The sequence below is a fragment of the Lactuca sativa genome, chromosome 5, assembly GCF_002870075.4.
Source record: "Lactuca sativa cultivar Salinas chromosome 5, Lsat_Salinas_v11, whole genome shotgun sequence".
NCBI lineage: Eukaryota > Viridiplantae > Streptophyta > Magnoliopsida > Asterales > Asteraceae > Lactuca > Lactuca sativa.
This window is the reverse complement of record NC_056627.2, coordinates 149,653,440-149,725,528: the sequence shown is the minus strand read 5'-3', so window position 1 is coordinate 149,725,528 and position 72,089 is coordinate 149,653,440.

The window sequence follows — 72,089 nt, the reverse complement described above, 5'->3', positions numbered from 1 at the left end:
TGATACAACGCTTTATCGATAGATGATCGGGTCTTTGATGTATCTCACAGCCAGTAGACTTGATATCATGTTCTCAGTCTGTTATTGTGCTCGATTTCAGGCCAACCCACGAGAACCTCATCTTCAAGCGGTGAAAAACATCTTTCGCTATCTAAAGCGAACTTTCTCTCTAGGTCTATGGTATCCAGCCAACTCCGGATTCTTTGTACAAGCATTTTTAGATGCTGATCTGGGTGGCTGTGGATTGGATCGAAAAAGCACCACAGGAGGATGTCAATTTCTGGATGGAAAATTAGTCAGTTGGCAATCAAATAAACAAACTTGTGTTTCGTTATCCACTGTAGAAGCCGAATACATTGCTGCAGCATCTTCTACATCTCAAGTCGTATGGATACAAAGTCAACTTCGGGATTATGGCTTAAACATGAATAAAATCCCCCTATACTGTGACTCTGAAAGAGCAATCAGAATTTATCACAACCCGGAGCAACACTCGAAGACAAAGCATATCGCACTGAGGTACCACTTCATCAAGGATCATGTCGAAGATGGCAACATCGAAATTCACTTCGTAAGAACGACTGATCAACTGGCAGACATATTCACAAAGGCTTTACCTGAAGCAAGCTTCAATAGGATCTTACAAGGCCTAGGAATGATGCAAGCCGAGTCAGTACCGAAATCGCCTTCGCTCTCATAAAGGTAACAAGAGAAATAGAGCGAACCTATATGAATCGAATCGAACCGAGCATTCGGTCTATTTCGGGTGAAGTTGTTCCATGAACCGAAATGAACCGAGCGTTCGGTCTATTTTGGGTTCGGTCCTTCTGAGCTTGCTGATTTTTTTAAGGCGTTTCAAGGGTATTCTTTTGTATATTTTTTTCTTCTTTTCTACTAATAAAATCCCAAAAATATTTTTTTTGTTTTTTTCAATTATTCAATTTTCATAAAAACCCAAAAATATTTTCTTTGTTTTTTTTATTTTATTTTCCCTATTTCTAACGTTTTTATGTTTGTCTAAGTGTGATTCTCATTGACGCATCTACGGCAGGTAAATTTTTTTAGTTAGGTGTCCCTAGAAGCATGCTGCTGTATGTAGACTCAAGCCTCAACTGATTCTGAGTGAAGCCTTAATAACATGATCAACACCAATCATGTTTTCCCAATCCAGGCTGTCAACTTCACTCTAATCATGAGCTACCTTACTCTACTCAAACTGAGTTTAGAGTTGTCTGCTTGGACCCTTTTTTCTTTAATAAGCAGAGGTACATTTGTTTCTTAAACCATCTCCATCCGCTTTCTCCATTATATTTCGCTTCATCAATATAACCCTAAGACTCTCAGTTTTAACCACTAAGGTTTATGGTTATACAAAATCTGCGTTCATGATCTTAGTTTCATGCCACTATGTACTAAGTGAAACCCAAAATTCAACACCACTAATGAATTGATGGTGAATTCAACAATTCAAGATATTACTTGTTACCCAATAAAATCTCTTTTTCTTTTTGAGTAATCTTTATGAGATTGCCTTTCACCAAGGTGTCTCTAACCCTAAAAGATTCAGTTTATTTTTTTTTTGAGATTTCTTAAACCCTCTTGTCACTATAAATTATTTCTCACCTACTTGCTCAACAAATCATAATGATCTCACAAGTACTTCATTCTATTTTGATCTGATGTTAAGTATCGAAATTATGAGTTGAAGCGAAAGCCACCCACTTTATCCTTTAAAAGATGCCTTTCAAAACTTCTGAACAAGTTATTGATCGTTATTTCATGGGAAACCAAGTAAGCACTTCAATGTCTCTCTTGACTTTGAAGGAAGTGATTTTTGCCCAGAATCAATTGTTTCATGGCTACATATGACATCACAGAAAATCCCAAAATAATAGTTTTATTTTTTTTTTTATCTTTTACACCCTTTGCATGAAAATTTTAATTTTCCAAAACTCCAAGTTTTACACAGATTATCAAGACACAAACACTCAAGTGTCATCAGGTGAAACGATTGGGATGAAAAGGTTGCTGACTCAGCAGAAATTCAAACGGTTTGGCGATTTGAAAAAGGTGATTTTTATCAAAAGGCGTGAAAAAGGGGAAACGTTTTTCTCTCTCCTGCGTCATCTTCGGCACGCCAATTGTTCTCACATCAATTCAGGCGCGATTTTAGAGATAATCCAAGATTTCAGCCGGATTGTTCTCTCTCTTCCTTGTACGTATAAAAGGAATTGGAACAGTACTTTCTCAACCTTTATCAGTTCCAAAAAGCTCTCAAAGAAACCCGCCTATTTTCTGTAACTGTTCATCATCATTCTCAAGCTCCTACATTGGCAGAATCTTCATCTGTTCATGATACCTCAGTTCGTCAACCCCTCCTCACAATAAAATCCCAACAAAACCTAATCATCGATCTCACTCCCTTCGTTTATGAGCTGTATATTCTATATGTGGTTGACTATCTCAAATACTCACCACTTGTCGATGCACTGACAAAGGTTAAAATTATGCCTATGTCATTCTTATCCCATGTCTACACTACGACGTTCTACGACAAAGCCAATGAGCGTATCCACTTCGAGCTTCACGATGAGAAGGTCTCTATCTCCAAGAGCCGATTATGTGCCCTAATCGGTCTCTCACAAGATCCGTCTCTGGTAAACCCTGACTCCATTACCACTGCCCAACTGTTCAGCATGTTTTATCAGATGGGGTATACTAAAACCCTAACAACCGTCACGAAGTTCAAGAAGTCCTGTCTTCCTCCTCAATGGAATGGCCTATTCACACTCTTATTCAAGGGTTTATCTGAGCGAAGTGCTGGTTCTGGCGGTGCTAGCAAGGCCTTCATGACGGTGTTGTATGGGTTGTACAGCGGGCTCAACCTTGACTATGGGTCTATAATTTGGCAGCAGCTGGTTCAAAGTCTACTTTCTTCGTCAAAGCACTAAAAAATTTCTTGTGGGCGTTTCTGGACCATTATCACCAAGTGGGAAATGGATCGCAATCGCGTCCCAATAATGGCGGATTCCTTGCTTTCTTCAATCGCCACCTTTCATACGACGAAGATCATCGTCACTGACCCCACAAAGTTTTCGTACATCGGCTCTATTCCTGAAACAACTCTTGGTTCTATCTCAGCATCAAGCAATCTTCTTCAACAGTACAGAAAACGTAAGTCTGTAGGTCCACGTTAGCTTACTCCTACAATGCTTCACTCCATTGAAGAAGCTGATAAACCAGCTAAAAGGGGCAAGAAACCTGAATCGCAGAAGGAGGGACCAGTAACAAAACCATCCAAGGGGCAGACCCCCAAGAAGAGGAAAACTGATAAACTTGATCCTTCTCAACCACAACCCAAAAAGCAGAAGAATCCAGCCAGGAGACTTATTCTTCAATCCTCAAGCGAGTCGGATTTAGAATAAGTTCCTCCAAAGCACAAGAACGCTCCATCTTCAGACTCTTAGAACGAAAGTTCTGATGAAGAGGCTTCGGGCCGAGGGGATACTCCACCTCACTCCCCTACTCCAGAAATTCCGGTTCGTTCTTTACCTCCTTCACCTCCACCTGTTAGAATTCGTGCTTCTATCCCTCCTATCTCTCAAACAACCACCTCTCAACCCTTCACTTCAATACCTATCCCCACTCCCATCTTCACAGATACAACCTCCACCACCACTACAAAACCTACCTTCACTATTCCCAAACCACCTGTAAACCGAACCTACCTTTACAACCGAACCACCTCTAACAACCGAACCTCCCGCTTCTTCAAAATCCTTATCACCAACACCTTCTACAGAAACAACCCCAATTTTGGGCGGTGAGGACTTGGATTTTGACTCCACATACTTCAGTCCTTATCGAGTACAGAGTGAGGATGATGATGACGAGCCTATCACCAAACGTCATCTCAAAGCAGTAAACCACAAGCTGGATCAACTGCTTTCCTCTTCTTCCTTAGGCGCTTATTCAGATGCTGTGTTGAAGGCTCTGTTCACTTCAGTTGTTGCTGAACATTCAGCCTCCTTAACTGTTGCAGCCAAGGCTATTGAAGCCTCCACTTCTCAGTGTCAACAGGCCTCTCGGGCTGTTGATGCCTCTACCAAAGAGTGCAAGGAAGCGACCGCAAAAGTCGATAAACTAGTTTCCCAGGCTCACATCTTTTTAGATTCTTTGCAGGTTGCTGCTGCCAAGAATGCTGCTACAGTTACTTCTTCTGTAGAAACTCTTCAACAGACTCTTCAGTCTGAGTGCTCGAAGGTTGAAGCAGCATGCCTTGCTATTCAACAGGCGAATGAAGCGTTCCATGCTAATGTTAACGAACGCTTATCTCAATTACAAGCGGACTTAGCTATGGAGAATGGGATTATGGATGAGCTTGCCAGACGCACAAATCAGCTTAAATTGTAAACACACAAGCTACGATCTGCTCATGCTGAGATTGATGACCTCAAATCAGAGAAGGAAGCTATAAGGAGTTCTGCTGCATAAGTTCACTCCATCCTTCTTCATCTAATTGAAGGTCATGATTCACTTGTTACTATCACCACCCGAAGACATTTGGCAGACAAGCTCCGACCGGCACTAGACGTCCTCAGCCGTATTGAGGGTGTTCCGGTGACTGGGGTCCAACCGCAACAAGGGGGAGAGAAAGAGTTCAAGGAAGAGAAAGAAGAGACGAACCAACCTCCTCCATCTAGCTCCAAACCAGTTGCTAAACCGAAGCGTAATGAAGCTTCGGTCAGTACCAAGGATAAGAAAAAGAAGAAAATCGGTGAAGATGATACCGACAACGAAGATGATGTCTACTTTGAAGTTCTCAGAAAGCCTGTCCCAAAGGTTGATTCTTCATAAAAACGAACTGAAGAAATGTTAATGAAGGAGCGAGCTAAGCTAGAACAGAAGCGAAAGGAGGCGGAGCTCCTAGAAAAGAAAAAGTCCATGTTCCCTGAATAGACTAAAGATTTGCTTCAGAGGTGTGCGATTGACGAGCCAGCTGTTCTATGGCTCGAGCCGATAATGTCATTCAGCCTTGACAACTCCAGGGATGGGCAGTTCGACATGCCAGTCACTAGAAATGCATTCGTCTTCCATTGTTTCAACTCAACTGCTGTCATTCCATCTCCAGACCCGAAGGTAGATAGGGATTTGTTAGAATTTAACTTGGAGTTCTCTCAACCTCAATACCAGACATGGAGTTCGAAGAAGATAACCACCGTCAAGGTGATGAAGCCCTATTCAGCATGGAAATTCATCAATGTCAAGTTCAGAGTGACTAGAGGAATCGAAAGCTCAATTCACCACTTTTCCCTTGCTGATCTACTGAACCTCAACCCCCATGATTGGATACTCCTCAACAACATTCTTCTATCAAATCCTCAGAAGTATCAGCCGATTATTGATCATGTCAAGCGTATGCTTGTTTGCTACATACATGACGTAGCGAAGATGGACCAGGAAATTGCATCTGCCATACACAGGCGACCAACGATCAAACCGATGGGCAGAGCTGGCAATGTTAATTCCATGATCAAGGGGAATATTGATTCCACGTATCACACAGTAATGTTTCTCAGGGGCGAAGGTCAAAAGTGGATGTTCACTCTTGTTGTCAAACACCTTTTCTCGACGACTTGTCTTGAGCATATCTTGGAGATCATACAAAGGTGCGACCAGAATAGTGTTGCTGATAAAAAGTTGTTCGTCGACATGCTGCGGTGGTACATTCTATTCCGACAGACTCTTCTCGCCATCATTCCTAAACTGTTTAAAGTTATAAAGACGGTGAGACCTGCTCAGAAGAAATAATCTCTCACCTCATTTGACGCAAAGGGGGAGATTGTTGAGTCTATTGGATTGCGTCATGGGCTCGGTCCATAGCCTAGTTTAGTTGCCGGTATTGGGCCTGTCCAGCCGTGCATTATTTTGCATTAGGGTTTAGTATATAAGTTGCATACATGCAGACTTAGAAGATAGGCTTTTATTGTTTTTGTTTTCATAGCTTGTAGACCCTAGCTCGCCTCTACAGCGGAAGTTCTTCATCGAGCTCTGCTGAGGTATGCCTCTGTTTTGAATCATAAGCTCATATTTGATTCTGTTCTATGTTCGTTCTTAATTTATTCTTAACTGTTAGAATTCTTTTATCGTACTTGTGAAAGATCTAAACAATCTAAGAGTTTTGAACTCATCAGAATCCTTCCAACCCTATATTACCTTGCTAATACCACAGGGAAACAGAATTCTTGACCATTTGCAACGCCCGCAGATCTGGGATAGTCAATTTAGAGACGATAAGCTTCGAAAATGACTTTTTGATAGAAGATTATTTAGAATGAATAATCTTAACCAAGTTGTAGTGGTCGTGACAAGGATTCCGGATATATAAAGAACGCCGAAATCCAAGTTATGAAGAAGTTATGACCTGTTGAAGTTTCGCGACAGAACCGGCACGACGTTGTGTAACGTAAATAGTGAATTTACGATAAAACGATTTTTAGTCTTAGTGGTCTAAACGAAAATTGTAGTCTTCGTTAAACTGAAAGCGTGCATCAAAAGAACGCTCAAATTTGACTTTATATGAGGAAGTTATGGTTTTTCCAAGTTTCGGACTAGCAGTATGCAACCCGGAAATCGAATTATAGATCAAGTGATTTTTAGCCGACACAACCTCAACGAGAATCAAAGATCTCATCGATAGTAGTTTAACAACAAAAATACAGACGAAAATAGACGTCGGATGAAGAAGTTATGAATTTTTAACTGACTTTTTCCTGTTTCGGCCTGTTAAAAATATAATATTAAAAATGAACTCAAAATTAGTCGACGGAGTCTAAACAAAAGTTGTAGAGTATAATCTCACCTACGCGTGGATATGTAGAACGTCAAAAATGCAATTCGTATGCAAAAGATATGAATTTTTTATGTTCTAGGCACAAAATTTGAAGCTTATCCGAAGGGAACGCGTTGCGTTCGAGGGAACGCCCTGCATTTGCATGCAGTGGACACGTATATCACATCTTGACATGTCCGAAGCCACGCACCAACCAGAACGTGTCTGCATTTGGGAGCCAACCCCCTATAAGTAGAAAGCATGCCTTCTGAATTTTGTTTACAACTTTCATTTTCTCTCCCCTATACTTTCTTCTATATTGAAAAAATTACCCCATGACTATTATATCATCCCTAATACCCGAAGCAAGTCTCGAAGCCTGAAGATCCCAGGAAAAAGTGTTTTCGAGCCGAAACTCTGTCCGCGTGAAGCCCGGTTTTTTGAGAAAACATCTCGGTTTCATCGAACAATATTGTTTTTAGGGACGAAGTGTTGTCCAATCGCCATCTTATCAAGTGACTGTATAGTCACTTTCATCTTAGACATAGATATATAGTATTTTATATAAAATGCGTGCTCTGTGAATATATATTGTTTGTTTATTTGTGATGGATGTTGAATGAATGATTTGTACAGGTTTTTAATGATTTAAATTGTATATGTATTTTATATCTACCTATAATTATGATGGTTAAAAGATAGGTAGATTAAAGATGAGATAAATGATGAGCGATGATATATGAGTGGTAAAATATGGTGAGAAGCGATGTGCGAAGTGATGACCCAAGCGATGATCCAAGTGATGGCCCCGTCATTCAATAGAGTATGGATGACAACCATGGACTATTCTAGACGGTCCGTGGAACACTAGCAGGCTCTCAACCTGTAGGTGTTGTAAACTATATCTTCATCATATGTACTCTAAAAACCCATTGACATGTATTGTAGGTGGACTTCTGTAAATAATATTGTCGATAAATGGTAGCTATGGATTTAGTGCCTGTTGTATAAACCCTGGCGACGATGTGACTTCGTGCCTATTCCTTAGGATGAATCCTTAGGAATGAGTGATAGATGATTCTTAGGGTATATCCGTAAGAGATAAAGAAGATAATGGGGATGGGTAATTGGGTTAATTGTTTGATGATAAAACACAATAACTTTATTATTGTGGGTTAAAAACCCTATGCACTCACCAGGTTTCCCAACCTGACTCACTCTAGTTATTTTTATCATAGGTGTCAATACGAAGCTACGTTACACTGAGAGATTAAAGGAGATGTAAAATCAATAGTGTAAATGAATGTAAGTTCTGTTTATGCTTATGTTTTTTTATTGACAATGACATCCCAAAGTTTTAAAATGATTAAAAATACATTTCCTCGGAAATGATTTGATAATATCTTATCATGTTTTGGGGAACAAATTCCACAACGTATTTCCTTAAAAGATACTCTGATTTTTAAAATTAAGCATAAATAAATCGGTCTTTTCGGGTCGTGGTATTGGGGATGTCACACCATTCACTACTATTAAATCCTTCACTCGAAAACAAGGCGACTCACAACATGATCGTCATCTATATAACTGATACAGACAATCACATACAATGCCAACATATCCCACAACTACCTAACGATAAGACCTAACCTCTAGTGAAAACCACAAAGCCTGGAACTATCAAAACTACAATCACAAAATCAACTCTAGCAATATACTTCCTGAAACCGGAAGCCGATCAGATCTAAACTTCATAACCCGTATTCCAGGACGGATATGCGTAATGCAACCACTCCACATGTGACTTTTTGAGGAACGACTGATACTCCCAACAACCCTTAACTGCTCACTTATTCAAATCAGCTAGTTTGTGTGGGTTTTCTTAACCACTCCCGAACAGACACATCGGCCAACCTTGCGGTCGAAGAGCTCTCTCGGATGGCCAAAAAGTTGGCACTCTTGGTCAAACGACCCACGATGACACAATGTTGTATGACGATTCTTCTCCACTTAAATTATGCTAGAATCTGATAACTTCACCTAAATTATGCTAGAATCGGCCAAAAAGTGAACAAAACCATCGTATAAACAAAATGTCAATTCTATCCGATAAAAAACCAAAACTGGGATTTTATGAGGAAATCATAATCGAACATATGACACCACCCTTTTACATTGACACCTTAATTCGGCATGTTAAGTCATTCACCCTGTTATAACACATGGAATGTTCAATGGGACTAACTTTAACGCCAAAATCAGTCTCGTCAGACGTAGTTGTAGCTAGCAACTCACAGGCAGGTGGTCGAACCATGTAAGGTCAATAACATGACACTTGTACTTGTCGTTAGTCGTGCTCTTCGGATTAACGATTATGAAAATAAAGAGTTTTCCACCAGGACACAGTCTTAGCATACCATCAACATAGCCCCAATGGCTTAGGAAACGAACCTAACTCATATAGCTCTAGAAAAAATATACAACCTACAAAGAGACCTTAAAGTGTTGGATCCTAACGATGTGTCTAGGTATCCTAGCCCTAAAATATCCGTTATAAGATTTTTGAATATTTATTATTTTGTTGTTTAGGAAAAATATTTGATTGAAGTCTTTTAGTACTTGAGATACACAAGACTTAATGGATTTCCAAATTTCTATTGTCTGTTATAACGAAATTTAGGCATCATAACAGCTGCTTTTATAACATTTTTCAGGTTTCAACCAACGAGAAACCAACAATTTCCATAATGTTTATAATTCATGTAATTAATACAATGTAATATTTTGTAAATACCGTTCCTTAAGTTCTAAAGCCAATCATGTTATTTATTGCAATAAAATCCATAACACGGTAAAATGAGTTATATTTTTATATTTAATATAAAAATATATTAAAAAATTCACATTTATTTTTACATAACTTATATATTTTAAAAGTTAAATTTGATAATTTAACTAATAATTATATAATTTCGTAAACTTGGTCTTTCCACAACTTATGACAATGTACTTTCATTTCATACGCGAATAATATTTTGGGTCATTTTAATATCTTTTCATACTTCCATGAGATACTTTAAATTATACATATAATATCAACATTTTTATGACTTTTTATCTTAACTTGTGTTATTATATCAATATTTTCGAAATCTTGTTATTTTTAATATTATTAATTAACATATCATAATGAGGGATAATTATATCATTTATTGCATTCTACTATAACTTATGTGATTATGCTATTTTGTGCATAAAACTTGAAAATCATCAACACTTTAATAGAAACACATATATTCTCCCCCAAATATTAAATCCGTATAAGAGGGGCAGTAGAAAGTAGAAACTCACTTTCGATGCATGATCTCGATCTAGGCTTGCTTTTTGTGAAAAACCGAAATTCGACAATTCTTGATCTTTGAAACACTTTCGAAACTATTTTATAATAAATAAACTAAAGGGGTTATTCTTAAAATGTTTTAAATCAAAAGGGATCATTTTATATCTTGAAAAATTGAATTGGGGGCTGTTTGGTCACATTATCACAAAAGATGGATTGATCTGGTCATAACGTAAATAGATGGAGGTCATTTTGGGTCAGCATAATAAAGGAGGGTTGTTTTTTATGCTGTACCCAAAAGGAGGGGTTAAATTGCTTAAAATGTATAAATGGGGTTATTTGGGTTAATTAGTTCAAACGAAAGCAGAAGGGTCCCCGTTTTCATGTCTGATCGGAGAAGCAGACAAAAATCGTGAATAGAAAGCTACGATCTGGAAGCTCCGGTGGTTTGATGGTGTTACATCAATCGTGAGGTTGGGGGAGATGCAATTGATACAAATAATAGGGGTGGGTTTATCATATGTCCGATTGATGAAGAAAGAATGAACAAGTGTAGCAAACTGAAGGGAGTCTGATGGTGGTTGAAAAAATTGCAAGGAGGGGTGACATCAATCTCCGGTAAACCCTCGTCGGTGCCTATCTCGTCGCCAACAGTAAAGGAAATGAAGGAGAGGGCCTCCGGCCTTTACCAACTCCAGAAAGAAAAAGGGAACGAAGTCAACCAGGCCGTCGTCGACCACCAGGCCAGCATGGGCTGCTCCGAAAGCTCTTGGCTGACCTTCTTCTTTCCGAAAAGGAATGTAAACGAGCAGGGAAAGAATTTGGTCCTCTGCTTCTTCTTTCCGAAAAGGAATGTAAACGAGCAGGGAAAGAATTTGGTCCTCTACTGAAGGGAGTCTGATGGTGGTTGAAAAAATTGCAAGGAGGGGTGACATCAATCTCCGGCAAACCCTCGTCGGTGCCTATCTCGTCGCCGACAGTAAAGGAAATGAAGGAGAGGGCCTCCGGCCTTTACCAACTCCAGAAAGAAAAAGGGAACGAAGTCAACAAGGCCGTCGTCGACCACCAGGCCGGCATGGGCTGCTCCGAAAGCTCTTGGCTGACCTTCTTCTTTCCGAAAAGGAATGTAAACGAGCAGGGAAAGAATTTGGTCCTCTGCTGATCGGAGAAGTAGGTTTAATGGAAGCAACAACAAGATAGACCAAGAGAAAACCACCGATGCTAGACAATTTTCGAGGAAGGAAAAAGTGAAGGGAGTGTTGGCGAGGGGCTGTTTCTAGCAGCCTCTTGACTTATTTGGCAGCAAAACACGCAGGTGAGGGGAAGGGGTGTTGGTGATTTTAGTGTCACCATGTCATTTTAAGTAACTGGAACCAACATGTGAGCTAAGGGGCTTCATGATTTGTACTCTAATATATGTACGGGGTTGTGTGGAGTACACGCATGTATAAGATCGAATCAGAATCCGGTTCGACGACGTGTCCGGGGTTTCCAAAGGGGCAGCGCCCCTTTGGCGGGGTCTAGGGGCAACGCCCATTACAGCGTCCAAGGGGCAAAGCCCCTGGCTGGGGTCAGTGGGCGGGATTGAGGGGCAGAGCCCCCGCGGGGTTTGGGGCAGCTCCCCAAGACCTCGCCGAATTTTACATATGGGAACATAATAGAAAATTCAATTTCTTGAGGGTGATTATGGTAAAACTAACGAAACTCGTTAGTTTTTGGTAACCCTAAATCCTCATTAAAGCCGGGTTAACATTCCTTGCTTCCAAAGAAACTAATGACGGCCCAACCCTAATGAAACCCTACTCGTGTTTAATATATAAAAAACTCTTCCTCTATAGAAGAGGGTTACTATCTTAAGCTCTCGTTTTCATCAGAATTTTACAGAATCCTCTAGTATACTGGCTTACATCTTCTGTTCCTAGAAACGTAAGTGTCCACTTGGATTATCCTAGGCTGAATTTCTTGTCACCTAGACATAGGGTAGAAATACCATTTTAGAAAAATGATATCATGATCCAAGTTGGTATCCAGATCTACACCACAAACCCTAAATTTCCGAACATTCAAACTAATAATTTCTGTTCCTGGAGATGCGTGGATCAATCCGCGAGATGACCACTAAGTTTGCGAAGTTGGAGAAGTTTGAATGCGTCGACTTCAGGCGTTGGATGAAAAAGAAGCACTTCATGCTGACCACTCTGAAAGTAGCATACGTGCTGACTACTCCAAGACTAGCAGAGCCTGTGGAAGGTGATGTTAAGGCGGCTGAAGAGACAGAAGTGGGACAATGATGACTACATCTGCAAAGGTCACATTCTGAACAGTATGTCTGATGCTTTATTTCATATCCATAGTGAAGCCTTGTGTGCCAAGGAGTTGTGGGACACTCTTGAACTGAAATACATTACTGAGGATGCTTTTAGCAAGAAGTTTCTGGTCAATGACTTTAATAATTATAAGATGGATGATTCAAGGTATCTCACTGAACAGTAAAATGAAATCCTTGGCATATACGGTTAGTTTAAATTGTACCGTATGAATATGGATGAATCCATTGATGTGTCCACTATCATTGACAAACTGCCTCCATCCTGGAAAGACTTCAAACATAACTTGAAACATCAAAAGGAGGAACTGTGATTGGTTCAACTTGCAAGTCACATTCATATTGATGAATCTCTTCGTGCGAAGGAAAGTGACAAATCTGAAAAACCCAAAGGAAAAGTTCAACCTAGACACCCCTCGGTTCATATGGTTGAAAACAAACAAAGGAACCAGAACCACAAAGGACATGGCAAACGTAAGCAGGAACATGTCCAAAGCAACTCCAACAAAAAGAGAAAGGATCTGGTTTGTTGGAGGTGCAATCAAGTTGGGAATTGCAAGCGTGATTATCGTGTGAATTTAGGCAACATTGGTACTGGAAATAGTGGTGCCATTGGGAAAGTGAACGGGTCTTCGGCCTAAGTTAAATTAGGTTACTTTTTGACTAACTTTGATCATTCTAATCAGAATTATGTTTATTATGTTTCATTTATCCCTGAGTCATTCTATGTGCAAGATGATGATGTTATTTAGTGGATCGACTCTGGAGCAACAAACCATGTGTGCAAGGATAAACGGATGTTTGAAACACTAAATCCGCTTGAAGATGGGTCGGTGCTAAAAATGGGAGACGATTATAATATTCATATTTGTGGTGTAGGTGTTGTGTGTCTTGAATTTACTTCTGGAAAGACAATTAGGTTATCTGATGTTTTGTTTGTTCCCAAGATTCGCAAGAATCTTGTTAGCTCTAGTTGTTTGAATTCTGATGGTTTTAAACAAGTTGTTGAGTCGGATAAGTTTGTTTGTCTAAGGGTGGAATGTTTTTTGGCTTTGGATATTTAAATAATAGAATGTTTCGTTTAAATATTGTTGACAAATTATTGCCTGTTCAAAATTCTTCATTTGTATCTTCTGCTTCTAATGTTGATAAATCTATGCTTTGACATGTAAGATTAGGTCATGTCAACTTTAGAAGGATGCATGAGATGTCAATAGATGGATTAATTCCAGCCTTTGATATGACATTTGATAAATGTAAAACATACATGCTTACAAAAGTGACAAAACAACCCTTTCCTAGTGTCACTAGAAATTCAGCTGTTTTGGAACTTGTACACAGTGACCTTTATAATTTTCACTCCACTCCTTCTTCGGGAAATAAAAAGCATGTATTCACTTTTATTGATGACGTCACTCGGTTTTGCTATGTGTATTTGTTTCATTCTAAGGATAAAGCCTTAGATAAATTCAAAATATACAAAACCGAGGTGGAATTGCAATCATGCATTCGGTTAAATGTCTCAGGACTAACAGGGTAGGTGAATATATGGATCCCATATACATCCGATCAGTGGGTATCATTCATGAGACCACGACACCTTACACGCCCCAACAAAATGGTATTGCTGAACGCAAAAATCGAGTTTTAAAGGAAATGGGAAAATTGATGTTGTCTTACTCGGGATTGAGTGAAGGATTCTAGGGAGAGGCCATGTTAATGGCCTACTATCTATTGAATAGGGTTCCAAATAAAAGGAACAAAACAGTCCCATATGAACTTTGGTTCAAGAAAAAGCCGAATTTTAGTTATTTTCGAGTTTGGGATGTCGGGCAGTTGTAAAACTTACCGAGCCCATAAAGAAAAATTTTGGAGAACGTGGAATTGATTACATATTCATTGGATATGATGAACATTCCAAGGCATATAGCTTTTATGTAATAGAACCTAATGATTCGGTTTCAATTAACACTGTTATCGAGTCGCTGGATAAATTTTTTGATAAGATGAGGTTTTCATCGATTTAAAGGCCTAAGGATCTGACTTTTGGTGCTAATAAAGGGAAAAATTCAGAAAGTCAAGATGGTGTTATCGTGCAAGAACCACAAGATATTCGTAGAAGCAAAAGAGGCCAAATTGCGAAAAATTTCGGATCCGACTTCCAACTATACTTCATAGAAGGTTTGAGGGATGAAATTAGTCTTGAATACTCTTATTTCTATAATATTGAAGATGATCCTAAGACTTATCAAGAGGCCATGGAGTCTCATGATAGTGCCTTTTGGAAGGAAGCAATTGACGATGAAATGTCATCAATTCTTGAGAACAACACATGGGTGTTGTCTGATTTGCCTCTGGGTTGTAAACCTCTTGGTTGAAAATGAATTTTCAAAAAGAAAATGAATGTCAATGGGACTATTGACAAATTCAAAGCCAGGTTAGTCATTCAAGGTTTTAGACAAAAACCTGGTATTGACTATTTTGATACGTATGCTCTAGTTGCACGTATTTCTACTATTAGATTGTTGGTTGCCTTGGCAAGTATCCACAATCTGGTTATTCACCAAATGGATGTGAAAACATCCTTTTTTTTAAATGGTGATCTTAACGAGGAAGTTTACATGAAACAACCAGAAGGTTTCATTATTCCTGGTTAAGAGCATATGGTTTGTAAACTTGTCAAATCTTTGTATGGGCTGAAACAAGCGCCTAAACAATGGCATGAAAATTTTGATGAGGTGATTTTGGCTTTTGATTTCAAGACAAACCAATGTGAAAAATGTGTTTATAGTAGATTTGATGTGGAGTGATCATTTGCATATATTTAGATGGCATGTTGATTTTTCGTACCAACCAAAATCAAGGTGATGAAACAAAGAAATTGCTATCATCCAAGTTTTCTATGAAAGATTTAGGAGAGGCTGATGTAATTCTTGGAATTAGAATTAAGAGGATGAACAAAGGATTGGTAATGACTCAATGACATTATATTGAGAAAATTCTCAAGCGGTTTAATTTTACAGATTGTTCTCCTCTGTACTCCTATGGATCCAAGTGTGAAATTAATGCCAAATAATGGAATTCCCATTTCACAATTGGAATACTCTAAGGCTATTGGTAGCTTGATGTATGCCATGATGAGCACCAGACCTGATATTTCTTTTTCTGTGGGTAAGTTGAGCAGGTACACTAGCAATCCTAGTGCTCAATGTTGGCAAGCAGTGAATAGAGTATTTAAGTATCTCAAGGGAGCCATGAATTATGGTATGAGTTACTTAGGGGAGTCCTTCGATTTTAGAAGTTCATTCAGATGCAAGTTGAATTACCAACATAGAGGACCATTCCTCAACTGCTGGTTGGGTATTCCTTCTTAGGGGAGGTTCTATTTCTTGGGCTTCCAAGAAGAACTCTTGCATTACAAACTCGACAATGGAATCTAAGTTTGTTGCATTAGCAGCTGTTGGTAAAGAAGCAGAGTGGCTAAGGAATTTAGTCTATGAGATTCCTTTGTGGTCCAAACCGATAACATATATTTCTATCCATTGCGATAGCGCTGTCGCTTTGGCTAAGGCATATAGCCAGGTTTATAATTGCAAGTCTAAACACCTAGGTGTTAGACATAGTATGATTATAGAATTAGTGATGAATGATGTGATGTCGATTGAGTTTGTGAAATCACAACAATGTTTTGGCAAATCACTTGACTAAAGGTCTGACAAGAGACTTAGTGCTCAAGTCTGTAACGGGATAGGATTAAAGTCCATTTAATTCTATAATGATGAGACACCTAATTCCCTCCTAATATAATGTTAGGAGCTGAATTCAATCTGGAAAGCTCATACTTATAGATTGGAACACATGAAGTATTCATCCCAGGTATGTGTGCGGTTCTGCAAGTTAGCCAGGTTGAAGTTTAACTTCTTAATAATTCCTTTGATAAATGTATGTGTAGATACATGGAAAGAAGTTACCTACGTGATTGTGATGTGTAGCCGCATTTCAAGAGGTTGTGGACTTAACCTTGATACGATCATGAGAGATTTGGGACACACAACTTTATAATAGTGTCAAGTTGTGTTATGCTAGAAATTCAATAAACTAGTATGTATTTTGCTTTTTGGTATTCAAATGGGTTGATGGGTTCAATTCTTAGAAAACCCTAATTCTCGAGTATTTGCAAATGTATGATACTAAGTGGAAATTCAATCGTTTCGATATTTTCATTATGTACTAGTTTGGTTTGTTTTATAAGTTTATGTTTGTCCAAGGGTTACACTAAAATGGGGGAGGATTGTTGGTGATTTTAGTATCACCAGGTCATTTTAAGTAACTGGAACCAACATGTGAGCTAAGGGGCTTCATGATTTGTACTATAATATATGTACGGGGTTGTACGGAGTATACACATGTAAAAGATTGAATCAGAAGCCGGTTCGACAACTAGTCGGGGGTCCGGGGTTGCACCATCGGGTTTGGGGTTGCCAAAGGGGCAACACCCCTAGCGGAGTCGAAGGAGCAGAGCCCCTGGCTGGGGTCCCGCTGCCAGATCAGCGGGCGGGGTAAAGGGGAAGAGCCCCCACGGGGTTTGGGGCAGCGCCCCAAGACCTCACCGAGTTTTACATATGGGAACAAAATGGAAAATTCAATTTCTTGAGGGTGATTATGGTAAAACTAACGAAACTCGCTAGTTTTTGGTAATCCTAAATCCTCATTAAATCCGGATTAACATTACTAGCCTCCAAAGCAACTAATGACGGCCCAACCCTAATCGTATTTAATATATAAACAACTCTTCCTTTAAAGAAGAGGGTTACGATCTTAAGCTCTTGTTTTCATCAGACTTTCATAGAATCCTCTAGTATATTGGCTTGCATCTTCTGTGCCTAGAAACTTAAGTGTCCACTTGGATTATCCTAGGTTGAATTTCTTGTAATCCAAGCATAGGGTAGAAAAATCAGTTCGGAAAGTATATCACGATCCAAGTTGGAATCTAGATCTCCACCGCAAACCCTAAATTTCCCAACAAGGGGGTGTCGATCTCCGACGAGCATTTCTTGGTTCTTTTTGCCTCATCTCCGACAACAATCCTCAAAAGAAAAGCAGTAGCAGCAGGGGTGTTTGGTTGGTGCTTCTTCAACGAGTCGCATGGGTGTTTGTGTGGTGAGTCTCGACGATAGTTGGGGAAGAAGGAGCTGCCACAACCGACTGCTCTCCGGTTTCCTTCTCTTCTCTAGTAGAGTAAGAACGAGGCCCGGGGGGGGGGGGGGGGGGGGATGAGAGAAAATGTGGTGAGGAACATGAGTTGTGAAAGAAAGAAAAGGTAGCTTCAAATGCATTGCGTTTTTTTTTTGGAAAATACCTTTTATAGTAAAAGAATGGGGGTATTTTCAAAAATTAGACATGAAAATGCACATTTCCAGGTTTAGACATGCATTCTGCGGAGGTAGCTCCGAGGAATTGATCTTCAGTTTTTTTTTTCAAATCGATTTTTCGGGGATTATATTCATTCCCCTAACTAATTATTTTCAAGAAATGATTTTGATAGTATGAATTTTTGTTGACAATGTTTCGAATGAATGTGAGGTGGAAAAAAAAATTAGTCTTTTAATTAGAGATCATTACATAAAAGAATCATTGGAGACGATTTTTTTTTTTTTTAAACTGAAGATCAATTCCTCGGAGCTACCTCCATGGAGCTCCGCAGAATCCACTGTAGCTCCGCGGAATGGATCTTGAGTTTTTGTTAATACACTAATTTATTTACGATTTTGACATTCTGCGAAGCTAAAGTAGATTCCATGGAGCTCCGCGGAGCTACCTCGGCGGAATGCATGTCTATTCCCGGAAACGTCCATTCTCATGTCTAAAATTTGAAAATATCCCCCATTTTTTTACTATTACCGGTATTTTTCCTTTATTATTATTATTATTATTATTATTATTATTATTGTTATTATTATTTTTTTTATAAAGTCTTTGCTGTCTTTTTATAGATATTTATTTGAAAATAAAGTATGTGTATAATACTTTCCAACATAAATTGAATAAATTGAAATTCTTGTTTCTCAAATCTCGTGTCATCATTCCGTCTTGAATTTTTTTTTGGAAAACGCCTGTTAATTTGTTTGGTCGTGGTGATTCTAGAAATGCAGACGAAATCTAATTCCGGTATACCAAACTCTAGGAATCAATGCTTAAAGTTCCGCGATTAATTCGTTTAAGATTCGATAGATTTTACGAATCTGTTTTTGGTCGAGATTAAAAATACGATAAAAATGAAATAAAATCATATACTATAATATGATTTCAAAAACATGCTCAAAAACATTTTACAAGACTTATAGCTATTCCAAACGATACAGCGCACAATTCGTTTAGGAAAAATCAGATAATTACTGATTTTTACAACATAAAAGAGGCATAACTTCTTCATACGATCTTCGTTTTGGACGTTCTTTATATCCACAGAATCAGGATGACGTAATCTACTCAAATTTCTTATCCATAATTCTCAAATATACTTAATGCAAAAATTTATTTTTAACGTCACAAATATATTTAATTTTTGGTGTTTTCCGAATTGATATTCAATGATAGATGTTTTGATCATTTTAAGATGTTCTAAAATTACTTATTTATATAATACCTTTAATATATATTATTAACATAAAATTACAAACAATTAGTCCTTGTTAGATAGCGGTTCGCGGTGGTTTGACAGCCAAAGTCTGACGAATTTTTACCAATTGTTACAATGGCTTTCAAAACACTCCTGACAAGCCTCCGTGTGTCTATGAGATCGTGTTTATTATTTACAAGATCATGTTTAGTATTTACATGATCGTGTTTACACTTAAACAATCAAATTTTATTTCTCACACTCTCAAAATGGAAACGTACTTCATTAAACCAACTCAGAATGCATTTTAACTTTTTACATGACTGTGTTTACTATTTACATGATCATCTTAATACATCGCTGCTTACTTGATGTTGTATGATGCCTATAAATAGAACCTCATTACTTCCTTACCAAGCCATACTCGTTTCAAACCTTTTGTACACACATTTTTTTATTGATTATGACGTTTTCTAATAGTTTATGAAGATCAAGATTCGACCAGTCAGTTTAGTTTCTCCATATTTACTGCTTAGCTTTCTTATTTATAGCTTTCTTGAACATGTGCACAAGTTTAGGAGTCATTGTATTATATTTTGAGGGAGTAGATTGCAAGTTATGCGGTATTTAAGTGAGGCTAACCCAAAAATCTGGGTTTGTAACCTTATTTACAGCTAACAACACTTCTTGATTAAGAGAGTTCATGTAGGTTCATAAGAGATTGCCATTATTGGAGTTTATAGTTGATTCAAGTGAAGAGAGTGCACTTTTTGGTGAATTCCTAGTGGAGTGTGATTGTTTTCCTTTTCCAATCTTTCTTCTAGAATTATCTTACAGTTTCATAATGTATGAATCGATTTCACATCTCCAATTTTTGTTTCCAATCCACTAGAAATCATGTTGATGATCTTTTCCTTAATAGTATGGTGTTTTGGTGGTAGTTATGATCTTTCTGTCACCACCTTAGTCTTAATCGATTTAGACCTTTAGCTACTGCTAACAATGTTTGAAATTAGCCCAAATTTAGATTGGAATTGGTCTAGAATGATAAAGGTCAAAAATTCCCATTGATGACTTTGCATTGGTCAGTGTAGCGCATCTCCCTAAGCACGCGACGCGTTGACGAGATTCTATCTTGACATGATTCATGACCTTGACTAATGCGGCATGTCCCTTACATATACAGAGCATGTAATCAGCTCCGACCAACCAGTTTTCTATTTTGATGATTGTTTTTTTATCAATTTATTGTCTGTTCACTTAGGGTGCTTAGTTGGTTCCTAAATTGTGGTTTCTTCTATTCATTTCTCTCTATACGTGGAACTGAGGTGGGTCAATCCTTTTTCTAATTTTAGTATATTATCTAGGAGTACAATTCTTGACAAGGAATTGATTGATCCAAATTAATGTATTATGCATGTGAATCGTTATGTTGTTTGTGTGCTAGAAATATGTTATCTCGTTGTGGTATGAGCTTTAGGATGTCATGCATGCTAGATGATGTTTATGATGATATATTATGTTATGTGATGTTGAATACATGGTAGTTTATAGACTAATTGATCAATATGTTATTCTATGACATCCCCTATTTTCCATAACCGAAAAAAAACTCTTCTTTACGCTTTCAAAACCATGTTATCTTTGTTTGCAGAAAATCCCAGTATAGTAAAGTATTTTGTGGAAACTATCTCATTTCATCAAAATATCTTGAGTTATGATGTTGTTTCAAAATACAAAAACTCTAAGTGTTGGATTAGATGTCTAAGCCCATAACTATTATTAGTATGTATTCGACCCGACTTGGCATGGTCCATTTGGGTTGCATGGCATCGGAACAATTGGATAGACAAAATGAGAAAAAGGATACTAGTGATTTATATTAATATATTATAAGTTTTAATATATTAATACGAAATCATGTTATTTAATTAGTATTGATCAATAATTAATTTAGAAATAATTTAGTGATAAAAAAGGAACAAATTAAATATAGACTCTTATATATATATATATATATATATATATATATATATATATATATATATATATATATATATATATATATATATATATGGTGGGCCAAGTTCATTTAGGTTGGGCTAAGCTTTCATGGATAGTCCATGGAGTGATTAAGCCATGGATCCTATGGAAATGAAAGGTCAAGGGTATTAAGGTTTACATGAATTTAGCCGTAATCCTCCACACTATATAAAGAGGTCATTGGTTCATGAAATTGGTACTACTGTCTGTACACAAAGAGGGCAAACCAATTTCATAAGTATGAACCTAAGTATCCTTACTCTCAAGTTATTCCAAGATTTCTTGGTGTTGTGTGATTCCATTTGAGTTGCAATACTTGAGGCACTAAACTCTTAAAGGTTCAAGACTTCAAGCTCTCTAAAAAGTTATGTCATTCTACTAGATTCTTGTAGTGAATTTACTTCATATAATTCTAGTTAGGATGAAACCTTGGAATATAGAATATTTGCATATATAATAGAGAAAACATAGATCCAAGGTTTATAGGGTTGCATGTACACTATAGGAGTGTCAGAATGCTCTAAACGCTTCAGTGGTATTAGAGGCAAGGCTTGTTATCATTTATACTCAATGCAACAACTTAAACATCGAAAATTATGGCTTTCTGGGCACTGGACTCACCAAGTCCACTGATTGACTCGCCGAGTCCATGAAGAAAATCATTCTACTCGTCGAGTAGGTTCATACACTCGACGAATATGAGCCCCTAACAACATATTTTTGAGTTTTAAGGCTGGAATTGGTCTAGAATAATTACCTTAAACTTTTTTAGACTTATTTAGATGTGGTAAGGATTATAGTAAACCAATTTCAAGGTTGTTATCAAAATTTCAAGTTTATGTGTGTTTATGTAATTCTTGAAATTGTTGATATGATTGTTCATACTCTTATGAGTTTTGGTAGATCATAGTAATTATTTGTGAAATTGTTTGTTAGTTAATTCTTAATCCAAATGTGTTTTAATGGAGTCGATAATTTGTCCTCAAGTTATGGATTACAAAAATTCATGTGTTTTAAAGATCTATTAAAATGCATAGGTTACAAAAAAAATTGACGAGTTTTTTTGTTTTATGAACTCCATAACTTGTCCTCAAGTTATGGATGTTCAAGAGTCTCTTCATTAAAGTTTTTAAAACCTTAATTAAACTCATAAGTTATGAAAATACAAAAGTTTTTGAATAGTTCAAAACTTGCCCTCAAGTTTTGGAATTTGTAAAGTTTTCCCTTATGAATACTTTAATTCCAAATTAAGTCCTTAGAATTTCAATTCAGCCCTTATACTATTATAATATTAATAGTTAATAGTTATATATATGTATAAGAAGAAAGTCAGTCTATAAGGGGGTATAAGGTTACTGCCTATAAAATGACAGTTTAATGGGTGTCCACTCTCACCCACCGCTTCCTTGACTGGTTGAGGGTCGTTAGCCGAATGGGTAGGATAAGGACTATAATTCTCCATTCATTAAAAGTATTAATGATAAATTCTAAGTAACTAAATACTTATGAATTCCCAATCTTAGTTACTTAGGAAAATCTGAATTTGGTGCTAACCCATGAAATTACACTTTGCACTTTGCTTAAGTCGATTAGTAGAACGTGTGTGGTTAACCAGCACACTAACTTGATTTAACACGGTAGTCAAAGGGTGGCTTAAGGTTTATCATAGGATCGGTGGAGTGCGTGTGGTTAACCGCCACATCGATTAAGTGATAAATATTAAGGGTACCAAGTATATTTGCATGGTTATTCTCACATTGTTTTGTGATCCTTGGAATCCCAGTCATAAAACTTGAGAGGGCACAATTGAGATTGAGCATGCTATGAAACGTTCAATGAATCTCAAAAGATCTAGGAGTTTCAAATCCATGTAAAACCTAATAAATTATTTCGTTTTTCATGGTGGAAATTGGTGAATCGTCATTTACCTACCTTCAAATATTTTATAGCTTAGACTATGGCAACCCTCTTCCAAGTTATAAAATATTGTGTTGGGTCCTAGCATTAATATTTCATCTTGGGTGTTATATTAAGGACCTTAAATCAACTAACTTGAATTTCTCCCATTGTAGATGTCTGGTTCAGGTAACTATGAATTTCCCAAATCACTTGGAACAAGATTTCCTAATGAAGATGATATCATGTGAATGGTTCATGGAAATCATACTTCTCTTCCTCCACTTCCTCCATTTATTCGTCCTGACCTACAAGCTCGAAGACTTGAATAGTTCAACGTCACTCAAGCCCTACTAGCAATGAAACATAAAGATGGAAGACTTGTGTGCACTCATATCTTAGGAATGAAGTCACACGTTGACAGGTTGAGAATGGTGGGTGTCGTTGTTCCAAGGAATTTGGTTATTGACTGGGTTCTTCAGTCACTTCCAGAGTCGTATAGTGAGTTCATTAAGAACTACTATGTGACAGATCACGACATGAACCTAATAGATCATTCTTATTTGCTTGTTGTTGCTGAATCAACAACGATTTGGCGCAATGGTCAAGCAAATATGGGTAGAAGATCTATTTCTCAAACTTCCATGGACATTGACAATGGTAACATTGGAAGTCTAGAAAATCTTTCTCTTCCCAATGGAAAGGGGTCTGCCTTGGTCAACCTGGTTGATCAGAAGGTAAAGGGAAAGGCTAAATTTGTGATAGCCTCGTGTACCATTCGCAAAGAGTCTATATGTTTTCATTTTCAAGAGAAGGGGAATTGGTTGCGAAGATGCCCTGGCTACTTGAAAGATCTGAGAGAAGGAAGAATCAAAAAGTTCGACTCTACTTCAAGTAAGTCCACTATCTAACTCTATTATGTTCCTAATTGTTGAATCGTAATACATGATGTGACTAGATTGCATTTTGTGTGCCAGGATCTAGCAAAAGGAAGGAAGCTTAAAAGAAGAGTATGCTGAATCTGATCGCGAAGATGGATTTCAGTCGCATGGTTCGAAGATCGGATTCTTGAGCTGCTACTTAAGAGTTATGATAGATTGCTAGGAAATATGTAATAGCATAGTTTTCATTTAAAGTTGCATTGTAAGGAAAAGTCTTTTCTACATTTGATAAATAAATAAAATTTTGTTTTACCTTATTTTATATATCCTTGCAATGGCATTTATGGAAAATTGATGGTTGTATGTTTCTAGCAATATTAGAAATTTGATTCTTTCATTTGTGGTAGTGTCTAAATTTACCAAATAAGGAAAGATTCTCTTCACCCAAGTTTCAATTGGAACAAAACTTGGAATCACACAAGTTGTATAGTATGATGAATGAGAATTTTCATCTTACAAAAATTGAGACTAATTCCTTGTTCACATGTATATGTGAGTCAAGTAAAGGACTAAGGGATCGAGTACACATTTATGTGCACTGGTCAAAGTCTACCACAAATGATCGATAAGACTATTTGTCATGATTTACTAAAGGTATTAAATATGGTTATTAATATAGGCCTAAGTATAATTCTAAAACATTGGAAAAGTTTCAATGAATGGCAGAAGGAATAAGAAGAATCAAATTAGGCAGAAAGATACAAGTTTCTTAAATCTGAAAAGATGGGAGAGTCCTTTAGTATCATGTTTTATGATCATCTTAATGTTTATGAAACCATATCACAATTAATCCTCTAGGGACACCTTGGTGCATTCTTATGGCTAAGAATAGGAGTCGTGAATTGTTAAAATGGTTAAATTAAGAAGATGATTCATACTTCATTCCAAAAAAAAAGTCTTAGAGTAATACTCCAAGATTATAACTTGAGTGACACATCTTAAAAAATGTTTATAACACTTGTCAAATGTAAGAGTAAAATGTGTCCTACTCTTGTACATTTGAAATTGGTAAGTTGTGATGTTTTGGATAAAAAAGAGAGCAACTTAGGCCAATTGTGTGAAGTGTTTGTCTTGATTAGAATCTGCACTATCTATTGAATATTTGTTTGTCAAGGAATGGGTCTTGGCAAGAAAGTCTTATATGTCAAGAGGACAGTGGGATTCTAAAAGATCCTGGAAGAATTTTAAGATCTAATCAAGAATAAAACCTATAGCTTGTCACCAGCACGTGACTTGAGGTTTATAACCTCTCGTGTTGACATATTCCTATTTCTATTCCCATTCCAGTTAAAGTTGGCTTTCCATATGAGTTCTGAGAGTTCTCAATTAGTTGCATAACCACTTGGAAGCAATGGCAGGCCCTTTTGCTGCCAGGTGGCAAGAAGTTAAGACTACACAAGTTCAGTCCATATGAATTTGGATTTGTCACTAACCTTGTCTTGTGATTATGGTTTTCAGAATTTCATATGGATAGGAACACATACACCATAAAATCTAAGTTTCATAAGGTTTCTCTCCGATTCATGAAAATGATGGTGAGGAAACGCTTTCACTAAGTGGTTTTAAGTAGATAGCAATTGTGATATTTGCATTCTCAAAGTCGTTAGTGGAGCGTGTGTGGTTAACCGGCACACTAACATGGACTTGTGAGGAATGGCAAAGGTCTAAATAATTGAGACTAAGATTACGACATCCCTTTTCATAGTTCTGAAACTGTTTAGACACACATGTGTGCTATCTAAGGAAAGATGTATGATTTTGATAAAGTTTTTTGATCAAAGCATCTCGTACCAGAAGTCTGAACTTTGGTAAGAAAGTCAATAAAGTATTGATTTCTAGAAATCCAGCTGATTTCTGAGTGCATGTCAAAGCTAGTGGGAGCATAAGTGTTATGCTGATAGTTCTCATGTTAGTGGGAGCATGATAATTATGATAAGTGTTGCAATTTAGCAATGTTAATTATAGAAAAACAAAAGTTTCAATTGGGAAAAGTTGTTTTGCTATAATTAAGGGAGAGGAAATTATACTTCATTTCAATTCTAAAAGCTTAGATTGAGATTTTAATCGTCTTTAGTCAAGGATATATATATATATATATATATATATATATATATATATATATATATATATATATATATATATATATATATATACATGAATTTTATGTTGGAATGGCTCAACTTAAGGAAATTCTATATATATTGCGTTCTCAAAATTTGATTATGGTTATGGCATCCGTCTTCATAGTCGAATTTTGAAAACATGGCAAATAAAAATATTGTAGGAAAAGATTGGTCTAGAATCAGATCTTTATGTGAGACATCATGAATCGTGTCCCATATGCTACGATTGCATGTGCTACAATATTTAACATTTCTAAATTTTCCAAATGCCTGAGGGCATTAAGAGGGGAAAAGGTCTAGAATTGGATATGACTAAAATGATTAAGCAATTGTCGAGGAAAATCTAAGGTTTACCAAAGATTGGTTGCTCAGGGACAGTTGGAAGTATAGTGTTAATTTTGGAAGGACCATATTGACGTATTCTGAAAGAAGGCAACTCTGGTTCAGAAGTGATAGTCAAAATGGGAATATGGAGATGGAAGTTATTCAATCTGTGTAAGATTAGAAAACTTAATGCAAGAAGGATGTTCAAAGCAATGTACTTTGATTATGAGACTTCGTTTCCATGGAGTTAATCTCCATTGGAATACTGTGTAATGATTGTTGACAAGTCATTGTGACTTTATGCATAATCATTACAAGAGGATCAGTGCATATAAGTTTAAAATCTAATAGATTTTGGTAAATGGTAGGAATTTGGAATTCTTACATTTACGATAAAAATTTGGGATTGTGAAATGAGAATCATTGGAATTATGTTCAACCGATCTATTTCACAAATTAAAGATCACAGACAAACTTAGTGTGCGTACCTGGTGTATGGCATAACTAATGTTTGGACAAACATAGTGTGTATACTTGGTGGCATGACTAGTGTTTAGAAAACATAGTGTACATGCCTAGAGCGTGGGACAACTATGGTTTTAATTCAAGTATTAAGTTGATAAATTTGAAACATTATACAATGAATAATGTGTAATCAATATGGTGATAAATAAAAGTTGTTCTATTTATATTCATAAGTTTTGAGACCATATTGGATTCAATTATTCTTGTGTTTCATTTTTCATGTTTTGACTTCCAGAATAACTAGGTCATTCTTCCGAATGACTAAGTTATTCAAACCATCCACAGTCGATAATACGTTGGAAGTAGGTATTAAGGCAAGACTGTCATGAAGTTGGTTTCTAGATGTCTAAGATGTTGGACATAGCGAGAGTTGCTACAACATTCATGAGTGCTCATAAGTTCTGAGTAATATATTAAACCCGCACTCATTTGACGCACTTCATGTATTTTTTCACGAGTGATCATGAGATGATAATATCTTTATTCTGCAAACCTAGAGATATGAGTTGGTTATACATTGATTGCACGAAAATGCATTAGTAACTCGATGTTATAAAATGTGCCTTTGTGTATGATTCAACAAGTAGTAGAACAATCATATGATTTGAATTTTATCCATTCCTTTTACCCTTGAAGGTATAAAAGCGATATATATGGGCCCCTTGATGATTTAGTGATGACACCCCTAAGTGCTTGGCCAAGCCTGGACTGATGTGATTTGTTCAATTAGTCAGTCGTCATAAATCGGAAACCGAGAAACATCAGATTGACAGAGAGAATGATTATAATCCATGTCTTAGTCCATATGATATCTAGAATAGAGGAATATATGATCCTTTATCTAATGGACGCGTCATTGATTTGTTCAGAGTATGGCAGCGGCTTTAAGTGCTATGATTGCTAGTCGGGTTTTGGAGTCATACACAATTATAGTTTTAGACTTATCCATGTGAGAGACTGTTGGATTGGATGTCTAAGCCCATAACAATTATTGGTATGTATTCGACCCGAATTGTCGTGGTCCATTTGTGTTGCATGGCATCGGAACAATTGGATAGACAAAATGAGAAAAAGGATACTAGTGATTTATATTAATATATTGTAAGTTCTAATATATTAATATGAAATCATATTATTTAATTATTATTGATCAAGAACTAATTTAGAATTAATTTAGTGATAAAAAAGAAACTAATTAAATATGAACTCTTATATATATATATATATATATATATATATATATATATATATATATATATATATATATATATATATATATATATATATATATATGTGTGTGTGTGTGTGTATGTGTGTGTGTGTTTGTGTGGTGGGCTAAGTTCATTTAGGTTGGGTTAAGCTTTCATGGATAGTCCATGGAGTGTTTAACCCATGGATCGTTTGGAAATGAAACGTCATAGGTATTAGGGTTTACATGAATATAACCCTAATCCTCCACACTATATAAAGAGGTCCTTGGTTCATGAAATTGGTACTAGTGTGTGTACACAAAGAGGGCAAACCAATTTCATAAGTGTGAGCCTAAGTATCCTTAGCTCAAGTTATTCCAAGAGTTCTTGGTGTTGTGTGATTCCATTTGAGGTGCAACACTTGAGGCACTATGTTCTTAAAGGTTCAAGGCTTCAAGCTCCATCAGAAGGTATGTCATTCTACTAGATTCTTGTAGTGAATTTACTTCATTTAATGTTAGTTAGGATGAAACCTTGGAATATAGAATATTTGCATGTATAAAAGAGAAAACATAGATCCAAGGTTTGTAGGGTTGCATGTAAACCATAGGAGTGTTAGAATGCTCTAAACCCTTCACTAAGGATGTCATAATCAATACACAACATGTTATAACATAAATACCTAACAATCATGAACATTACTTCAGGCTTTTCTCTTTAATCACTCGACATCATACTCAAGTTCCAATATTCCCATATGTGTTTATACTCTATCGGTGCTAAGACTAGTATTGTACTCTGGTACGTAACCCGTACCATGACACACAATAGTGTCATAAAATACAGCTCTACCCTTTGTTCCGATATCACACACACCCTTAGTATAATTCTATCCAATATCTAGCTTATTTGGACTAAAAATTTCTTTTAGGTCTTAGTTTATAACTACACAAGACTACAATACCCGTAATCAACCTCCAACATATTTTTCCTACTTATGCAATATCACTACCATACATGGTATAACTAAGCACTTATTCAACTTACTTTGAACTAAATATCCTTGACAAACCTTAGTTTGTAACTAGACCAGATCATAATAATTATAATTCACTTTAAGTACAGTCTTCGTGATCAAACTATACTATCACAATACAGGTTACGAGTACACCCTTATTCAACTTACTTAGAACTAATGTAACATTCTGTTTCCTGCCAATTTTGGACCGTGGGCAAGAAGTAATTTGTGTAAACCTTTGGGCCTTGAGGAGGAAAATTTTAGTCCTATTGGAATGAGGCAACCTTAGTTAAAAGATTTAACCCTTGAATTGTGTTTTAGGCCGAATGGTAGAAATGGAAAAGTCATAGGCTGGGTTCTTGCATGAAATATGGATTTTTGTTCAAGATGTTTTTAGTCCAAGATACTTATATAATATAATAGAGCTCTTCACCACATTTCCATGGTTATAAAGAATGTAAAAATGGAGTTGGAACGAAAAAGTTACAGCCTTCTGAAGTTAGACGGTTTTTGGGTTAGCCATGTATGCTAGGCGTACAAGGAGTACGTTGGGCGTACTAGAGCATCATTAATATGTTAGGCATACCAGGAGGACACTAAGCGTACGCGATCAGTGCCTAAACCATATTTTCATGGTTTGAGCCCTATTTAATCACCTTAACTTCCCCAAACCCATTCTATTCTCAGCCTCCACCTCTCCAACACCCTAACCCTAGTATGAGCCTTATGAGCAAAATAAAGGTATTTTCTGTAACGCCCTGTTCTGAATCGTTACCCATTTGGGTATGGGTGATGAAATGTAGATGTTTAGGGCATTCGGATTGGTTTTGTAACTAAGGGGTATTATGGTAAAATGGTAGCAGGCTTTTATGGAAATTGGACTTCCGTTCGGGGATCTGTATAGCAAGTTCGAGTTGATAAAAGTGTAGAATTTTTCGATACCTTTTCATGGATATAAGGATGGTTGAAATCGGATTTGTATCAAAGATTTTATTGTAGGATTTAGTGTCTAATCCCATAACTATACTTGGTATGTACTTGACCCAAGAGTAGCATGATCCATTTGGGTTGCATCGCACCGTGACAATATGTAGGGATGGACTTTTGAGAAAAGGATATTCCTAATTTATTAATATATTATAAGTTTTAATATATTAATATGAAATCATATTATTTAATTAGTATTGATCAAAATTAATTTGGAATTAACTTTGTGATCAAAAGAGACTAATTAAACATAAGGGGTTGATTTGGTAAATCATTCATTGTTATGGTGTGGGCCAATGATCCATGATTCCTTATGTTGGGCTAAACCCATGTACAATCCATGGATGATCCATGGAGGTTTAAACCCATGAAGCATGAGGAATGTGGAAGTTCATGGCCATTAAGGTTTACATGGTGTAACCCTAATTTTGCCGCACTATATAAGAAGCCCCTAGGCTACCAAAACCGGCACCCTAGTGTTCTTGGATAGTTATAGCCGAATTTGGTGCAAGATAATCCTTCTCAAGTCATTCCATTGTTGGTGGTGTTATGTGAAGCATTTGAGGCATCACATTTGGGGTGCTAGGTTCTTAAAGGTCCAAGGAATCAAGCTACAAGTAAAGGTATGTGTTCTAACTAGATTTATGTTCTACAAGTACACAAGTTTATATGCTAGTTAGGGAAATGCTTTGGAAAATCATTTTAAATGTATAATTAGAGAGAACATAGATCGAAATCATTTAGGGTTGTATGTGCACCTAAAGGTTGTTAAGGATGCTCAAAACCCTTCAGTGGTATCAGAGCCTAGGTTTGTTTTCTATTATACTTGATGCTATATTGATTTTCAAAGTGTAAGAAATCGATTTTCTACCTTCTGCCCAGTGAACTCACCGAGCCCCTTTGTTAAATGACCAACTGGACGGGTCCAGTTCATGTACTCGCTGAGTTGGTGCTATAGTGGGCATATTTTCGACTTTTGGCCTAAAATTAGATTAGGATCATTACCCCAAACTGTTTTTTGAACCATGAAACTTGTGTTTTCATAAGTTAATGATCATGCTTTTTCAATTAAAGGATAATTGTCAAAGTTTCAAGATTTAAATTAGTTTATATGATTTCTTGAAATTTGTTGATGTGAATTATCCATGCTTATGAGTTTAAGTAGATCATAGATATTATTTTACATTTCTTATTAGTTTAATTGTATGATCTAAATGGTTTTAATGGACTCCATAACTTGTCCTCAAGTTATCGAAAACCAAAAGACTTTTTCATAAAAGTCATTAAACTCATAAGTTAAGGATATGAAAAGTTCTGAATAGTGTCAGAACTTATCCTCAAGTTTTGAAATTTGTAAAGTCACACTTAAGATACTTTAATTCCAAACCCTAGAATTTTAAGAGTTTAAAATTTAAACTTATACTTTATAGTATTATAAGTTTAATAATATATATATATATATATATATATATATATATATATATATATATATATATATATATATATATATATATATATGAACAACTCAGTCCTATCGTTAGTAGGCCTCATTCACGAAGCAGGTATATAAGGGGGTATAAGGTTACTACCTATAAAATGGCAGTTAATGGGTGTCCACTCTCACCTACCGCTTCCTTGACTGGTGAAGGGTCGTTAGATGAACGGGTAGGATATGACAATAATTCTCATTAAGTATAATGATAATTATAAAGTAACTAAACCTTTTATAAATTCCCAATCTTAGTTACTTTAGGAAAATGTGAAATTGTTGCTAATCCATGAAAATTGCACTTTGCACCTTGCCAGGTCGTTAATGGAGTGTGTGTGGTTAACCGACACATAGTAAGGGTGGCAAAGGGTGGCTTGATGTTTATCATAAGATCAATGGAGTGTGTGTGGTTAACCAGCACAGTGATCAAGTGATAAATCACATCGGGAGTACTAAGGACATTTTTCATGATTGTTTACACCTTCTTTGTGATCCTCGGTATCCCAGTCACAAACCTGAAGGTTGTAATCGAGATTTAAACATGCCATTGAATTGTTCAACGAATCTCAAATGATCTAGGAATTTCAACCCAATTTAAACTTAATAAAAATTTCTTTTTTCATGGTGGAAATTGGTAAATCGTCATTTACCTACCTTTAAATATTTTGCATGTTGGATTACGTCATCCTTCTTCCAATTTGTAAAATATTGTGTTGGGTCATAGACTTAATATTTCATTTTCGGTGTTATATTAAGGACTCTTTATCTAATCTAAACTTTTGTCTTTCTTCTTTTTCAGATGTCTTCCAACACTACTTCTGGCTCAAACCCTACTGGCTCCTTCTCTCTCATGAACCTTTGTCGGAGAGTCATCTTTGATGGGTCCAACTATAATGATTGGATTAGGAACATCGGGATGTTCACTCCCTATGAGGACAAGGAATATGTCCTTGATAAGGAGCTTAAAGAAATCGATGAGTATTCTACTACTCATGAGGAGATCGCTGAGTTTAGGGCACATGAGAAACATGCCACTAAGGTAGCTTGTATCATGCTTGCCACCATGACAGATGAACTCCAAAAGTCCTATGACGACTTTTCCCCTTTTGAGAAGCACCAGGACCTGATGGATAGATACCATCAGATTGTTCGTAAAGAAAGGTATGAAATCATCGGGTCCATGATTACAACAAAGATGAAGGATGGTGAACCCATCACGGGCCACTTGTAGAAAATGTAAAGGTTTGTGGATTGTTTGTTGAAATTGAATGTGAACCTTCCTGAGGATCTGGCCATGGATATCATTCTACACTCCTTACCTCCATGTTATGATCAGTTCCACATGACCTATCATATTAACAAGGAGGAGGTCATACTTAGCAAACTTCAAGGGCTTTTGAGGACCGCTGAAAGTGGTGTCAAAGGGAAAAAATTTGTATCTACTCCTACCGCAACCGCACCTATTCTGGAAATTGGATAAGGGAAATAGAAGAATAGGAAGGCTCCTTCAAAGAGCTGCAAGGGAAAGTCTCTTGATGGATACTCTTCAAGTGGGACCAAGGCTGGTTCTGCTGCTTCCTCTTCCATTCCTAAGGAAGCAGAGTTTTTCTACTGCCATGTAAAAGGGCACTAGAAGTGAAGCTGCCCCAAATACTTGCAGGATGTCAAGGATAGGAAGGTTAAACCTGCCTATGCAAGTATTTATACTATTCTATCTAAAAACTCATTGCATTCGAACTCTTGGGTTCTTGACACACGTTGTGGATTTCACATTTGTTATGATGTGCAGGGCCTAAAAGGAAGTAAGGATGTGGAGCACGAGAAGATAAACTTGATCATGGGGAATAGAAGGTTTCACTTGTCACCAAGATTGGATTTTACTATTTATTTCTTAGTAGTGGGTTAGAAATAGATTTGATTAATTGTTGCTACTCATTTAATATGGCCTTTCGTTGTTTGTACAAAGAAGGTTATAGTTTTTCATTTGATAATGAAACTGGTGCTATAAATGCTTATTATAATGGTGTTTTTTTATTTTAAATAATTACCTTGTAATGGTGTATATGAAAATGTGAATGTTGTAGACAACTTATGAAAAAATGTGTTGCATATCGATTCTTCCAGTGAATTGGATAAAGCATGCTTGTGGCATTGTAGTCTTGGACATGTCAACAAGAAGCACATAGGCCACCTCCAAAAGGCTGGAGTTATGGAGTCATTCGAATTAAGGTCGGATGACACTTGCAAATCTTTCTTACATGGAAAGATGACCAAATAATCCTTCACTGGTACTTGTGAAAGGGGTGAAGGTTTGTTGGATCTCATACACCCCGATGTGTGGGGGCCCTTCAAAACTTTCATAAGGGATGTTGACCGCTTCTATATGACTTTAACTAATGATTATAGCAGATATGGCTATGTCTACTTAATCAAGCATAAGTCAGAAACCATTGAGAAATTCAAAGAGTTTAAGAAAGAAGTATAGAATCAGCTGGGCAGGAAGATAAATATGCTTCGATCCGATTATGGTGGTGAGTATCTAAGTATCGACTTCGTAGACCATCTTAAGGAGTGTCGAATTGTTTCACAGCTGACGCCACCTAGGTCACCGCAGCTTAATAGTGTGGATGAGAGGCGCAACCGAACCTTGTTGGACATGGTTCGTACCATGATGAGTTGAGCTTCGTTACCAATCTCATTCCAGGGTTATGCCTTAGATTCTGCCACCCATATCCTTAATCTAGTTCATACCAAGAAGTTTTCCAAAACACCTCACGAGATGTGGAGTGGGAAGACTCCCACATTAGACCACATCAAGATTTGGGGTTGCGAGGGTTTCGTGAGACGCGAGACTCATGACAAGATTAAACTTCTGAGTAAGTGGTGTATTTTCATCGGCTACCCACATAAATCCTTTGGTTATCTCTTCTACAGACTAGGTAACAATGTTATCTTCATTACGAGGAGATGAGTCTTTCGTGAGAGAGAGGTCATAAGCCAAGGAGACGGTGGGAGGCAAATTGACCTTGAAGAACTTCAAGACTCAAGCGGTGAAGGAACCTCAAACACTAGCGATCAACCTTAGGTGGAAACTCGTGTTGAGCCGATTGACGAGTCTGTACTTCTGAGGCATTCCAGTAGAGTTAGAGTTCCACCTGAGTTTTATGATTTCCATATTACTACAGAAGGTGCTAAATTTATTAGTGTAGCACACTGGTAAATTTGGATGAACCTAACAACTACAAGGAAGCCATGGCAGGACCCGAGTCAGCTAAATGGAAGGAGGCTATAGACAGCAAGATTCAGTCCATGTATGACAATCAAGTTTGGAACTTGGTTGATAATGTATCGGGTCGTAAGATAGTTGGGTGCAAATGGATCTTTTTACCCCATATATGGATTGTTGGAGTTGGACTAGAACCTATTTGTTAATTCAATGTTATTTATTTAATAGCGCTGGGATTCTAGTATGATTTGCAGTCAAAGAGTATCAGTGGGTTTCAGCTATCCGAGGTGAGTCTTTTCACTATATTTATAGGTCGAAGGCACCAATACCGACCTATTACTTTTTATGTGGAATGGTAGAGTTCTCTGTCATACTTGCATGAAAGACCATCATGGTAGCCCAAGACACTTGGATATCAGACCATTTGAGGAGCCCATAGCATTCTAGGTAAAGACGATGCGGGTAGCTAATGGCACTCGGATATCAGACCATAGGGAAGCCCATGGCATTCCAGGTAAAGACCATGGGGGGATCCCATGACACTTGGATATAAGACCATTGGGGGGGTAGGGGCATGGCATTCTAGGTAAAGACCATGGGGTAGCCCATGGTAACTATATGTATGTCGTATGAAATTTAGATGTTGTATGTTATGTGGTATTTTAGGGAACTTACTAAGCTTTGTGCTTACGATTTTCATTTCATGTTTTTGGTACTTCGGTTTTCAAATGGAAGAGTTCGTGATGATTATAGAGAACACACCACCTCATTTTTCACTTTTTTAACTTACTCTGATATGATGTGACGATTGATACATTTGTTTTATTTGAATTCTTATGATGACGTTTTCCAGAATACTGGTTTTATTAATTTAAAAATGAACTTTTCGAGTCATATTTTTGGGATGTTACAAGTTGGTATCAGAGCCTTGGTTTAGGGATTCGGGCTTACTCTCGGGTATGCTTGGACTCAAACTGAGGGTTTGGTGAAAATTTTCATAAATCAAATGTTTTATAATATGGGTTTCTAATCAAAGAAAGGGGTGTGATGCATGCAATCAGCCGAGCTCAAGTAAGTTTTCCTAAAACACCCATATATGTTATCTGGTTTGATTTGATCTGTGAATCACATGGTAGTTAGGGCTAGGGATATGCTTAGTTTTTGCATGATAGAATGCTTGGAGAGATGCCTTTGTATGCCTATTTTATGAGCTGGTAGAATTTAATGATAATAATGATTAGTCAGCGATAGATTGGCTCTTTATGTGATGCTTTATATCCTTGACAACATCGGATGCTATGTTAGGTTGGGAATGACTATTGGTATCAGTAATTGCTAACTGTATGCTATAAAAATTATATACGGTTAGGATTATATAGCCCTAGAATGATTGATTCGGACTTATTTCATGCCACTCATCTTGATATGGTCCTAGGGTAGAGTCTTTTATTTGGCAGTCTCTTTGATCTTATTTGTGTATAATTTGGATGCATAAGGCAATCGAAAGTGAGGGTGGAAGTTCCTAGCATGAGTGGTAGCACATGGGATTGGATGCTCGTGATTATTATAAGGATTGGAGTGTTACTGCACGAATGTTGCTTGCTTTGTGCTTTATGGAACTCTTAGGTGATGGGAGTTAGCTACTAAGTGAATATGTCAAGTAACATGTGACAAAGGTTGAATAATCTCAAAGTGATGGATTTCAGCCTATTACGCAACTCTTGTCTGAGTTGGACCATTTTACGGATGAGTCTGTTACTTGAAGGACTATCTATGCTTTGTTTCATGTGATTGTATTCATGAGGTAGGTGACTGGCATTATGAGGAGTTCTTTAGCAGCTAATGGCAGGGGGAGGTTGGGAACCTAGGAAAGCCTAGGGATTTCTTTAGTGGATTTTGTTGCGTTGGGTAGCGGGTGTCTGGTGTATGGATTTGAGAAGTTGACTTAGAGGATTCTGGAGGATTCTTCAGGAAAGTATGGATAGGTGTGGAAGGTAGTATTAGGCCCGTACTACTGAAAGCACATGATCCATACTCGAATCTAGGAGAGTCTTGGAGAATCTAAGCAACTTGTGGGAGGAGGATTCAGGGGTATGTTCTAATCATTTGCATGTTGTGTTTCAGTTTGGTGATGAGCACTCAGGAAGAAGTTTTTGGTTCAGGTTTCGGCTCAGGTGTAGGTAATGATCTGATCAGCGAGTTGATGCAGGAGTTCATCTCATCGGTTATTACCTGAGGTGTTTTGGAGCAGACTTCTGTGATCTTTGGCTTGGTCAAGGAGGGTATTTTGGAGATTTTAGATGAGCGCCTGGGCGCGTTCTGTGTTGAGGTTTTGACTATCATTGGAGCTCCCATTATTTCTTTCTTTGAGTTTCGTGCTTGCAAAGCTCCCACATTCTCTGGGGAGATGGACCTCGTTGCCAGTACGAGATAGGTAACAGATATGGCTAACGGGTTCAAGACAAATATCTTCCCTGAGGAGGCGAAGGTTAGATATGCTTCCTGTCTTTTGAAGGAGAGGGCACAAGATTGATGGGAGGAGGAAGGACGTGAGGTCGGTGATGATACAAGTGATGCCATTTCTTGGGAAGAAATTTTGACCAAGTTCAGAGCTAAGTTTACACCAGTGATTGTGGTGCAGAAGTTGGCACGGGAGTTTCAGGATCTCCGCCAGACTACTGTGACTGTGTCAGAGATCACTGTCAAGTTACGGGAGAAAGCTTTATTGGTTCCTCAGTATGCAGTATATGAGGAAATCTAGAAGGCAAGGTATCATGATATGCTGATGGATGATATCAGGGAGTTTGTGAGTATATAAGGCTGCAAGACCCTGAATAATATGATTTCTAGAGCCCGAGAGCGAGAGATCAATCTAGAACACCTAGGGAGGGGTGTGACAGATCAGGTGAGGTTAGTGGAGGGTCCCGAGAAGAGAGCCATGTTTTCAGATCAACAATTGTGAGCCAGCAGGGACGGGTCAGTGCAACACGTGCTGGAAACTGTATGATGAAGCTTGTTATTCTAGGGGTATGGGTTGCTACAAGTATAGCAGTGTTGATCATGTCAGAAGGGATTGTTCTCAGGGGTTAAGCTCATTATGTTTTCACTGCGACCAAGTGGGCGACAAGAAGGCCGTCTATCCTATAAGGAGGGGAGCAGAAGTGAGTGCACCTACTCTAGCTATTTTGCAAATCTCTAATAATTGTGAGCGCAGGGCAAGAGCCCCATCAGAGAGGAATCAGTCTTTGCAGTGTTAGACAAGGGAGGCCAATACTCCATAAGGTGATTTTCCGGGTATGTTATATTTGCTTTCTCTTCGGTTGTTATCAGTATTTACGTTGCTTGGAATTTTGTATAGGTTTGGTAAGTGTTATCTTTGGTTTAATTCTTTGTTATTTCCTGGGTTATATTATCGAGGGTCTTTATATTCCATTCTGCATGCCATGAATCATTAGCGGATCAGTAATGGGTTGTTCTCTAGTTGAGCAGGTCTCAGTGTGTTAGGTTTCCATTTCGATTCTTTTTCAGGTTCAATCTAGGGGTATCGATTGAAAGGTTTATGATCTGGGTCAGCGGGTTGGTTCTCCAATAAGTCAGGGTTTAGTGGTTTTAGCATTCGTTCAGGTAGGAGCAACAGTTTTCTATGGAAGAACTTTAAGATCAACCATTACCGTTGCTAGGGAAGGAACGGTAACGAGAAGAAAGTGCAGGCAGACGCGTGAGCTTGGTTCGCCACTGGGAGTGCCAAGGAATTTGATCCATTGTTGAGGTAGGTTCATCGTCACCAGCATAAAGGATTTCAGGATTTGGGGGCAGTATCATCGGAAGCATTTGAGGTTGTCGGATTGTTGAAATTTCAGGGAGTGTTCATCGGGTCTTCGAGGGTTGTATGGTCTTTGGGTTTGGCTAGTAATGGATCACTAGCATTAGTAAGTGCAATTTTTTAGCAGTTCAGACATATGGAGTAAGATGGATTGGGAATACTTCAAACATTATGTGCTGTGAGGGCTTAATCGAATCAAAGCAGAGGAGAAGCGTTCGAATATCTAGGATCAGAATCAGGTGTGAAACTAGGATGAGTTTCACATCCCCATCTGGGAGGAAGGCAACCAAAGTGGCCGTCTGGATTGAGGATTGTGTGAGTTGGGAGTTCGGGAAACTTCCTAATAGTTGATTAGCGCCTTCTTGGTGATGGATAACAGGATTTTGGTGGGACCAGTTTGGGGATTCCAGTCTTGATTCGAATTTAGATTAGGTTCTTGAACAAGTGCATGTTCGACCCTGGATGTGTTCAGACTGATAGATGAGTTGTAAGACCATAGGCAGTGGCTACGGCAAGTAGGAGTGTTGTAAGACTGCAGGGTGTGCCGTAGCATTAACTAGTTGGCATTTAGTGTGCGAGTGTTGTAAGACTGTGGGGTGGCTCGTAGCATTCACCGATCCCTGTTTAGCTATGAAGGTGTGGCAAATCCATGATTAGACACGGATTTCTTTGGATAGTTTGGACCTGGGTGCGTCAGTTCATAAGAATGTGGGAGGACCACAACATGCTTGGAATTAGGAGGTGTTGGGTCATTCGAAAGTGGGTGAGATATAAGACTTCAGATGGTCGTGTAGCATTTATTTATATCATTGTATTTGATGGCGAGATGGTTTGGGCAATGATTGCCAGATGAGGTTTTCGTTTGGAAGTCGTGTAGGGGCGAATGTGTGTGCCTTTTGACTCAAAAACCGGACAAGAGTTCGGTGTTTCAGATAGATGGCAGAGCAGTTGGGACCAGGGAGGTCTCGATTGTTTTTGGATAGCAGCTAGGGGTAGCAAGATGAGTCTGGGTCATTTCACTGAATTGGGATTCGTGTGTGGGGTCACTTTTTTATTCGAGGAATATGCTAAGTCGCTTGCAGTTGGATTAAATAATCTCCGAGTGGTTGATTGGACCCTGTTGCGCAACTCTTGTTTGAGTCTAACCGTTGTAGTGATGAATCTTCTACTCGAAGGATTATCTGAGCCTTCTGTCAAGTATAAGTGTTCTCCTGTAGTATAAGGTTAGTGATTTTGGTTTCCCATGGAATCCTCAAGGATTGGGTGTTTTTCGTTTTGTATGGAATTCATTGTGGAATTAGCATGGTAGTGGTTCAGCATGGGCGGTCAGTCGAGACGTCAGACCAATGTGAGATTTCATGTTCGTGAAAGATAGAGGTAGTATTCTGCAAGGGTTTAGGGTTCTTTCTTCTTAAGTTTTGGTAAGTTCTACTAGGGTTGGGTTTGGTTGCCTTAGGAAGGCTATGGTGTTCTCGGGATTATGGTCGTCTTGCTCAAGTTGTTTGGCATGTTGGGAAAGGTAAGGAATGATTTCAAGGACGAAATCTAACCTAAGTGGGGGAGAGTTGTAATGCCCTATTCTGAATCGTTACCTATTTGGTCGTGGGTGATGAAATGTAGATGTTTCGGGCGTTCGGATTGGATTTCGAGTTAAGGGGTATTTTGGTAAAATGGCAGTGGGCTTTTATGGAAATTGGACTTCCGTTCGGGGATCTGTATGGCATGTTTGAGTTGATTAAACTGTAGAGCTTTTCGATACCTTTTCAAGGATATAAGGATGTTCGGAATTGGAGTTGTATCAAAGAAGTTATGGCCTTCGGAATAAGTTAGGGTTTGAAGGAAGACCTTAGTACATGGGGTGTACTTATGTGAGGGAAGTTACGCCATGCGTAATGAGGAGTACGCTACTTCAAGTTTGGGATCGGGGTGTGAGACCTCATATGTTGGGCGTACGTGGGTTAGTGTGAAACCCTAATTTTTCGTATTTGAACCCTATAAATACTTTATGTTGGCCCCTTTCCTTCATTTCTAAGTCTGAATCCATACCCTAAAAACCCTAAATCGACCTTGTAGCCTCTAGATTTCATCTTGATCTATTGGAAGGCTTTGATCAACATCTTGCCATTGGGAAGGAAAGAAGGGAAGCTTGAAGTTGTTTGGCATGGTGGAGAGGCTTTGGATCCAAAATCATCATCTTGTAGGGAAGCTTTTTGAGGCATAAAGTTCGCATCTTGGCTTGTATATGTTTAGATCTCTTCTTGGTTAGTTTGTTGTGATTTTGGTGTCCTCTTTGGGTCCATGGATGAGCTGGGTTGTTTATGATCTTGGTCTTTCACAAATAGGTTTTTTTAGCATCCTTGATCATAAAGTGTAAGCTTTATGTGAATTTTGGTATCATACATGCTTTAAGTTATTTATTAAGTCCCATTTATGCTTAAGAGCTTCATTTAGTCATGTATTGATGTAAAGTTGGCAAATTTACATGATAATCCATCTCAAGGAGGTCATATCTGTTTTTTGGAACATTGTCCGAATGAATTAAATGAAAATTCATGTTTGGGCTGAATAAGGTGAGTATGTTGGGCATACAAGCAGGTACACGCAGGGTACAAGCCTCCAAGCTAGTACGCTACACGTACATGCTTGTACACCTCGTGTACTCGGTCTATTGGGCCTTTAGTGTTTGGGCTACCATTTTAGTTTTGGCTACTTGGGGCTTTGTTGGGCCATCTGAGAATCTGTGATTTGGTTTAGGGAAAGTTAATGGGCTTTAAGGTAAGCCCTATATTAGGGTTTGAGCCCAATTTGAAAATTAGGCCATAAGTAAGCTTTGGATGATTTTGGTTTGTGGGCCGTTGTGATTAGCAGTGTGGGCCTTAGTCTTGGAACAAACTAGGTGAGGGGTAAAATTATCTTTTTACCCCATATGTGCATTGTGGGATTTGTATTGGAACCTATTTGTTAGTTGGGTGTTATTTATTTGATAACGCGGGGATTCTAGCAGGATCCACAGTTAGAGAGTATCGGTGAGTTTCAGATGTCTGAGGTGAGTCTTATCACTAACTCCATGGGTCGAAGGCACCAATGTCGGCCCATTACTTGTTATGTGGAATGCTAGATGTCTACGTGATACTTGCATGAAAGACCATGGGGTAGCCCATGGCACTTGGAAATCAGACCACATAGGGAGCCTATGGCATCCTAGGTAAAGACCATGGGGTAGCCAATGACACTCGGATATCATACCATAAGGGAAGCCCATGGCATTCTATGTAAAAACCATTAAGGGGAGCCCATGACACGTGGATATAAGACCATGATGGGGGGGCCCATGGCAACTATATGTATGTCTCATGATATTTTGTGGTTTTATGTTATGTGGTAGTTTGGGAAACTCCCTGAGCTTTGTGTTTATGGTTTTCAGTTTATGTTTTAGGTACTTCGGTTTTTAAATGGAAGAGATCGAGATGATTGTAGAGAAAACACCACCTCATTTCGCAATTTCTTAACTTACTCTGATATAACGCGATGATTGATACATTTCTTTAATTTTCAATTTTATGATGATGTTTTCTGAAATACTAGTTTTATTAGTTTAAAAATGAAACTGCCGGATCATATTTTTGGGAAGTTACAATTTTAAAGTGCTTTGGAGTGTTCTTGGTGCACATTGGAGAAGAAAGAACTAATTGAAGAAGCATCAGTTGCATTGAAGCTTGTACATCCAGACCTTGTCACCTTGATCTTTCTTCTAGAGGTATAAAGTTCGAATCTTGATGATGAAATTGTTAGATCTAGCTAGTTTTGGGTGTTATGAGCTTTTGGTCACATCAAGTGCATAAATTTTAGATCTTGTATGTTTGTGACCTTGTTATGGATAAAGCTGGAAACTTTATCCATCTAAACATCATATTTATTCAGATATTAAGGTTGGAGTCTTGGACTTAATCGATTATGTTCAAAAAGATGCATTTTTTGCCCCTTTGAGATTAAAGACTAGATCTTGTTTGTTGGGACCATACTAATAGATAAAGTTGGAAACTTTATCCATTATGGAGCTATTAGGAAACATAAAAATGTGATTGTGGTACTTCTATCCCTTCAATGAAAGAGTTGTGATGTCTTAATGGATTAATAAGTTAGGGTTTTAGCTTTTGGACCATCCATAGCCATGGAAAAGTAATAAAGGTGGAAACTTTATGACTTAAGACAATGTTTTAAAGATGGATTAGAGTTTGGTGAAAAGTCCATAATAGGTTAAGTGCTTAATGAAGGAGTGGGATCATGAAGCGTACGCGAGGCGTAATCAACTGCCTTGGACTTTGTCTTTTGTTGACTACCGTTGGCCGTTGAATTTTTGACCAAGTTTGACATTGGGTAAAACTTGAGGATTTTGGTCTAATGATTAAGATTTTATCTGGTTTTGGTGTTAGTGGATTTGCTGGAGCAAGCAGTGCAGAAGGGCACACATCACAGTGTTTCAACATTCTTCGATTCAGGCGAGTTTCGACTCACTATACACATGGGTCAAAGGCACCAATGGTGGGCCATTAGTTGTGATTATCTTTAGTAGAATGATGTTATAGGGACTGTATATAGTCATGTAGGATACACTATTAACTCTTGATCTAGGGTATTTTATATGTTCCTTGTTTGGTTGTGGTTTCGGAGTAGGATGACATGTCCGGGTGTCTATCTCACCACTGAGTATATACGGTTATGCATTCCTTTGATTGTTGGTATTTTGTATGTTGCTATGTTGTAGTGATCTGTTATATCTGTATCCTGGTATATATGATGTTTTTATGCAGTAGTGATTTGTAGATTTGTATGTTTACATGTACTTGATGATTATTGTCTAGTGAACTACTATAGGAACTATATGTAGTCATGTAGGATAGCCTGAGAACTCTTGATCCAGGCTTTCTTGCTTGTTCCTTGTTTGGTTGTGGCTCTAGAGTAGGATCATATATTCGGGTGGCTATCTTACCTTTGGTTACTTATAGTTACGCATTTCATGGAGGATAGCTGGTAGCGGAAGAGTGTGCAGTGTGAGGACTATTAGGCGGTAGTGAGTTGTATGATTGTTGTTAGCCTGTATTATGTGCCTACTTGATCCTGATTGTGTATATGTTGAAATATGGTAGTAGTGAGTTGAGGCGGTCCTGCTTTGTGCTGTAGGCCAAGATACTCATTGTGGGCCGACAATAAGCTATAGCCACTGAGGCTCGGGAAGAGCGATTGAGTTCAGGCTGTCGGCCAACAGACCCTGGGTATTCTAGCCCAATGGCTGAGTGACCTCGATGCATGCTTGTATGTTTATCATATGAGGTATTTTGTGGGAAACTCACTAAGATTTGTTCTTACTCCGTTCTTTATTGTTTCAAGTGTTATCAGTCGTCATGGGAAGGCGAAGGCATGACTGTTCACATTCATAAGCAACAATGAAGATTATGCGCTTTAATATTACTCTAATTCCAATAAATGTATTTGGGATAAATAATTTTCTTCAAGACGGATTTATAAATGGGAAACTCTACTTAAATAAAATAAAATTTTTTGGTTGTTAAAATGCAATGTTACAACTAAACATCTTTTATATGTCTTAGTTTAAAACTAGACAAGATTACAATCCATGTAATCAATTTCCAATACAATTCTTGTTTATGTAATACGATCATATCACAATGTATATATTTAGCACAGAGCATTAAGTATTATGATACATTTAATCTTCGTAAGTAATAATACTTCTATTAGATTATAATGGGTTAATACCATATATAGACTTTAACACAAATATAACAATATCTAACTAACATAATGTTTATATAATATTACCAAATATACATATAACACATATTCCAGCTAATAAACATTTAATTCACATATAGGCTTTCAACTGATATTTAATATTTGTACTAAAATCATGTTAATAAACGTAACTATGCACTCAGCTGATTAAGGTGGAAGATCTGTGGGAAAGTCAGCTCCCCGACTAACACTTCAGTTTTCCTTATTGAATGGCCTAAATACGAATATTGCTATGCTTCGGTATTCGTTCATATTGATAAGGTTATATTAACAAATTATCGGATTCGTCATTAATCCTAATAAAATACTAAGGTCTATCAAATTAAAAATGACCATGTAATATCACTATGGAGGTAGGATCCGTTTGGTAAAATAAATGTACCGTTTGGAAAATTCACTTTAAGCACCTCACAGATCTAACCTGGACATCACTCTTGTAACTAGATCGATAAATATTATGACTGGAATTACTGATAAATCTTTTTTATAGGTTCATAATAACGTCTATGAACATAAATATAAGTTACACTTAAGGCAGAGTAAGTATAAATCAACTTATAGGTTTTCTAGCAAAAAGTTCAAAATTACGTGGGCAGGATTTCGATACCGAAAGCTCTTTTTATTAGTTTTTCTGTTGCTCCCGATATTCACTACTAATACTTGAAAACTCCAAAAGTCGGACCTCGGGTGTGGAACAGTTTGAGAGAAATTGGAAGAAAGGTATGGAGAAAATGAGCAAAAATCGCAAGTATATATAGAAAAATCCGGAGTGTGCGTCGCACTTGGTGACGTGGCTGCTTCTCCTTTTGCTACACGTCGCCTGAGTAGGGAGGAAGGGATATGTTGCTGACTTGAGACGTGTCGCAAACCTGGTGGTCTCACGTGTCTCTTTCAATGTGGTCCACATCATCATCGATACATGGTCTCCAACTCTTCCATGTGGCGCTCTCCGGGTTGTATCACGTGTCCTTCAGCAGATAATTTTTCATGATCTTCGAAGAATCACAACTTCCACATACGGGAACCATTTTTGACGTTATTTATATCATCGGTTTCGTATTGACGAGTACTACAACTTTCATTTAGACTTTTTTGGTTAGTTTAAAATCTATTTTTATTTTACATTCAATAAGGAATACACTATAAAAGACTTTGTGAAATTCATATATCCTTCATACAAGCTCCGTTCTCGATGTTCTTTATATCGATAGATTCGTATTTATGAGCACATAAACTTTCAATTAGATTTTTTCGCTAACAAGAAACCTATTTTCGTTTCATATTTTGTGACACACATGTTGTATCATGTTGAATGTGAAACTTCAAAAAATCATAATTTCTTCATACAAAGTCAGATTTTGGCGTTCTTTATACTCACGACTTCGTAGTTACGATTATTAAGACTTTTGTTTAGATTATTTACTTAAAATAATATTTTATTGAATTTTTTATTTTATTGCCAACAATAATAATATTTTCAACAAATATTATATACCCATAATATATGTTTGCATAAAGAGTATACATTAAATAAGTATTTATATAACCCGTAACGCATACAAAAAGCAATTATTCTATTCAGGGATTTAATTATTAAATAAAATGAGTAATTATAACCATTATCCCTTAAATGTCTTGCCCAAAAATTTAGACCTTACATATCTGAGGATGATTTTATGATTGATTTTGGATATTACTTTGTCCTTCATGTTTAGGACAAATGCATGCTAATGATGGAATGTGAATTGTTAAAGTTGTGAAAATTATGAATAGTTGATGTAATTGAAAATGAATGCTCTTGTATGTAAATAATTACTCCATCTGTCCCAAATTAATTGTCCACTTTTGATTTTTGAAGTCTTTTTTCTTCAACTTTGAACTTAAATATTTTTATTTGTGTTATATATTACTTGATGAAACTTATAGCATTGAAAAGACATTTAAAATACAATCCAGTCATATATTTTGCATCAAATATTATCTATAAAAAATAAAAATATTCAAGGTCAAAGTAGAAGAATAAAGATTTAAAAAGTCAAATGTGGACAATTAATTTGGGACGGAGGTAGTATGATTTAAGAATTAATACTTGGGAAACATACTTAGAGAAGAAAGGTTAGTAACCTTAATTAGGTGTATACCTTATTTGGATACTATATGATGGCATATAGGGTGAAAGGGGACATATAGGAAAAAGAGCTTAAGCCAATACGAAGGCAAAGGGGATTTCTAGGAACCATTTCGGTGCATGGTTCATAAAGGACAAGTGAACTGGAGCGATGTTGGATCTATGAGAAAAGCCAGCACAAGCATAACGTTTAAGTCATAGGTATCTAGTGACAATATTGTGTTGCTCGTTAGCTAGTCCAATGTTTATCTCCGGTATGGGCCTGTCCATCCGTGAGTTTTGTAGAGTTTATTATAAATAGATTCTTGCATGCATCCTAGAACGTAATGATTAGAAACGATTAGATAAGTATTTTCAAGCATATTCATCATTCTTGTTTTGTAACCCTAGAATCCTCTACAGCGGAAGTTCTTAGTCGAGCTCTGCTGAGGATTGAGTAATTGAATCATTCGACTCATTGTGATTCATACTTGTGTTTTATTTCACTGCTTTTTATGTTCTTTATTTACCTGTTACAAAGATCTAATCGATCAAAAGAGTCTTTATAACTCATCAATTGGTATCAGAGCATGAGGCTGTGTAATCGATACACATCTTTTCTGTGAAAGAGTTTGCGATTAGGGTTATTCTGCATTAACTGATATTTATTGAGCCGTCATTCCATAATTGACGTAACTCAACATTTATTTGTTTTGCCCTAATATTACGTATTATAAGTCTGATCTTGCAAACAGGTTAAACGATCAAGCATGGACGAGTCTCAATCTAATCCTATCAACATCTCAAACAGCATTGGTTCAACGACAAAGATTCCTATTCTTTACACCCAAGATTATGAAGTCTGGGCGCATCATTTTGAAGATTATGTCATCGGATCTGAAGATAATGGATATCTTATTTGGGAAGAAATCGTGTTTGGACCATTCGCTCACTCAGGAACATCAAAGATCATCAAAACTCAGAAAAAATATAATGATCTGTTAAAAGATGTAAAAGACGTCGCTCAAGACGAAATGGAAAAATTTCAGTGCAATATCAAAGCATTGAGACTAATCCGATTCGCTCTTCAATCTGATACATTCAGGTTAGTGAGTTCCTGCAGTACCGCTAAAGAAATCTGGGATAGGTTGCGACAGCTTTATTTCACTGATGAAGATTTGGAACATTCCATTCAGACGTTGCTTTTATCTAAGTTCGGTGAATTTAAGCAGAATACCGATGAAACTGTTACTTAGACGTTCGATCGCTTCAATCATCTTCTTAGCAAGATGATCAAACATGATATAGAAAGGAAGTTGATTGAACAGAAGGTTACCTTTTTGAATGGTCTAAGATCCGAGTGGAGAGCTGTCGTGTCCACAGTCAAAGCTCATGAGCAGTTCAAATCTTATTCGCTGGCAAAGCTGGTGGGAATCTTGAGATCTCAAGAAAAGATTGTCATGCAAGAGAAGAATGTTGTTTCAAGTTTGGGGTCCTTGGCCCTCCTGTCTAAAAGCAAAAATGTGGTAGAAGATGAAGATCTGAACCTTGAAGACTATGATCTTACTTCTGAAGATTATGCAATGATGGTGTCTAATCCAAAGAGGTTCATCAAGAAAAGGTTCCCTACCAATAAGAACCAAAATTGGCAGTGAAGCTATAGTTCTGAAAAGGTTAGGGAAGAGCCAAAGACAGAAGAACCAAAGAAAGAGGCGAAGGCTGGAGGACATTCTGGCGTCAACTGCTACTACTGTGGAGGAAAGAACCATTATGCCAAAGACTGCGTTCTGAAGAAAATGGCAGAAAAGGATTAGGAGAAAGATGAAGAGGCTATGTTGATGAAAAAGCTGGAAGAGATCAAGAGGAAGAAAGCTGCTACTAACCCTTCTATGAATGCTCTTATTGTACAGGGTTCGGCAGAGGATGACGAGTTCGGTGGCGTGGAGGTGTGGTCAACCGACTCAGAGGATGATGAAGTCAGGAAGCCATCTAATGGAAAGGAATATGTTGCGAGAGGTGACGAAAGCAGTGGGAAGTGTTTGATGGTGACTGATGTATCTCACATGAGGGGATACAATACAGACGGTGGGAATAAGGACACCAAGGAGCGAGAGGACTTATGCTTCACAGCAAAACCTCTCAGTGTGCAGATCAATGAGCTTGATGAATTGATTAAGAAGGTACAATCTCTTTTTATTTCATTTAAAGTCCCACAGAAATCATATGAAAGAGAATTAAATAGCTTAAATTCAAGAATCTCAAATCTGGATAGTTGTTTAACTCAAACACGGGTCACCAATTCTAACCTAACTGACCAAATAAGCAGGGTGTCATCCAAGAGTGAGGAACGAAGGATGTGGATAGAGCTGAAGGAGTCAGAGCTGATTAAGTCTAAGGACGAAAACATTTATTTACAAAGAGACAATTTAAAACTTTTGAAACAGAGAAATGTTTTTTGTTTAATTGCTAAACGTCTTTATACTAACATCACTCAACTGCATCTAAACTGTGAAATAGGGCAGAAAATTCATCGTACGATTTTACCCTTCCTTGAGTTTAAGGAGGATGAAATCGATGCTGAAGCATATAACTGTGAAAGTGTTGTATCGTCTGATGATGTGAATCCCACCTATATGTAAGGTCTGGAAAAAATCGAATCTTTTATAAAGTCCAAGGACCATAAGGACATGCTGAGAAACCTTTTGGATGAAAACGATAAACTAAAACTAAGGACCGAAACCATACAAAAATTTGACTCATTGAATGCCAACTTGAGCTCAGAAAATAAAATTGATGTTGAAAACGCGTCTGAGCTAAATGAGGAGGATGATATGAGCGTAATTTTTGTAGAGGATGAAGTCGACTGTTCTGAGTTTGTCAAGAGCGAACCCGAAAACAACAAAAATCTTATTTCTGAAAATTCTGTGGAATTTGCTCGATTGTCCCAAAATAAGTCCCCGATTCTAGAAGAAAAAGTTGTTGTGTACCAAAAGGTGAGAACAACACCAAATCAGGTATATAAGGTCACAGGAGTAACCGAACATCAAACAGCCGAACTCACTACCATAGTGAACGAAGATAATGCAAATGGCTGTGATGAGTTTTTCTGGTCTGCTCCTATAGATAATGCCGACGAAACTGTTGGTCTATCAGAGCGGACATCTTGGAAAACCAAAGGCAGATATGTGCCAGAGCCACTAAACAAGCCTGACAACTTCGATGTGCCAAGCACTAGTGGTACAAAAGAAGTTCATGTAGAAGAAGTCACTTCCACAAACGAAACATCATCAGTGAAAAGTGAACCGGCTGACAAGAAGCAGAAGCAAAAGGCTAACATTCACAAACAGCCAAAACAAGTGAAGGATCAAAAGCAGCAAAGGAATCTGAGATACAAAAAGAATCTTTCAGAGCGAAAGCAGTTTTAGAGATCTCAAAACGCCCATTTCTCTTATCATAACAAAAATTCAAAGACAGAGAAAAGTGATGTCAGGCCGCAAGAGGACAACAACAACCGAAAGGACAAGTTCGGTTCAGAGAGCACCAGCAACCGAAAGCATAGGTTCGGTTCCGAAAGCAAAAGCTACCAAAGTTCAAGGTTCGGTCCCTCTAATGATCAAAAACAAAAGGGTCACTTAGAACCTCACGTCAGGAAACATTCTCAGTCCAAATTCTCTCATTCTAATACTTCTCATTCTAAACCTAATTCTGTTCCTGCTCAAAGTTCAAATTCTTCAAAGGATTTGAAAGGAAAATCGAAGGTTTCCACAGTCAAGAATGACCGAAAGCAGTCCAAGGCCCAAACGCCAAAACCTGAAACCAAAACTACTGTAACTAATCCTAACAAAATCAAAGTATACACCATTAAGAAGAAAGATGAAACAACATTAATAAAAAGAACATATCTTGTTGATGTTTCTCTTACTATTCCTGTTCCTGTGAAAGGCTCACGTGGACCCAAGAAACTTTGCGTTCCTAAATCTGCTTAATTTTTGCAGGTTATAAGTGACGAGCAATTCGACGAAGAATGGTATATTGACCGTGGTTGCTCACGTCACATGACAGGAAGGAAGGAAGAGCTAAGGGAATTTCGATCTCTTCAGAATGGTGGGAATGTCAAGTTTGGGAACAACTCATGTGGAACGATAAAGGGATATGGGATGATAACCAATGGAGATTTCACTATAAGAAAGGTGGCGTATGTTGAAGGGCTACAACATAACCTCATTAGTGTATCTCAGCTTGTTGGAGGTACCGGTCTTAAAGTTTCATTCGACGATGAGGGTTCGGAAATCATAGAGAAGAAAACAAAAAGGGTGATTCTCAAATCAGAACGCAAAGGCGAAATGTTTCCTCTCAATCTCAAACCTATCAAAGGAAATCCAGCTATCTGTCTGTTATCCAAAGCTCATTCTGATGAAAGCTGGTTGTGGCACCGAAGGCTCTCCCATCTCAACTTCAAGGATATCAACAAGCTTGTCACTGGAGGTCATGTTCGGGGTCTTCCATTCCTCAAGTTTGATCGAGATCATTTGTGTGCTGCATGTGAAATGGGGAAGCAGAGTCGTCAAAGTCACCCATCCATTATAAACACTAAAGTTGTCGAACCACATGAGTTACTTCACATTGACTTATGTGGTCCATCATCTATCAAAAGCATTGGCGGTAGCAAGTATATTCTTCTTATTGTTGATGACTTTTCACGTTTTACATGTGTGTTCTTTCTGAAGCACAAATCTGAGACCACTCTCAAGCTAAAGATGTTTATTAAGCAGGTTGAAGTGCAACTAAGAAAAGTCGTTCGCAACATCAGGAGCGACAATGGACTGGAGTTCAAAAACAAAGAATTTGAAGACTTTTTGGCAGAAAAAGGAACCAGTCACAACTTCTCAGCCCCCTACACCCCTCAACAGAACGGTATTGTTGAAAGACGAAACCGGTCCTTGTGTGAGGCGGCCCGAACGATGCTAAGTTTCGCTTCTCTACCCTTATATTTCTGGGCTGATGCTATTGCTGCAGCATGTTTTACGCAGAACAGGTCCTATCTCAACAAGCGTTTTTCTCTTACTCCTTATGAGATCATCAACAACTGGAAGCTGAACGTTAAATTCTTCCATGTATTCGGCTCACGATGCTTCCTCTTCAACTCTAAAGAACATCGTAACAAGTTCGACGTTAAAGCTGATGAAGGAATTTTTTTGGGATACTCACTCACTTCAAAAGCGTACCGGGTTTTAAATAAGCGTTCGAGAAAGATCGAAGAAACGTATCATGTGACTTTCGACGACAGCTACGTCAAAAAGCTAAAGGCCACTGAAGAAGCAATTGGAGAGATCTTCACTCAAATAGGTCAAGTCACGGCCTCGATTGCTAATTTGTTTGAACAGTTTGTAGAACTATTCGATGAACCAGAGAAAGCTACTCTCTCGGAAGCCAAGGCAGCAGACAATAAAGTCGACCATCTGAAGCAAATCGTTGAAGATGCCGCCAAACGAATGGGTGAAGGAGAACATGTTCCAAACGAACCTCCAAAGCATAATGCTTCATTTGAGGGGAAGAACCCACCTTCTTCAAAACAACCGAGCTCACAAATTGAGGGGGAGATTTCCATTCCAGTTCCACTTGAAAGCTCAACACCACCCAAAAGTCCGGTAGCACCAGAAAGTCCAGCTACACCTGAAAGCTCATCAGTCGAGGGGGAGAATGCCGATGTGTTTTACGACGATGATAGCCAATTTGAATTAGAAGAAATGGTGAATGCTGAATTGGATCCATCCTATGATCCAAATTACCCTCCTCTTGTTAAGTGGACCAGAGATCATCCTGTTTCACAGGTAGTGGGTAATGTCTCTGAAAAGGTCCTGACCCGATCTCAACTGAAGGCAAAGCAAACTTCTCTATTCTCCAAAGTAGAGTTCTGTATGTATAATTCTTTCGTCTCAAAAGTTGAACCAAAGACAGTTAATACTGCTCTTGATCACTTTGACTGGGTTCAAGCTATGCAAGACGAACTCAACGAGTTCGAAAGAAACAAGGTTTGGCGCCTCATTCCAACTCCTAAAGACGCCTCAGTTGTTGGTCTCAAATGGATATTCAGAAATAAAATGGACAAGGAAGGCAATGTGATTCGAAACAAAGCTCGTCTCGTGGTGAAAGGATACTGCCAGGAGGAAGGAATTGACTATGAGGAAACTTTCTCTCCGGTAGCGAGGCTGGAATCTGTTCGAATATTTCTGGCCTATGCTGCACATAAGAACTTTGAGGTCTACCAAATGGACGTGAAATGCGCCTTTCTGAATGGAGAACTTCAAGAAACCGTTTATGTGGAGCAACCTCCTGGGTTTGTCAATGAAAAGTACCCCAATCACTGTTATATTCTGGACAAAGCGGTTTACGGTCTGAAACAAGCACCTAGGGCATGGTATAAAACGCTAACCAAGTTTATAAAGATGTCAAAATTCAAACAAGGATCGGTTGACCCAACCTTCTTTCGTAAGAAGGAAGGTAACCACCTTATGATTGTTCAAATCTATGTCGATGATATCATCTTTGGCTCAACGAATCCTAGCTTAACAGCTGAATTCAGAAAGCTGATGGAGACTAAATTTGAAATGAGCTCAATGGGTCCGATTAACTTTTTCCTTGGTTTAAATATTAGACAGGGACCCGAAGGCATCTTTATCAACCAAGAAGCTTACACCAAGACTCTTCTTGCTAAATTTGGCATGATGCGAGACTCAAAAGTTAAAGTTCCAATGGTATTCGACACTAAGCTTACACCATCCTTGGAGAAACCGGCAGTCGATATTACGTTATATCGTCAGATGATTGGTTCTTTAATGTACCTTACTGCTAGCAGGCCTGATATAATGTTTTCTGTTTGTTACTGTGCTGGATTTCAGGCAAATCCTCGTGAACCCCATATGCTTGCAGTGAAGAACATACTCAGGTATCTGAAACGAACTACATCTCTCGGTTTATGGTATCCATCAAACTCAGGTTTCTTCATTCAAGCCTACTCAGATGCAGACCTTGGAGGTTGTGGTTTAGACAGGAAAAGCACCACTGGAGGCTGCCAATTCCTAGACGGGAAGTTGGTTAGTTGGCAATCAAAGAAACAGACATGTGTATCTCTGTCTACAGCCGAAGCAGAGTACATCGCAGCTGCCTCCTGTACATCTCAAGTGATTTGGATCCAAAGCCAGCTCCGGGACTATGGACTCAATATGAAAAAGATCCCACTATATTGTGACTCAGAAAGTGCAATTAGGATCTGTCATAACCCAGTGCAACATTCCAAGACCAAGCATATAGCACTGAGGTATCACTTCATAAAGGATCATGTGGAAGATGGGAACGTTGAAATTCACTTTGTTCGAACCACTGATCAACTGGCCGACATCTTCACCAAAGCTCTTCCTGAAGCTTCTTTCAAGAAAATTCTACAAGGGCTAGGAATGATGGAATCGGAGTCAGTACCAAAGATTACTTCTCAAGATCAAAAGTTGGAAGCGAAATAGACCGAACGTTCGGGTTCGGGTCTTATGTATGCCGAAATAAACCGAACGCTTGGGTTCAGGTTTTGTTCTGGTGTACCGAAATGAACCGAACGCTCGGGTTCGGTCGTATCATCTGCTCTTCGCTTATCACTCAAAGGTAGTTTCTTTGGTTGTAAATATGTTGTATTATTTTCTCGAATTCATTTATCATATTATTAAAGTTCTTTTCTTTTTCAAAACGCTCGGGTTCGGTTCCAATTTTTTTTAAACCCGAAATAGACCGAACGCTCGGGTTCGGTTCCAATTTTTTTTTTAAGTGTTTCCATTTTTTTAAGTTTCTTTTTGACATCAAAAATTCCAAAATTTTTTTTACTCTTCTTCTTGTTTTCTTTTCGCTACTTCAAAAACTCCAAAAATATTATTTTTATTTTTATTTTATATTTTTATGTCTTATCTTTTTGTATGTCTATTTGTGGGGAAATCATTTCACTAGTTAAGTGTCCCTAGAAGCATGCTGTTGTATGTGTCCAAAGCTTCACCTGATTCTGAATAATATCCTTACTGACTTGGTACAAACAAACCTTGTCTTCCCAATTAGGCTTTCATATTTATTCTAATCATGAGCTACCTAACTCTCTTCTCACCTGAGATAAGAGTTTTCTGCTTGGTCCCTATTTTAACAGCAGAGGTACTTTGGTTTCTTTACACCATCTACACTACTTTTCTTCATCTTATTCGCTTCACAAACGTAACCCTTGAGACTCTCAGAAATTACCACTGAGGTTTATGGTTACACAATTTCTGTGTTCATGATCTTAGCCTCGTGTCACTACGTGCTAAGTGAAACCCACAATTCAATTCCTACTATGCATTGACGGTGAACAAGAAATTTGCTCTAGCTTTCACTAATGAATTGACGGACTTATCCATGGGGATACAAATTAAAATCTCTAATTTCCTTTTGAGTGATTTCTATGAAATTGTTAAAACCAATAACATTTCATCCCTTGGAATCCAGTTTTTTTTTTTTCTGAGATTTTACATACATTATTTTACCTTGCCACTTAAATTATCTCCAACCTACTTGTTCAACAGACTACACTGGTCTCACAAGTACTTCATTCGATTTCTGTCTTATATCAAGATCAGGAATTCTGAATTGAAGCGAAAGCCACCCAAATAAGCCTAATTAAAAGAAGCCTTTCAACACTTCTTAATAAGTGTCTGATCGTTATTCAACGGGAAACCACACACACACTTTAAGGTCTCTCTTGACTTTGAAGGAAGAGATTCGTGCCCAGGATCCATTGTTTCGTGTCTTTATTGACATCACATAATCCCTCAAATGTGTTGCTTTATTTCTTTTTCTTTTACACACTACGCACGAAAATCTTTTTGATTTTCCAAAAGTCTGATTTCATTAGTTACAAGGCATTTTAATGAGATTGGAAGTTATAAACGGGTTGTGGTTAATATTAATCCACGTGGGTAATTTTGCTTTAAAAATGCCGTTAAAGAGATAAGATGATAAAATGTTGACTCAGGCGGGAGTCAAATCAATTTGATTTCAAACGGCGCTAGAAGGCCAGACGTGCGAATTGGAAACGTTTCATCTAAAAATGGCGCCTGATGGGAAGGCGTGTAAATCACAATATAAAAGCTAACGTAAACCTTTGTTTACCTCTTTACTGCACCCATATTTCCAGAGAGCAATAAAACCCTCAAACACTCTACTGTTCATCATCTCTCCCATCTTCTTCACAACAATGGCGGATTCTTCATCAGTTCACGCTACTTCACACATTTTGCCGATTCGTCCCTAGCAGAGTTTGATTATTGATCTTACTCCTCATGTGTACGACGCTTTCATGTTCCCGATTATCGAGTGTCTCAAGTAGTCGCCGATTGCTCCTGCTCTTACCAAGGTTGAAGCAGTTCCAATGGAGTTCTTATCTCAGATCTTCGCCACTGCTCATTACGACAAGGCAGTCGACAGGATTTTCTTCGACGTCCTCGATCACAAGGTGTCGATCTCCAAACAACGTTTTTGCTCGATTTTGGGGTTTGAACCTGATTCAACTAGGGTTAACCCTGAATCGATTCCGGTGGGTCACCTGTTTTCAATGTTCTACAACATGGGGTAAACTGAGGTGCTGACTACGGTCACGAAATTCAAGAAATCGTGTCTGCCTCCTCAGTGGAATGGGTTATTTACGGTAATCTTCAAGGGGCTGTCTGAACGCAGTGCTGGATCGGACGAGGCAAGTCGTCTTTTTCTCTCGATTCTGTACGGGGTCTACAACGGAATCAATATGGACTACGGATCGGTCCTTTGGCAACAACTTATTCAGAGTCTCTCATCAACTTCTCGGCACTCTGAGATTTCATACGCCCGTTTTTAGACTCTTGTTACTAAGTGGGTGATGGACAAGCACAACATCCCCATTGTTGCTGGTTCTCCAATGTCTTCGATTGGTACTTTCCATACCACGAAGATCATTGTCTCCGACGCCTCAAAATTTCCCTTCAATGGTTCAATCCCTGAATCGATGTACGGCGATGTTCCTGCTGATAGTCGGATTATAAAAACATACAAGGAGTCCCGATGCTCTGGTCCGAGAGAGCTTACTCCTGAGATGCTCAACTTAATTCACGATACTGAGAAGCCTGCCCCAAGAGGAAAGAAGACTGATAAGGGCAAGCAGGTTGCAAAGGGAGCGAAAGGCCCATCTCCCAAGAAGAGAAAAACCACCAAGGCTGTCCAATCCCCTCCGATGATGAAGCGAAAAAACCAAACTAAGCGAAAACTAATCATCGCTTTGTCCTCAAGCGAGTCTGAGGAAGAGGATTCTGATTCTGACGGATCTCCTCGTGGTAACACTCCACCACGCTCGCCTACACCAGAGATTCACATTTCCACTTCTCCTATTTCTTCTCCACCAGTTACTATTCCTATTTCTATTCCCCCTATAACCTCCGCCACTCAAATACCATCCACCTCCATCCCAGTACCCCCACCCATCTTTACAGAAGCAACAACAACTGCAGAAGTAAGAACCAACGTATCTGATACGGGGGTTCATACTGACGCACCCAAATCCACCTCAGCACCCGAACCCACACCAACAACCAAACATACCACCCAACCTGAACCTACCTTTACTACCGAGCCTCCAGCTTCAACACCACCATCATCTCCTGCTCATGCAGCTGAGAGTGAAGAACCATTCCTCGGCGGAGAGGACATGACCTTTGATTCGGTCTACTATAGTCTGTTTCAAGTTCAGAGTGACGATGATGACGATGCTCCTATCACAAAGAAGCATCTCAAAGAGCTTCACGATAAAATCGATTCGCTCATCGCCTCATCTTCTACATCCCAGTCCTTAATCTCTGAAGTTGCCATACAGAAAATTGTTGATGCTTTTTCCAAAGCTCATCAAGTTTCTCTTGATTCCGCCACTGCAGCCATTGATGCCTCAACCAAAGCCTGTGAGACAGCGACCGAAAAAGTCGATAAACTATTTACTGATGCTTCTTCTTTATTGCAATCATTACAAGAAACTGCTGCAGCCACCAAAACAACGCTGGAACCAATTGTCAACCAGCTGGCTACATCAGTTGCATCAGAGCTGAAGTCGTTCGCTTCTCTTCGTCAAACTCTTTCTGACGACAACTCAGCCTTCAAAACAACCATTGAGGAGCGCCTCTCCAAGCTTCAAGAAGACTTAGCTGCTAAGAACTCCCTCATGGATTCTCTTGCAAGGAAGACTACTGCTCTTAAGGTCAAGAGTATTCAACTATCCAACTTTCAACAGGAGATTGAGTCTCTTCGATCTGAAAGAGAGATAATTTCTTCGTGTGTTTCGGATGTCCACGCATCCATTTCCAACATCTTGGAAGCACATGACCCGATCCTCAACTACTTTGTGAGGCATGACCTTGCGGAAAAACTTGCTCCTGCCCTCTCTCTCCTGAGCAAGATTGAAGGGCTCCTTGATTTCGTGTCCATTCCGAAACAAGGGGGAGAAAAAGAGAATGTGTCTCAACCGCCTCCTACTTCAACAGCAACTCACACAACCGAACCTCCTCCAGTAGGCCAAGCCTCAGGTTCCGGTGTGAATGACAAGGGCAAGAAAATTGCTGAGGAGAGCGATGATGATGATAACGAGACAATTGCTGACCTTTTAAAGAGACAGGGTCAAGATAAAGATGCAGACATCAGTGCTCGTGTAGCTAGAGAGGCTGAAGAAGCCGAAAGAAGACAAAAAGAAGCTCACGACCTTCTCGAGAGCAGGAAAACTCTTTTTCCTCCTTGGACTCTTGAGAAGCTACTGAAAGAAACCATCGAAACACCCAACATCTTGTTGCTAGAACCGATGATCTCTTTAGATCGTTCTAACACTGTCGATTCTCAATTCGACATGCCACTAACCCGAAAGGCGTTTGTATTCCATGCCTTTGACAACACCGCTGAGTTCCCTCATCCTCATCCAAAGGTTGATCGGGACTTAGTCGATTTCTATCTGAGGGCCGCTCAACCACAATACCAAACATGGAGCGCTCATAAGATTATCAATGTTCGGGTTCTGAAGCCGTACAAGGAAGGAAACTTCACCAACGTTCAGTTAAAGGTGCTAACGGGATCTGCTAAGACCGAACATGACCTCTCGCTTGATGATCTTCCCAACTTGAATCCACACGACTGGATCATCTTGCACAACATCCTTCTTACAAACGAAGCTGAATATGGTCCGATCATCGACCACTTCAAGAGGATGCTTGTCTGCTATATAATGGATGTCGCAAAGATGGATCAGGAGGTAGCGAGCGTATTCAAGAAAAAGCCTACCATATCTCCTGTTAGCTCAGCAAGTGACGTAAACATGATGCAGATGGGAAAGATAGATCCGAAGAGAAACTCTGTTATGTTTACTAGAGGTGAAGGCCAGAAATGTCTTTTCGCTTTGGCATACAAACATCTCTATACCACTGCATGTCTGGAACATGTCTTAGGGATTATCCATCGGTGCAAGCAGAACACAGCGGATGATAAAAAGTACTTTGACGACATGATTCAATGGTACATTCGCTTCAGACAGACTATCCTTGCGCTTATCTCGCGTCTGTTTGATACAACCAAGAAAGTTCCTGCAGCTGGTCCAAGCAAGAAGAAATGATAGTCTCGCTCGAAATTGACGCAAAGGGGGAGATTGTTAGGTCTAGTATTGTGTTGCGTCTATTGGGCTCGTTAGCTAGTCCAATGTTTATCTCCGGTATGGGCCTGTCCATCCATGAGTTTTATAGGGTTTATTATAAATAGATGCTTTCATGCATCCTAGAACGTAATGATTAGAAACGATTAGATAAGTATTTTCACGCATATTCATCGTTCTTGTTTTGTAGCCCTAGAATCCTCTACAGCGGAAGTTCTTAGTCGAGCTCTGCTGAGGATTGAGTAATTGAATCATTCGACTCATTGTGATCCATACTTGTGTTTTATTTCACTGCTTTTTATGTTCTTTATTTACCTGTTACAAAGATCTAATCGATCAAAAGAGTCTTTATAACTCATCAGACTGGATGATACTGATGTTGGATTTGTGGTCTAAGCCCATGACTATAACTGGGATGTACTTGACTCGATTGTAGCATGGTCCTTTTGGGTTGCCTTCACCAGTGCAATTTGATAGGATGGACTATTGAAAATAAGGTTATTTATCATTTATTGATATATTACAAGTATAATATATTAATATGAGATCATATTATTTAATTAGTATTGATCAAGATTTCATTTGGAATTAATTTTATGGTCAAAAGAGACTAATTAAATATATGGGGATTGATTATGTAAATTAATGATTCTTATAGTGTGGGCCAATGATCCATGATTATGTAGATAGGCTAAACCAATGAAATAACTCATGGATAGTCCATGCAGGTTAAACCCATGGAGCATAAGAATGTGCTAGGTCATTAGGTTTTGCAAATATGTAACCCTAGCACTATAAATAGAACCTCATGAACCAAAATCGGTTGCACCTTCTTTGTGAGCTAAGCAACTTGTTCTCTTAAGCCACCTTTTGCATATTGGTGTTTGTGAACCATTAGAGGCATCACACTTGAGGTGCTCAAGCTTCAAAGGCCAAGAACTACAAGTCCTTCATAAAGGTATGTCACCAAACTAGTTGTATCATTCAATTATTCAAATGTATGATAGTTAGGACAATGCTTTGGAAAAATTGAAATGCATGTATAACTAGAGAAAACATAGATCCAAACCATTTAGGGTTACATGTGCACCATAGGAGTGTTATAGTGCTCTAGACCCAACAACTGAAAGTACTATTCTCATAAGGACAAGAAATTATACACTTACATGTAATGTCATAGTATCGAACGTAATGAATCAGATGACCATGTCATAGGTGAGAGTCGCACCTTAATACATGATGTAATGTAATTAAATTTTTATGTTTTGCAGGATTAAGGAAAAGAAAGAAAGCGTAAAGGAAGAGCAAGTTGATTCTGATCGTCAAAAGATGGATTTCGATCGCATAGTTCGCTGATCAGAATTTTGAGTTGCTGCTTAGGAGTTATGATATATTGCTTTGAAAATTGTAATAACATAGTTTTCATTTGTATTTGCATTGTAAGGAAATGTTTTCTTCTGCATTTCGTAAATAAAATTTTGAGTTTATTTTAGATTATATCTCCTTGCAATGACATATGTGAAAATTGATGTTTGTATGTTCCTATTTGTAAGCAATATGGATTTGATTCTTTCGTTTGTGGTAGTGTCTAAATTTACCAAATAAGGAAAGATTCTCATCACCAAATGTCAATTGGACTGAAACTTGGAATCATGCAACTTGTATTGTGTGATGTATGAGAACCTTTATCTTTGGGAAATTAAGACTAATTCCTTGTTCACATGTAAATGAGAGTTAAGTGAAGGACTAGGGGATCGGCTACACTTTGTTGTGCGCTGGTCAAGTCCACCACAAAAGAATGATAAGACTATTCGTTATGATTTACTAAAGTTAGTAAATATGGTTTTGCTTACAAGATTAAGTACAATTCTAAGTCATTGAAAAAGTCTTAATGTGCAGCAGAACTAATAAGAAGAATCAAAGTCGACAGAAAGATAAATGTTTCTCCAATCTGAAAAGATGGGAGAGTACTTGAGTATCATGTTTTATGATCACCGGATGATTATGAAAAGCATATCATAATTTGATCCTCTAAGAACACCTTAGTGTATTTGTTTGGCTAAGAAGAGGAATCAAGAACTGTTGAAATGGTTAACCAATTAAGATGAATCATACTTCATTCCAAAATCAAATCTTAGAGTCATACTCCAAGATTATATATTGAGTGACATATCAGCAAATGTAGAATAAAACGTTTTTCTAGTATTGTATATTTTGAATTGGTAAGTTGTGATATTTTAGATAAAACGAAGATCAACTAAGACTGATTGTCAAAAGTGTTTGTCTTGATAAGAAATCACACTAACTTTTGGATATTTCTTTGTCAAGTAATGTTTCTTAATAGAGAGAAACTTATATGTCAACTGGTCAGTGGGAGTCTTAAAGATCTTGAAAAGTTTTAACAACTAATCAAGAGTCAAAACTGTTATTAATCATTAGCACATGACTTGAGGTTTGTAACCTATCGTGTCGACATATTCTTGTTTTTGTCCTCATTCCAGTTAAGGTTGACTATGCATGTGAGTTATATGAGTTCTCAATTGTTCGCATTACAACCTGGAAGCAATGGTAGGCCCTTGTGCTACCAAGTGACAAGGAATTAAGATAAGATAGGTCCAGTCCATAAGAGTTTGGATTTGTCACTAACCTAGTCTTAAGATTATTGTTATGACTTCACATGGATAGAAACACATACACCGTAAAAATCTAAGTGTCGTAAGGTTTTTCTCAACTTCATGAAAATGACTGTGAGGAAACGCTTTCACTAAGTAGACTTTAAAGGATTAGAGTTAGCCATTGTGATGGTTACACTCTCAAATTCGCTTATGATTACGACATGCTTTTTCATAGTTCGAATTGTGAGAAATGGAAAATAGTTTGAACATTCAGGACTTATTAATTTAAGTTCTTAAAGGTTCAAATACACACTTATGCTATTTAATATGAAAGGTGTATGAGATTGAGAAGTCTGGAAAAGACTTATCGAAGCACCAAGTATCAGAAATCTAAAATTTGGTAAGAAAGTCAATAAGTATTGGTTTCAAGAAGTCCAACTGATTTTTGAGCACATGTCAAAGCTAGTGGGAGCATAAGTGCTACGCTAATAAGAATATAATTATCATGTTAGTGGGAGCATCATTATTATGGTAAATGCTACGTGTTAGCAATGTTAATTATAGAAACTAAAGTTTCAAATCGCAAAGTTGCAATGGTTGAAAAGTTGTTTTCCTATAATTAAGGGAGAGGAATTTATACTTCATTTCAAATCTAAATTCTTAGATTGGGATTTTAATCGAATTTAGTCATGGACATATGTGAATGTTATGTTGAAATGATTCAACATAAGTAAATTCTATATGTGGAAATATTATAGCGAGAGATTGGTAAAGTATCATGTCTTTATGAGAAACATTATGTATCATATCCCATATGCTTCGGGTATACGATTGATTACATATGCCATAATATAAATATGTTCTAATTTTTCCAAATTCCTAGGGCATTAAGAGGAAAAAAGGACTAGAACTAGATATGACTAAAGTTATTAAACAACTGCTAAGAATAATCTAAGGTTCGCCAAAGATTGGTTTCTTATGGATAGTTGGCAGTATAGTAATGGATGGACCATATTGACATTATTATGAATAGACAGGATTCTATTAAAAATGAGTTGTCATGTAGCAAATATGGAAATGTTTCCATAATGGGAGTTGGATAACAAAAATCTACGAGATAGTTACAAACTCTTATGCAAGAAGGATGTTCAAAGGAATGTGCTTTGAATATGAGACTTCGGATCTATAGAATTTTCTTGTAACAATCTCCAATGGAAAGTTTTGTAATTGACAAAGTCTTTGTGACTTATGTACTTAATCATTAGAAAAGGACCACTGCATGTAAGTTTAGAATCTAACAAATTACAGTAAGTGGAATAACCTGGTATTCTTACACTTACGATAAGGATGTGGAATTATGAAATGAGTATCATTGGAAATGTTAACACTTGATCTATTTCACAAAGTAAGGACCATAGGTAAACATAGTATGAATGCTTGGAGCATGTGATAACTATTGTTTTAATTCAAGTATTAGTTGATAAATCGAAACAATATACAATGAATGATGTGTAATCAATATGGTGATTAAAGAAAAGGTGTTTTATTCACACTCAAAAGTTTTGGGACCATATAGAATTAGTATTATCCTTGTGTTTCACTTTGCATGTTTTGACTGCCTGAATAATAATATTGTTCAAACTATCCATAGTCGATCATACTTTGGAAGTAGCTATGAAGCAAGACCATCATGAGTTGGCTTGTAAGATTGTCTAAGGTGTTAGACATAGCAAAAGTCTGCTACACAATTCATCAGTGCTTGTGAAATAGTATTTGAGCATTGGATCAACCCGCACTCACCTGAATCACTTCATGGAATTTATCACGAGTGATGGTGAGATGATAATATCATATATTCTTCAAACTAAGATATATGAATTGTTGACTATGAGTTGGTTGTGCCTTGATAATATGAAAATGCATCACTAACTTGATGTTATAAAACGTATTGTTGTGCATGACTTAATGGGTAGTTAGTACAAGCATATAATGTCAAAGTTTATCTGTTCCTTTTATCCTAAGAGGATTAAAAGAGATATCCTAGGCCCGTAGATGAATTTGCTTTAACTATGTGTCGGGCCCGGTTAGAACTAAATTGACGTGTTTAGTTATGTTCTATGTCATATTTATTTGGTTGGCAGGTAGTGATAGAAGTATTCTAAGACTGTTGGGTGGCCATAGCATTCATAGGTTAGCATGTTGTGATAAAAGTGTTGTAAGACTGCAGGGTAGCCATAGGATTCATTAGGTTGGAAGGTAGTGATAGAAGTGTTGTAAGACTGCGGGGTGGACAAAGCATTCACCAGGTTGGTAGGTAGTGATAGAAATGTTGTAAGACTGGAGGGTGGCCTTAGCATTCACTAGGGTTGTAGATAGTGATAAAGGTGTTATAAGACTATAGGGTGACCCGCAGAATTCACCTGGTCCATGAGCAGCTGTGAGAGTGTGGAGAATTTACGATTTGGCTTGTAGTTTCCTCTAGGTGCGATTAGACCGTGGTAGGATGGGTAGTGAGACCATGGGAAGGACACAAAATTCATAGAATCAAGGAAGGTTGTGGGCCGTATGGGGCCGTTCTTGATATAGGACTACAGCTGGGCGTGTATCATTCATTTAGACGAAAGTAAGCTACATTGCATCTGTGTGATGGTTGGTTATGTTATCCTTGGTTGGAACAGGAGGGTTGTTGAAGCCTCATATACAAGTAGGTTAGGGTAGCTTTTCCTGACAAACTCTTGGACATAGTCTCTTGGTACAGTCGTTTGAAAGGATGTCGGTTTCAGCGACCGGTTGGGAATCCGACACTTCAGATAATTGGTAGATCAGTGTCACACCCCAAAAAACAAGAACGGCGGAAACGTTCCGGGCTGGAGGACGTCATGTGAAGTATCATAACAGTGTAAAGTAGTAAACAAGCAAGAACATCATCCATTGCATTAAAAGTAAAGTTTTAATACATGTGTGTTCTTTCATAATGTACAACAATAAAATGAATAATCAAAATAAGGCGAGTCTTGTCTGTGCTCCATCTTCTCAAAAACCTGGCCATCGCACCTGTCTAACTGATGACCTGAGAATACATGTAACAGCCCGGATTTCCAGGTATTATTTATTCTTATAATTATTGGTGATTTGTGAGGAGACTTGGCGAGTTGGAGCTCAAACTCGTCGAGTATGATCGCGGTTTGGGCACAGGTTCGCGTCCGGACTCGACGAGTCCAAAAGGTGGACTCGGCGAGTCCATGCTGTTTCATGAAACCCTAATTTCCAGGGTATGAGACCTATTTAAAGGGGCTTATGGCCGTCATTTGCGGCCACCAACCCTAGAGAGAACCCTAAAGAGTCCTTGAGCGTTTTGTGAGAGAGAAGAGGAAGATCCTTGACTATTTGTGGGTGGTTTTGCATATAGAAGAGAATCAAGGCAAGAGGAGACCAAAGAGGGTGCTAATCCAGTGATTTTTGAGCTCAGAGACTTCATTTGAGGTAACCATTCGTTCCTTTCTCAGTCCTTGGTGTAAATCTTCGAGTTACAGTTTCTTTGTGGAATGGTCCATGGAGTAATTGGCCTCTTCTTGTGTTGGTGCTTTAGATCTGGACCCAAAGAGGTCTAGAGACTCTTTTCCCTCAAGCTTTATGAGTGTTAATGGAGGCCATGAGCTTAGAATAGCATTCTAGAGACCATATTATCAAATAAGGCCTTTGGACCTTTGCATGAGCACTAAGATTGTAACTTTACGTGATGTATGTGCTTGGAAGGACTGGATCTATGAGTTGTTGGAACGGATCTGACCTCAAGAGTGAGTTTGAGTGTATGCATGGCATAAACTCGCCGAGTCCGAAGAACAGACTCGGCGAGTAGCATGAAGATGGTCCATAACCACTCAGCGAGTGGTCTTGCCGAGTTAAGGGGTTGACTCAGTGAGTCAGGGAGAGTCAGAGAGGGTTGACAGGTGGACTGAGTCAAGCTGGAACTCGCCGAGTTGTTCTTGAGACTCGGCGAGTTGAGTCGTGGTGGCCCCGCCACTCATGCCAGGTGGAACTCGTTGAGTTGGGAAAATACTCGACGTGTCGAGAGAGGATCCCAGGGAGTCAGTGAACACGTATAGAGTCGTCGAGTCGCTCTAGTGCACTCGCCGAGTCCGGTCAAGTTGACTGTTGACCGTTGACCAGAGTTGACCAGTGTTGCTTTATAGGGGTAGTCAACCTTAGTTGTGAAAGTGTTAGTTAGAGATATATTGTGTTATAGGAGGATTATAGCTCGGGGGATCAAGCGCAAGTGATTTCTGGGATTTCGAGTTATCGATACGCGAGGTGAGTCTTCTCACTATACTTTACCTAGTGTGGTAACAGAGTTAAGAGGCAGAGTATTATAGAGTTATATGCTAGTGTGATTGCATGTTATTATGTGTTGTGATTCATTGTGATATGTGATATGCATGATTCAGAGTTACAGAGTTGGGACTTTCGGGTCCCTAGAGTTAGGGCCAGAGGGCCCACAAAGAGTTGGGGCTGGAGGGCCCCACTGAGACACATTGACCAGAGGGTCAACAGAGTTACAGCCTCGAGTGGCTATTATGTGATTATTGTGGTATTTTGGGGAAACTCACTAAGCTTATGGTTACAGTGTTCAGTGTTACGAGTTTCAGGTACCAGTGATGACCGCGGGAAGGCGCCGGCTTGATTCGTACACACATATGGGAATTGAATGTATTTTGATCTTGGGAGACATTGTGATTTGAAAACTTGATGTTATGATGTTTTGTGAACAAATTGTTTAATTAAAAATGTGTTTTCCAAAGTGAAAAATTGTTTAAATTTTTACGGTGTTACAAGTTGGTTTAAGAGCCTAGGTTTGAGGGAATCCGTTGCACCTTCAGGCGTATCTGAACTCAAACCGAGGATTTGAGAAAATTTTTGATAATAAAAGAAGTTTTCAAAAGAAGAACTTGCGAGATAAACAGAGCAGTGTCGTGTGCACGAACAGCCAGCGCCCGAACGGTGAATTTCCAAAATACCATCATTATAAGTGTTATAATATATGATGTAATCTGTTATCTGATGAGCTGTGATATGCATGCTAGAGTAGACTAGGTATTCTTATTAGGACTAGAGTAGCCTGATATGTGATGCCTGAGTCTAGGAGTCTTACTGCTACGAATATTTCAGAGTGGTTAGGTAGCAACGAGGAGATTTTGAGAGATCTTTTGTGAGTATCATATGATTAGAGAGAGTAGATTGCTTGGGACTTGGGACTCTGGGAGGAGGACTTGGGGTGGATGTTGATGCGGTGTGGACGGTAGTATTGGGCCCGTACTACTGAAGACCCATGGTCAGTGCACAGTCCAAGTAAGAATCTTTGGAGTACCAGGGAACAAGTAGGATGGAGTACTCGAGTGTGAGTATACTCGAGCGAGTCCCTGATATTATTCTTATGTTGTATTTTAGAGAGAAAGAGATCATGGTTGGGACTCACCAGACATCAGGGACCAGTGACACGAGGGATGAGGAGATCCGTAGGATCATCCAGGAGGAGGTCGCAGCGGCCATCAGGGCAGAGATACCAGAGATGTTTGGGTCTATAAAGACCACGTTGATAGACACATTTGATGAGAAGTACGCTGCTCTTTCTGAGGCTGCTGTTGCTGCAGCCACCACAGCCATAGCTGCGAAGAGGCCTCAGGGTGGTGATGCGTTGCTGTTCCGAGAGTTCAGCAACACGAAACCACCGGAGATTGACGGGACCCAGGACCTGATTGCGGCGATGAGATGGATTTCAGACATAGAGGGGTGTTTCTTCAGTTGCTCATCTCCTGAGCATTTGAGATTCCGGTTCGCGCTGAACCAGCTTCGCTTGGGGGCGAAGGACTGGTGGAAATTTGTGACGGCGCACTATACGCCTGCTGAGCTTACAGCAGTGACCTGGGAGAGGTTCACTGCTATGTTCCGAGATGAGTACGTTCCCCAGGTTGAGAGGGAGCGTTTGGCCCAGGAGTTTCTGACCCTCAAGCAGGGTACTGAGTCTGTTATTGTGATCACGAGGATGTTTCATGAGCGGGCGATGTTCTGCCCAGAGCACGTGTCCTCCGAAACAGGCACGTATGAGTCGATATTTGAGCATTCTAAGGAGGGACATACGTGAGTTCGTGGTGAACTCGACGTACCGGACATTTGTCGAGCTTCAGGAAAATGCCCGGAAGAGGGAGATAGAGCTGGAGACTCAGGCTAGGGAGGAGGCTGAGTCTCAGTGGAGGGATCGGCGACCGGTGCAGTCGCAGCCGGTAGCCAAGCGGGCCAAGCCCGCCGATTCGAGATCAGGGAACCAGAGGGGCCGCACTTGTGGCAAGTGCGGCAAAGCCACAACGGAGTGTGTACAGCAGGGTCTTGCTACAAATGTGGCAAGGAGGGGCATATGGCCAAGGACTGCCCCAAGGGGTTTGCAGTATGTTTTCACTGCAACCAGACCGGACACCGGAAGGCAGAGTGTCCACAGTTGAGGGGATCAGCACAGGGAGCACCTCAGGGATCTGCCCCTGCCGCCATCAGAGCTACCGAGAGTCGGCCAGTGAAGGCCGAAGCGCCGAGGGCACGAGGGAGAGCCTTTCAGTTGACCGCGGAGGAGGTCCGCGCAGCGTCCGATGTCGTGGCTGGTATGTATTCTTTCATGTATTTATTTTAATGACAAGATATTATGCTTATATTATGTTATGCATAGGTACTTTTCTTGTGAATTCTGTACCTGCCTTGGTGTTATTTGACTCGGGTGCGAGTCGGTCTTTTGTATCTTTGGCTTTTAGTCAGCATATCAGTGTTAGTCGTGAGGCATTGAGTCGGCCTCTGAGAGTTTCCATAGCTGACGAGAGGGTGATATATGCCATGGAGGTTCTCCGGGGGTGCATGTTCGAGATTTTCGGTGTTGAGTTCCCGATTGATTTGGTTCCTATTGCGATGGGTGATGTCTGTGTCATTGTGGGCATGGACTGGTTGAGCAGATTCAGTGCGGTTATCAACTGCGAGCGACAGTTGGTGTCCATACGAGACCCTAGTGGGGGAGTTCTTACGGTGTACGGCGAGGATACACGTTTTGGATCAGCGTTTTGTTCGGCCGCTAGGGTGAGGCAGTGTCTACAGCAGGGCTGTAAGGGTTTTGTGGCGTATGTGATGGAGACGCAGGTGGATTCCGAGAGACCAAGGTCAGTTGAGGAGGTTCCGATAGTGCGTGAGTTTCCGGATGTATTTCCAGAGGAGTTGCCGGGTGTGCCTCCTCTGAGGCAAGTGGAGTTCAGTATCGATTTGGTTCCGGGGGCCGCGCCTATCGCTAAGGTGCCTTATCGCCTTGCACCACCAGAGATGCAAGAGTTATCCTCACAGCTTCAGAAGCTGTTGGGGAAGGGGTTTATTCGGCCAAGCAGCTCGCCGTGGGGAGCGCCTACCCTGTTTGTCAAGAAGAAGGATGGTTCACACCGGATGTGCATTGATTACCGGGAGTTGAACAAGATGACGGTCAAGAACCGTTACCCGTTGCCGAGGATCGATGATTTGTTCGATCAGTTGCAGGGAGCATCTTGGTTCTCCAATATTGATTTGAGGTCGGGGTATCATCAGGTAAGGGTGCGAGATGAGGACATCCAGAAGACAACATTCAGGACTCGTTATGGGCATTATGAGTTTGTGGTGATGCCTTTCGGACTCACCAATGCCCCGGCAGTGTTCATGGATCTCATGAACAGAGTGTGCAGGCCGATGATGGATCGGTCGGTGATTGTGTTCATCGACGATATTTTGGTGTATTCGAGATCTAGAAAGCAACATGAGGCGCATTTGAGGGAGATCCTCGGAGTTCTGAGATCGGAGAGGCTTTACGCCAAATTCTCCAAGTGTGATTTCTGGTTGCGAGAGGTCCAGTTCCTAGGGCATCTCGTAAACCAGAAGGGGATTTTGGTCGACCCGACCAACGTGGAGGCAGTGATGAGTTGGGAGGTGCCGAGGTCACCGTCCGAGATCAGGAGTTTCTTGGGGTTGGCAGGCTATTATCAGAGATTTATCAGGGATTTCTCCAAGATCGTCGTGCCGCTCACCAGATTGACCCAAAAGGGTGACGATTTTTCATAGGGCCCCGAGCAGTAGGCCTCCTTTGAGACGCTTCGCCAAAGGCTATGTGAAGCCCCAGTGTTAGCCCTCCCGAAGGGGATGGAGGACTTTGTGGTGTACTGTGATGCATCGATTTTGGGGTTGGGGGCGGTGCTGATGCAGAGAGGGCATGTGATAGCATATGCATCGAGGAAGCTGAAGCCTCATGAGACGAGATATCCCACCCATGATCTAGAGTTGGGGGCAGTAGTGTTCGCCCTCAAGATTTGGCGTCACTACCTGTATGGGGTTCGGTGTACGATATACACGGACCATAAGAGTTTGAAGTATTTGATGGATCAGCCCAACCTAAATATGCGACAGAGAAGGTGGTTGGATGTGGTCAAGGATTATGATTGTGAGATCATGTACCACCCATGCAAGGCTAATGTTGTTGCCGATGCACTGAGCCGCAGGGCGGAGAGCACCCCGTTGCGTGATGTATGTTTGAGATTGGCCGTGATAGCTCCAGTGTTGGACGACATTCGTGGGGCACAGGCCGAGGCTGTGCAACCTGAGATGCAGAAGAAAGAGCGAGTTGTTGGATTGATTTCAGAGTTCGTTATCGATGGTCGGGGGCTTATGACATTCCAGGGGCGTATCTGGGTGTCGTTTGTGGGAGGAACACGTACCATTTTGATGGAACAGGCCCATCGGTCGAAATTTTTGATCCATCTTGGGGCCACTAAGATGTATTTAGACCTGAGGAAAGAGTATTGGTGGCCCTATATGAAAAGGGATGTTGCGTGGTTTGTTGAGAGGTGCTTGACCTGCCGTAGGGTTAAGGCCGAGCACCAGAGGCCGCATGGTAAGTTGCAGCCGTTGGAGGTTCCCGAATGGAAGTGGGAACAGATGACCATGGATTTTATCACCAAATTGCCAAGGACTGCCAGGGGACTTGACGCAATTTGGGTGATTGTGGACAGGTTGACGAAGAGCGCTCACTTTCTTGCTATTAGCGAGAGTTCTTCAGCAGATAAATTGGCAGAGGCGTATGTGAGGGAAGTGGTGTCACGGCATGGAGTGCCGATCTCGATTGTTTCAGACCGTGATGTGCATTTCACTTCCAGATTCTGGAAGAAGTTTCACGAGGATTTGGGTACTAGACTGCATTTTAGTACCGCATATCACCTCCAGACAGACGGACAGAGTGAGCGGACGATTCAGACGCTCGAGGACATGCTCCGGGCATGTGTGTTGGATTTCAGGGGAAGTTGGGATACGTACTTGCCCTTGGCAGAGTTTTCCTACAACAACAGCCATCATTCGAGTATTGGTATGGCGCCCTTTGAGCTGTTGTATGGGAGGAGATGCCGGACCCCCATTTGCTGGGGAGAGGTCGGACAGCGTGAGATGGGCAGTATAGAGATCGTGCTTCAGACGACAGAGCAGATCCAGCAGGTCAGACAGAGGTTGTTGACCGCTCAGAGTCGTCAGAAGAGTTATGCAGACAGACGCCGGTCCGAGCTTGAGCTTCAGGTCGATGACCTTGTGCTCCTGAAGGTCTCTCCTTGGAAAGGAGTGATTCGATTCAGGAAGAGGGGCAAGTTGGGGCCCCGATATATTGGTCCATTCCGAGTGATCGCGAGGGTAGGCCGGGTAGCCTATCGTTTGGATTTGACAGCAGAGTTGGGGCAGATTCACGACACTTTCCATGTGTCGCAACTGCGGAAGTGTATAGCCGATGAGTCGGCAGTGGTTCCATTAGAGGATATTCAGGTGGATGCGAGCTTGAATTATGCTGAGAGACCAGTGGCAATCAGAGATCGGAAAATCAAGGTTCTGAGGAACAAGGAGGTACCCTTGGTTTTGGTTCAGTGGCAGCATCGGAAAGGGTCCGAGATGACTCGGGAGCTGGAGAATGAGATGCGTGAGCAGCATCCGGAGTTATTTGCAGAGCGAGACTTCGAGGGCGAAGTCTAGTTCTAGTGGGGGAGAATTGTAACAGCCCGGATTTCCAGGTATTATTTATTCTCATAATTATTGGTGATTTGTGAGGAGACTCGGCGAGT